Source organism: Pteropus medius, unplaced genomic scaffold (genome assembly GCF_902729225.1).
Source record: "Pteropus medius unplaced genomic scaffold, Ma_sr-lr_union100, whole genome shotgun sequence".
Classification (NCBI taxonomy): Eukaryota; Metazoa; Chordata; class Mammalia; order Chiroptera; family Pteropodidae; genus Pteropus; species Pteropus medius.
In genome coordinates, this window is record NW_024347791.1 from 688,847 (window position 1) to 758,478 (window position 69,632).

Below are 69,632 nucleotides of genomic sequence, written 5' to 3' on the forward strand. Positions count from 1 at the left end.
TGAAGACATCTTGCTAAACCCGAGTCCTAAATAAGAGCCAGACACAGGCTCACACTTCCTCACATCAGCACTGTAAGACAGGAGCTATTCTCACCCCCAGTGCAAAGGGGAAACTGAGGTAGGGAGGTGACCATGGTGGCCCATTGTCACCCAGAGAAAAATTTTGAGTCTGTGCTCTTAACTTCTACCCTACTGCCTCTCATCAAAGACTTCTATTTTGATTTCTATTAAAATACACATAATGTGATTTATTCAAGTATGATGTTAATCTCTAGCATTATCTCAGGAAGGGGGGAGTAATAAATTATTTTAATTGTTATGCTCTTTTCTCTGTGTTCTAAATTGTCCACACTAAGCATGTTTTACTTTTAAAAACTAAAAAAAAAACCCTGACTTCATAGAACGCTTTTTTAAAGAGATGGGCTGGGATTGTCCACGTGGAGAGCGGAGGCAGGAGGTAGGGCTGAAATGGGGCAGGGGAGGGGCAAGGCACCCACCCCCTCAGGACCCATGGACAGCAGTGACCCAACACAGGGGTCAGGACACCTCGATTCTCGACCCAGCCTTTGAGCTTTCATGCTGTGTGCCTTGAGCTCCCTGCTTCCCATCTCTGGGCCTACTTCTCTGCAGAAGGAGAGGCCCAGTTGTCCCCCAGGAGATTCCTGCACAGAGATTCTCTAGGCAGGAGGCTCTGTGGCCCCCCAGTGACCTGACTCAGAGCAGAGAAGTATGCTTGTACCTCCCCACCCCCTTCTCCCTTGCCTACCCGCCCTCAACTCCCCAGCTTCTCCGTTCTCAGTCCTTGAAGGTCACTTCTGGAGAAGACGAGGCACAATAGCCCTACAAGGCCATTTCCCTGCTGGAGGAAAACCCCAGGGAAGTACCTACAAACAGGAAGTGAGGGTGGGTGCAGAGGTGAACTCACAGACAGCAGTGAACGCGCCCTGCTTTGTCTCTTCTTACATTATTTTGCTCAATTATGGGTTTTGCTCAATAAACAGCATTTCAATGAGTGAATGAATGATCCAGTGAATGAATGATGTGCTGCCTTCCCAGCTGTCTGTGGACACACATCCCCACTCCCACCCCCAGGGCCAGTCTCCCTGAAAGGCTGTCTTCCTCTCACCTTGGCCAGGGCTGGCAAAGTGGTTGTAATACTGGGACACGTAGGTCATGATGCTGAGGCAGTCGGGGACACTCATGGAGACCATGTCATTGGGGTCCAGGAGAGCAGGGATCCCCAGCTCCTTCTCGGCCACTTCAAAGGCCTGGGGTAGGGACAGGTACAGGGGTGGGGGCAGAAGCAGCCACAGCAGGAAGAGGAAGAGGAGGCAGGTTTAATGGGCGCCCCGTAGCTGAGGCTCAGCTTCTCTCAGGGGATGGGGGAACCAGGGCAGAGGTCAGCTCTAGCCCCACACAATGACCCAGAGAAGGGAGAGGCCTGGTGCTCTGGGAACAAGTGAGTTAGACCTGAGCAGGGGGCAGGGGAGAGGAGCAGCCAGGACCCGAGTGCCGGGCAGCTCCTCAGGGAGCTGTCCAGGAAGGAGCCCCTGGCCACAGCTCCTGCCCTGCAAGACCCCTGCCCACCCCCTACCCCCCACACAAGGCCCCTTGGGCTGCCACCTAGCTGCGGACTCACCAAACGGTTATTCTCGAAGACATTGTCCTTGGAAAGCGAATCGAAATCTCTGAAAGAGGCAAAGGGGAGGAGGAGCACTGAAGAGGGGACTGCGCGAGGGTGTGAGGCCAGGAGCCGGTGGAGGTGACCTCGTCCCGGGGGGGAGGGCTGTGTGGACTGCTGAGGAGGAGGCAGCAAGCACACACTCGGAGGGCCAGGGCTGCGTGCTGGGGGCACAGGATGAGCTAATGGTGCCCAGAAGCATCCAGGCGGAGACTGCAAATCACTCAGAACCAGCGGGGCTCAGATCCGAGCTTTCAAGTTTAAGTCCCTTCCCTCTTTTCAAATTCTGAACACCCTTCCTCAGGAAGCCATGTCCTGAGTCAGTGGCAAAGATAAGACTAAGACGAATGCTTGTAATTACAAGGACATCCATGGAATTTGGGCCTCAGCTGGCACTGTGCTGAGCTCCTGTCTTGAATTTACATTATTTTCAACTCTCTCTGACAGGTATGTACCCCATGTTACAGATGAGGGCACTGAGGCCTGGAGAGGGGAAACCAGCCAGCCCTGGAGTCCATATTCCTTGGTTCTTCCACTACATGTCACAAACCTGGAGAAGCCACACCAATCCAAAACCCAACCCAGCCTGCAGATGAGTGGTTTTTTTTTTGATGGGCCCAGGAATAGAACAAGTTTGAACACGAATGGAAATCGTACATACTCCAGAGCTGCTGGCAGACACTGAACGGCTGACTGACCTTGCTGCGCCACTCCTGGGAGCACCTTCTATTGGGGGGACAGTGAAGGGTTTCCTAGTTTCTAAGCTGGGACAGGTGAGAGGCAGTGAGGCCTGCCTGGGAGATCCTGGGAGGGGACAGCTCACCAGCCTGCTTTATTCCCCCGCCCCCTCCCTGCCCCAAGCTGCTGAAGTGGCAGGAACCAGAGGAGGCAGCCCGGCCTTCATGCTACGCAGCCTCCTGGGTGCACCCGCCCAGAGCCTTGCCCTTCTATGGCTAAAAGCTGCAGCCTTCCTGCCCGATGCAGTGGGCCCAGAGGCTGGAGAAGACAGTACATCCTCCAAGGTCTAGGTCCCAGGCCCTGTTCTTCCAGGTCAAGCTGTGTGACCTTAAGCAGGTCAACAGTCTTCGCAGCCTTCATTTTCCCACCTGTGAACTGGGCTAGGCTCTAGTACCACCTTCCAGTCTGGTGGGCAGGACTGGTGTCCAGGCTTGGTAAAGGGCTGGCCTCGCAGATGTAGGGAGCAGGCAGGTCCACCCTCCTCTCCTTGCCCGCCTCCCCCCTAGCTTCTCCAGGCAGAGTCCAGGTATAGTGAACTGGGGCAGAGGCAGGAAAGGGTGGCTTGAGAACCCTGGAGAGAGGTACCCCAAGGCTGGGTGGACTGGGGAGAGAGGAGGCGACATGACAGTGTATGTGTCTTAGGCCTCTTTTGCTACCTCTGTTCAGGCCACTTCCTTCTCCCCTCAGCTGGGTCCCTAACTCCCCTCGCTCTGCCACTGCCTAAGAGTGGGATACTCAGCAAGCTGTTTAATATCTCTAAACCTTAAAGACACTGAACAGGGTGAGGGGACACCAGCCTAAGTCCCCGACAAAGGCTCGTTCCCAGACCAGATGAGACAAAGCAACTTGTCTTGGTCATTCATTTCAATCTCCCAACGGTATTTCTAGAAGGCTAGGGTCACATTTTGTTCACCCTGTGTCCCCAACACCCTACATAGTTCCTGCTACTTAGTAGGTGTTCAATACATGTTTAGTGAATGAAGAAATGTGGGAAGCATACAAAAACCGTAAAGGCCCCCAAGATACTACAATTCTTCCTCCAGTCTCTTCCCCCACCCCTATCTCTGTCTCTAACCAACATCTGGGCTCTGTAACACAGAGAGTTTCTGAGAGTTTTCAAAGGCCCAGAAAGTTCTATTTGGCTGGGGGAGATGAAGGGCACAAAAGTGAAACCCACATGCGCTCAAGGCAGCTTAAAGATGCCTGGGCTGGGGAACGCCGGCAATGCACCAGCCTCCTCACCAGGCAGCAGAACCCCGCCCCCCACAGAGGCAGGGGCCCCACCCCTACTCTCGTGGAGATCCTCCCCTACTCATTGCTGAGGTCCTCTCTATGCCTTATGTGGCCCTTGGGCCTCGGTCTTTGTCCTGTGTTGGCAGGACAAAAGGACTGTCCTGAGGGACAACGGGCTGGCAGCCCAGGCGCTGGCCTGCCTTGTGAAATGAATGCCTGGGGTGATTCTAGATCTCTTCTCAGGAGGGGGGCTGCCCTCCATTCCACACCAACTTGAGCCACATCCCCTCCCCCAAGTACCTACACGGCTCCCTATGGCCCCATCCACCCTCCTTAGCCAGCAAGAGGCCGGACACACTCTGGCTCAGCCACTTCTGGCCGTCCCTGCCATGTGCCATAGGCGATGCTGCCTGTGGCTCTACTCAGGGGGTCCCCTCTGCTCAAAGGCCCTTACCTGGCTCTTGCTATCTCCTTGAAGACTAAGTGACATCTGGGAGGCCTTCCCAAGCCAGCACTTCCCACGTGGAATTATCATCCCTGCTTCTACATCTGTTATCCCCACAGGCTGCGGGAGACCGCGTAAGGTTTGTCTCTTTGTTGGTTGCTAGCTCCATCATCACCAGGCACAGTGCCCAGCAGAGTAGTAACTCTGTAAATACTTGTTCAATAAATGAAGGAATAAGACACTTTCATCACCACCCCCTACTGCCTGATAACACTATTTGCATAAGTAACGTTCATTGAATGCTCATGACCTCATTTAATCCTCACGACAATCTTGCGAGGTCAGTCTTATTATCAACCCCCCTTGTACAGATGAGGAAACTGATACCTGGAGGGATTTATCCAAGGTAACACCCCTGGGACATGGAGGAGCTGAATGCAAACCAATCAGCATGCACTTTGATGCTGGAAGGCTCAGACCCACCACGCGGCTTAGCTTGACCCCAGACTGCCTTCACACACTGGCCCTGTCCCCTGCCTCACGGCCTGGCCCCCAGCCAAGTCCTCCACTCCAATCTAGGTGCTATTCTCCATCCCACCACTCCCCGCCCACTTCTATTAGTGCAGTTGTCACATGCCCCACAGCAGACAGGGCCCATCTATGTCTCTCCCTCACCTTATTTACATCCACTTCCCCAAAACCCTCTCCTCCAGGGCCCAACCCACCACCCACAGACACTGTGCCACACAGTACGGAGTAAACCAAGAGCATGTGCCATCGAATCCTTGAGGCCGTCCTTTCCTTCCTTCCCGCCTTCCTCAAAGCCCTCCCAGGTGCAGTCCTCAGGGAGCGCAGGTCTGAAAGTGAGACACATACAGAGACTCCAGATCCTGTCAGGCTCTGGGAGCTCTTGGTCGGGCCTGTAGGCAAGAGAGGCAAGTACCATGACTCTTGTCCCCAATTTGCAGATGAGACAGGAAGCAGAGGAAAGGTGGGCACCAGATAAACTTTCACTCAGTGTTTTATGAATGAATGAATGAATGAATGAATGAATGAATGAAAGAAAGAGATGCCAGGGCCTAAGGCAAGAGGGAGCTGAGATAGAAGCCCAAATCAACTGTTCTGGGAGTCCGAATAAATTTTCCCATGAGAACCTCTGGGCAGCTGGGGACAAGAATGGGCCATTTCATACCCTGGAGCGGCCGAATGGTGGCTGTCAGTCAGAGACCAGGAGTCTATACTTGGCCTTCCTGCCCCACTGTGGAGGGCAGGCCTGGGAGGCAGGTCTGTGTCCTAATTGGAGGGTGGGGTTACCCATTCATCCAACCACTGTTAACCTAGAGTTTCCTCCGCGCCAGGCACTGTGCTAGTGCCCCGGCGACAAGATCGCATGAGGGAGTCAGAGAAATGAGGTTCACTGTACTCAGAGCAAGCCCCCCCCTCCAAGAGGCCTCAATGCTTCACGGGGAGGAGGGTGCTCAGTGTGCCTGTCTGGGAGGAGTTTAGTACAAGAAAGGCCCAGAGTCCCCCCAAAGAGGGCTCGGTGCTCCTTTAAAGAGACAAGGCCTTGGAGGCTGTCCCTTAAGCCCCTTAGGCGGAAATCAAAGCCCTGTGGGCGGGGTCACCCCTTCCCCCCACCCCTGCGGCAGAAGGACCAGCACGCGGCGGGAGCAGTGTTCCAGTGGGCAGGGTCAGAAAGGCCTAGTGGGGGAGGGGGTTGCCTCGGATTCGGGGGGAGGGTGTTTCAGTGACCTTCGAGGCGTTCAGAGACCCTCCGTAGGATCGGCGTCTAGGTCTCCGAGGGGCGGCGCCTGCCACCGCCCGGGCCCCGCGTCACTGAGGGGGGCGGGGGTCCCCAGCCCGGGCCCCGCCGCCCTGCCTCCCGGCCCGCCCGCCGTCCCGGCACTCACAGCAGGTCGGGCCGGTGCCGGTGCAGGATGGCGCAGAAGGCCAGGCCGTCCCGGAAGGAGCTGCTCAGGTCGCGGATGTCCACACCGCGGTAGCCCTCGCACTGGCGGCGGCACCAGGCCAGCAGCGCGCCCCGCGGCCCCGCCATGAGCCGCGCGGGGTTCGGCCCGGCTCCGCGCGCCCGGGAACAAGGCTTCGCCCTCGTGCCCGCCGCGGGCCGGGTTCCGGCGGCGGCTGCGGCGCGGCGCTACCGGGCGCTGCTGCGAGCTCCCGGCGGGCGCAGGGCGGGGAGGAGGTGGGGCCTCGGCCGCCCAGTCCTCCGCCGGGCTCCGGCGCGGGGTCCCGGCTCGGCTGCCTGCTCCCCGCCCGGACCTGCCCGGACCTGCCCGGCCGGCCGCCGCCTACTCGCCGCCGCCTGCTCCCGTCTCTCTGGGCCGGCCGCGGGCGCCGGCGTCCGGCTGGCCTCGGTCCCCGCCCGCCGCTGCCGGGGAGCGGGGAGGGGGCGGTGGCCTGGCGCCCCACCCAGCGGCGGCTCCGCCCCCGGACGCGGACCACCCCCCCCACGAGCCCGGCAGTCTACCGCCCCCCTCCTCGGCGACCCCCAGTGACTCCTTCCCCACGGTGACCCCTCAAAGAACTCTGGGACAGCCCATTAACCCCTCGCCGACCGCAAACTAGCCCCTCTTCACAATGACGTCCTCCACCCACCACCTCCACCATGCTGCCCACCGGGAACTCTCCTCTTCCTCCCAACCTGACTTCTTCCCACTCTTTCGCCTGACGACCTGCAAATCCCCCACACTGACTTCTCTAAACCCACCCACCTCCCCTTGCCTGAAACTTTGGAGGCATCCCCCACCTCAGACCCAATCAGGCAGTTCCCCTGCAGAACCCAAAGCACCCCCACCTGGCCACCAGCGTCTTCACTCTGTCTCACCACTCCCAAACGCCCCTGACCTGCAGGTAGTTCTGTCTTCCCCAGCCCCTCTCCCAGTATCCTGCCAGAGAGACTCCATGCTCCCCACTACCACCATCAGTCCAGGTGTCCACTCAGGGATGTGTTGAGCCTGACCACCTGTCCTACAGAGGTCTCCTGACCCACTGTGTGGGCTCGGGGATCTCCCCGCTCCCCACTGGGGCCCCTCTCCTGCCTCTCCTGGGATGGGCTCTTTTGGGAAGGACCTATGGGAAGCAGGCCCTTGTCTGGCAGGGCATTGGGGGTCTGCCCTCGAACTTCCCCAGCTTCACTCTCCATCTGTTCCCCCTTTAAAATTTGAGTCTGCGACCCCCACCCCCCCAGAGGCCTTTCCTCCTCCAGGAGATGAATCAGCCTTCCACATGGCTGGCGGGCTGCCAGCTGCCTTGGCAGTGTTATCACTCTGAGCAGTGCAATAGTTAGTTAGCTGGATATGTCTGTTGCCCCACCCCACAAGAGAAGGAGCAGGGTCTTAGTCATCTCTGTCACCCCTCAGCCCTAGGGGGCCGGGGGTATGGAAAGAATAAGGATTTGGGAGTCAAACTGACCCAGGTTCGAATCCTTGCCTAGACATATGATCTTGAGCTGCCCTGAATCTCAGCTTCTACATCTTAGAAATGGGGATAATTTCTTTACAAGGTGGCTGAGAGGATTAAGAGTAATGTACCCTGATCTTTAGTCATCACCCATAAATGCTAACTATTGCTATCTGGTACCTGGTAAACAAGTAAAATGAATTGAAAACATTTCATATTTAACTTGTCACCTGGGCCTTTTTGAGTAAATTATTGAGGAGAGAGGCCAACTTGGAGAATCCCCTGTCCTCAAAGGTCTACTGAGTCCCAGACCAGGATACAATGATGACCCGGCTTGCCAGCCCAGGTCAGCCTCACACCCTGGTTCTGTTTGAGGCTGAAAGACCACCATCTAGGCCCCAAATGTGGACTCTCGGGCTTCCTAGGAAGGGGCTACCATGAGCCCAGCTTCCTGGTCAGCGCTCCTGGCCCCTCACAAACCTGTGCAGTCACCTTTCTACCTTCCCTGTCCTCTGTGGGAAAGCAACTCCAGGAAAGATGGTTTCCAGGTGCTCTCATTACATCAAGAACTTGGCCTCAGGACCCTAATACCAGACCCACCTCAGGACCCTAATACCAGACCCACCTCAGCCTTCAAAGACCATTAGGACTCTTTCGTTAAAACTCAGGAGGGATTATATCCCTCTCCTCACCAGCCTGAGGGGCTCTCTTCAGGTCCCTGAAGACAGCTCCAAAACTGACCTTGATCCCTGTTACCATACTAATAGCTTACACAGCACAGCCTTCTGGGCCCCTATTAGCCATTTGTAGGTTTTATAAGTTCATTTCTGAGTCAGCTCACCATGATAGGAAGTAAGGGCCTGTGTGACCACAGGCCAGACAACTCACTCCTATGAACCCCAATTTCCTACCCTGTAAAATCGGGCTAATCTTTGTTTTGCCAGTTGTGGGTAATCAGGTGAGATAATAGATGGAAAAATGCTGTGCAGACTGTAAATCTGGGTTCAAATGGGAGGTGGGGCTGTGTTTACAGGTGAGGTCAGAAGCCACAGACAGTTAGGCAAGTCATTGGCCCAAAATCAGGCCATAATTTCGGGATTAGGATGGAGGGCTTTGGACCCTTCATTCACTGTTTTTGTTTGTTTTTTTAACTGTCAGTTGAGAAGTGAATACATTCTCCTTATCGAAAATTTAAAAATAAAATAAAGCTAAAGTTCCTACTTGCCTGTATGTCTCAATCTCAGTACCCTCCTAAGTAGCAGCTCCAGCTGTCAGTTTGAAACAGCCTTCCAGACGTTGCGCAGGCATTTATATTCAAACATGATTCAACAAATGCTTCCTGAGCACCTGCTACCTCGTTGTTGCTCCTGGGGTGAACAAGACAGGGTTTCTGCCCTTGTGGAACCAACGTTGTAGTCAGGAAGATGGGCAGGGAATGAGTCAACAAATCAACAAAGATCATTTCAGATGGAGGGAGGCGCTCAGAAGAAAGTAAAGCAAGGCACTGTGACAGAGACTAGGGAACAGGGTGGCTAGGGAAGGAAGGCCTCCTTGGGGTGAGGACACTTGAGCTGAATGATACCTATCCCTCAAGAGAGCGAGCTGAATGAGAGCCAGTGAGAGATGCCATGGGAGGTAGAGTTTGAATCCTTTCTAATTTATTCCAGGTAACAGCTGCAGGTATCCCAGTAGCAGGGCAGGATTCCAGCAGATAAGTGCTAGCTAGTCTGGTGAGAGAGACAGACTCCTCGCTTCTCTGTCCAGCATGATAAGGGGCAAGGGAAAAGGAAGCCCAAGGAACAGCCGGCATCCGGAGGAGGCCCCTGACTAGTTGGGGTCGCTTGCCATGCTTTCCATTTACTATTCCAACTTGTTTCGTAGGAGGGCTGTGAAGGAGGCAGATACAAAGGCAGGAAGAAAAAAACAGAACCACTGGGGGTGGGAGGAGTTAACATAGAAGGAGCACTGGGAATGAATGAGTGAATGAATAACCAGGACCTATGGTTTACCTTTATTTTCACACAGATATCTCAAGATAAATTTCAGAAAGAAGGAGAGGAACCACCATGAAGGGGGCCTGAAGGGGAAGTGGGAAAAACTAATTTCATCATGGCCCTGGCAACCTCCAGCTGTTGAATCCACCCGACTTTGCACTTGTTCGGAGGCTGGTGGGCTGCTTATTTCTCAGAGCCAGAGGTCCATGTGTGCATGTGTGTTCCTGGGGGTGGAAGGCAGTACCTAGAGGCCCCATTTCACCCACCACTTACTCTCTATGCCACTGACTTGCTGAAAGATCCTGGACAAGGATGTCACCTGTCCAAGGTTTAATGTCAACATCAGTTAAAAGTGGGGATTTGCACCTTTAATGTGATGCAGCAGGCCCATTTCTAGGATTTTGTCCTCCAAAAATACTATCCTAGGGGCCCCGGATGTTCATACAAAGATGTTCATTGTTTGCTCACAGCAAAGCACTGGGGACAATCTAAATGTTCATTAGCAAGGGACTGCGTCATTCAGTTTCAGCACAGCAGAAAAAAGAAAAACACACAGCTGTAAAAAAGGACGTCGTGGAAATACATCCTCAAAAGAAGCGAAAAAAGTGAAAAAAGCAAGCTGCAGAATAACAGGTATAATAGGATCCCATTTTTGCAAAAAACAGTATCACATACCCGTATGTCATGTATATTTACATATCTAAACATTTATATGTGCATGTATATGGAATTTTAAGACATCAGGAAGAAAGGATACCTGCCCAAATGCTATCAGTGGTGAATTTTGGGAGTGAGATTGTGGGGTATGGCAGATTCACCTTTTACAGGTCATTATGGTTTGAATTTATAACAACAGCAGGTATAACTTTTTAAATAACCGCTTGGAGATATAATTCACATACCATACTATTCACCCTTTTAAAGTATGCAGTTCAGTGGTTTTCAGTACATTCAGAGTTGTGCAAACATCACCACTATTTCATTTAGAACACTTTTATTGCTCCCAAAACTCTGTACCTATTGGCACTCACTCCCAATTTCCTACCCCTCCCCTCCAGCCTCTGGCAACCACCATTCTCCTTTCTATTTCTGTATTTGACCACTCTAGGTACTGAATATAAGTGGAACCATACCGTTATTTGTTGCTAATTAATTTTTAAACTCTTGTTCTGGTCATAGTATTAACCAGTCACTTAAAAAAAAAAAAAAGGTCATTCTAACTTTCTCATACCAGCACACGTTATTTGCAGTTGAACGTTGCTAGAAGCAAATCAGGCTCTAGTTTTAAAGTAAAACCAGCCCCAGATGAACAAGAGGAAATTTGCCCACACAGTACCAGGGTCACTAGCAGATCCGTGCAAGATGAGAAATCTGGGTAAGTCAGGTGGAGCAAGTATAACTTTATGAAGAAAAAATAAAAGACGAGGGAGGGCAGCTTTGGAACGGGGCCATCCCTTCAGTCCAGACAGCCTGGAGCCTCGGCACCTGTGGTGTTCTAATTCTAGGATTTTCTTTTTCTAAGCTTCCCTGACTGCCAGATTCTAGGATTCTCCGAGTTCCATGTGAGTCTGACCACTGCTTTTCCACCTACCCAGCTGTGCCCAGGATTCAGGGCTCTTCCAGGGCCCTGGGCTCTGAGCTGCTCCCTGGGGGGGCAGCTTGGCAGACTGTGGACAATAGGAGCATTGTGGTACCTCAAGAGCGCGGGCTGCAGGAGGCGTGTGGGAGGCTCGGGTAGCAGGAGTGGCAGCTGCTTCGCAGGTCTCCTGCATCCTCGCTGGGCCAGAGGCATGTCCTGAGCATGCCAGGACATCCTGAGTCCCGGCCTATCTAGATGTGGCCTGGGTCCCCTGGAATCTCAGGTATGTCTGAGGATAGTTCGGTCATCCCAAGCCTTTCTCCACAGACCACGCTGCTGCCCACATATACACACAGACACATTCTGGAATATCCGTTCAGGACTAAGCAAGTAGACTCGCATCCTTACCCCCAAACCAAACAACCCTCCCACTAACCGTTCCAGAACAGAGAAGACCACATGCTGCCTGAGAGGGGAGACTAGACCCCATCTTCCTGGCCCTCACTCTCTGTGCTACAGGTTGCTTGGTTGGGTCTCAGCCTGCCACACTGTCCCTTGCCCCTTTTGGCTGTTCTTGAAATGCCTATCCCTACTGTTCCAAATCCTACATAGCCTTCAAGGCCCAGCTCAGCCATCACCTCTTCCCTAAAGCCTTCCCTGATAGGCCCAGACAGAAGCCACAACTTATGGTCTTCTCACAGAATCCCATCCTTAGAATCAGATGGAACCCAGAGGGAATACCCTTGCTGATTTTAGAAATGAATCCACATGCCTACTCTGGAAGGACTGGCAGGCCAGTGTGGAGATATTATGTAAACAACTACAAAAAAATGGCCACAGAAAGAAAAGATAAGGAATGTAATGGGGAGCTAAACAAAATGCACGGGGCTTCCAGAAGGAGCCTTTCATTTCCTGCCTGGGGACTGAAGGGACATCCCTGAAGGCTGCATGAGATGGGTGGCATTTCGAAGTTGCCTACATCTCGTGGCATTGATTTGTACATATGTATCTCTTCCCACCGTACTGTGAGATCCTCAATAAAGATAGTTAATCTTTATGAGCACTAAGCATATGGTAGATGTGTGTGTCTGTGCATGCACGATGTTTTTGTCAATGGGCACTACCTCTTTGACTCCTCGCAATAACTCTGCGAGCCAGGGACTATCACACCATCCCGTTTACTGATGAGAAGGCTCTGAGAAGTTAAAGCCTGCCTGAAGCCACGCAGCTGTCGAAAGGTACAGTTGGAAGTCTATCCAGCTCTTTCTGACTTCACAAAGAACTTGCACCACTAAGATGTGTCACTGGTGCACTGTGGCAGGCATTGTGTCCAGTTCGCCAGTGCACAACTAGTTTCCATTCATGGTTGTGTACCTGTGAGGTTGGTGAGCAAGAACCTCCCAGGAGCCCCAGCTCCACAGCCCCTGGAGGCCCTGGTCACAATGCTCCCACCTCACTTCCAACTGCAATAAACATACTGGGCCCTGGGACTCTCCCGGTAGGCTCGCAGGGCTGGCTCTGGGTGGATGCAGTACTCAAGGCCCTAGTGGATGGGCTCCTGCTGCTCTACGAGAGGGGCTCAGGACAGAAATTTGGCAGGAAGGAGCAGGAGACTGGAGGGCCTGACTTAGGGTTGGGCCTGCAAAGCCAGCCCCTGTTTATGCTTTGACTCTTTAGGAGTACCTGGGGTTATGGTGGAGTCATGGGGGCAGGAGCCCTCCCAATACCCATCAGTATCGACCTGGCCAGCTCCACAAGTCAAAAACAGGCAGAGTGGAAATGGTTTGAGCCTTCCTAACACAAGAAGGGCGCCTCTCCTCTGAGGACCAACTGACAAAGAAGGGGTTGTCAGGCTGGAGCAATTTCAGTTAGCCAGGTCAGACCACCCGACAAGGCTGTCGGACACTAGAAAAGGACTGTTTGCGTCCCACTTACCTGACTATCCACACGGAATGGTGAGCATGGCGGCTCTTCCTGTCTAAAACAGGAAGTGAGACTGTCCAGCCTCTGAGAGTGAGTTGCTTTTTCCTCTAAATAGAATACAGGTTAGAGAGGGCACACCTCACCTCCAGGTGATACAATATAACACATCTGGGACGAATATGAGTAACGCCAAACTCTTGTATCACACTCTACAACTTTATATGCTGAGACTTAAAAGTGCCGGGTACGTGGGGAAGAATTATTCTCTTCATTTGATGAGGAAGATACTCAGAAAAGTTAAGCAGTGTGTCTGAAATCTCCTAGCTTCTAAGAGAGCAGTGTCAGGTTAACCTAAGTTCCCTGCCACTTCCCAGCCGTGACCAGAGAGTGAAGTCCACTCTCCCATGTCCACTGATCCCAGGGAAAGATACCAGAGTGGGGGTGGGGGCAAAAGGAAGGTATGTTGACTTTGATCAGGTGGCTGGATAAAGACAGGGTGGGGCCAGAAATAAAGAAAAGCTGGGATTTTTCAGCTGCAGGCTTGACAAGAATGTGGAGCCACAGGAACCAGGATGACTCGCTGAATCTCATACCCACCTCCTTCTGGAAAACATCAGGAAATTGCTGTTCAGGCTTTGGACCTTCAAATGGGCCACCCCTGCCTCCTTCTTGGCCTCTTCCTGATGCCCTTCCCCCACACCAGAGACCAGCTCCTGACTCCCAGCCACAGCACACTCCAGCGCATCTCCAGTCTGCAGGGCAGGCGGGGTGAGGATGAAAGGCCACTGTTAGGAAGAGCCAGTGACGACACAGCCATGGTTTTCACTTGCTAAAAGACTGTGCCAGACAGTGCATACACATCCATCATTTATTCATTCTATAGCTCTATGTTCCAGCAAGGACTTAAGGCACACCTCATCACTTATTCATACAGTAAGCTCTCACTTACCATTGTCGAATAGGTTCTTGGAAACTGCAACTTTAAGCAAAATGACATATAACGAAACCAGTTTTACCATAGGCCAATTGACTGAAACAAGAGTAAAGTTCTTAGGGCATATTTCTGGTCATGAAAACATCACCCAACTTCTAAATAAGGATGCAGAACATTTCTAATATTAAACATTGAACTAAATGTGAGCTCTACACACCTTTAAGAAAGAGTCACAAAAACAAGTAAGAATTATTTTTCAACCTGCTTATTCCAGTTCAGGGTCACAAGGTGGCCTCACCCCAGCAGCTCAGGGTGCAAGGTGGGACCCAACCTGGACAGGATGCCCTTCCATCGCAGGGAGCGCCCCCCACCCAGCCACTCACTCAGACTGGGACAATGCAGACATGTCAGTTCACCTCGTGTGCATCTTTGAGATGTGGGAGGACACTGGAGTAGCCAGAGAGAATTCACACAGACTGGGGGGGACGCGCAAACTCCACACAATGGCCCCAGCTGGGGATTGATTTTTTTTTCTCGTCAACGTTATATAATTAAATGACATTGAATAAAACATTATTCAAGAACCTGCTGTTTACTTACATCGTTTCATTCAATCCTTGTTCACTCACTTCCTCGTGCATTCATCATTCATTCATTCAACAAATTGTCTTTACTGCAAAGGCTATTGATCTCAAGTAGTGCTTCTTTCCTTAGGTGTTTAAATAGGGCTCCTGGCCCAATTGTGGGTGTTACCCAGAATTTGAGAACTGCAGGACTGCAGCCCTCAAACAACGGCTGGTCCCACTGCCTCATTTTTCAGATGAGGAGGTGGTCAGTAGCCACCTACGGTTAAGGCCACATGAAAGAGAAGCGTCATCTTGGACTCACAGTCCAGTGTATGAGGAAGCCAGAGACACTGTAAGAGGAAGCCTTGGGGTCTGAAGATCAAGGTTCCAGCCTCCACTGTTGACTGCTTTTGCCCAAATTCTTATGCCCTGGGCATCTCTGTTGGGATGTCCCACAGGTTCCTCAATGTCATGTGTGAATCCAACTGTCTACCTACCTGCACAGGCCTCCCGTTCCAAACCTGCTCCACCTACCCCATCCCAGAAGCCTGGGCATCTCACCCACCTTCACCCCCATAACCGGCCAACTGCCTGGTGTTACCTCCCAAACTGCTCTTGAATTCCTCCGCCTCTCCCCATGCCTGCTGCCACCACTCTATGTGAGGCCCAGCTCCTCTGCAGCTGGGCTACTTTAGACAAGCGTCTCGGCCTCTCTGAACCGACCTCTACACTGTCTCTGCACAGGCCTGCCTTTGGTCCATGGAGGAATAGGGGATGGGGAAAGCACCTAGGTGAGTCTGGAGGCTGAGTCCCAGCTTCACTACAAAGCAGCCATGCTAATCTACACACGATCTTTCTGCCTTTATAATCTCTGACTCTGATTTCCAAGGCCACAGACAGCTAATAATGATCTTCATTCCCTAATCTCACTCTATGGACAGGTGCCATGCTAAGTGCTTTATATAATTTAACCAACAGAACAATCCTGAGGCAGATGCTATCCCCTTTATAGATGAGGAAAATGAGGCATTGAGAAGCTAAGTAACCTGGCCCTGATCACACAGCTAGGATGTGGAGAGTCAGAATTCAAACGCAGGTCTGAGCAAGCCCAAGCCCACCCATCTGATCTACCTTCTCTTGCTGGTGCAGGAACTTTAGGTAACTGGGAGCACCCAGAGCCTCCCATTTCCTGATGACAAAACCCTCACTCCCATTACTCATGGGAGGATTATGAACCTACTTCCTCCCCTCTGGGCAGATGGAATAAAGATCTTGCGAGTTGGCTGCAGCTGCTGAATGCCCCGCATTCCTCAAGTGGTACCAGGCAGAGTTCAGCTGCGCCTGCCCCCTCACAAGGGCTGCTGGCTGCTCAGCACTGCCACTGGACCTGGACCAAGCCACTGGGAAATGGCCCAAGCTGGGTGCACACTCTGGGTCTGTGACCTTGGGCTCCTGACATGGCCTGTCTCCCAGCAAAGTGAGACGAGTGCCAAGAGGCTGTGTCAGACACAGCACACCTTGACAGGGCAGAATTTTTATTCTGGAGACAGGAGACTCTGGTGTTGAAGTCGAACCAAGTTAATCCCAGGAGTTGCTCAGGTGGGTCTGAATTCCCGAGCCAAATGTCAGGAACAGTGGTGGGTACGGCAGAAGAGATGGTGCTAGATAGGCCATTCTTTAGGAGGCCAGGGAACCAGGGAGTAGACAGGCCCTGTGGGAGGTAAGGAAGCCTGGCTGGCACTGGCCTGGCCATCAAAACACTTGGCGGGATCCCAACTCTGCCATTCATTAGGATCCAGGAAGGTAAGAAATGAAGTACTTGGAAAGCTACCAAGAGTCCTATGAATGTTTGGACCGACTATTCAGAGGCTGCTTGTTTTTCCTTCCTTTGGGAGGCAGGGCTGAGTTGTAGGATGGTGTTCCAGATGACATAGGCCTCAAAACTGGGCTCCTCTTTTGCTCTGGTAACTTGGACAAGTTCTGTAACCTCCCTAGTGACGAATGGCTTCCCACCTCACTTAGACTCAGTCACAGTCCTTATAGTCAGTCACCTACAGGGCCCTATATGTGACTTGGAGCTTCACCCCTCTCTGGCCTCTCCTCCTCCCTTCCCCCTTGCTCCCTCCGCTCCCTCCGACCTTTCCCTCTGACCTTTCTGCTACATTCTCTCAACACATGGAATGCGCTCTGGCCTTAGGGCCCTTGGTTTCCTCTTCCTGGAACCTCCCCAGGTTTCACATTGCCCCCTTGCTCCCTTCAGGTCTCTGCCCCAATTATACCAACCCGTGCTCTTTTCTGTCCTATTCAAAATGGTAACACCTACCCTTGATTTTTCTCCATGACACTAATCTCCACCCAACATACGAAATAGGGTTTAGCACCAGGCTCCACCCATTAAAATTAAAGCCCATGAAGACAGGGATTTTTAAACTTGTTTTTAGGGATTTTCTTTTATCCACTTCCATTTTCCCCTTGCCCTGCAGTGCGCCTGGCAGGCTCACTTGTAGGAAAAGGACCCAACCACTGGGCACGAAATCCTACGACGGCCTGATGTGGAGGAGAAGACACTGTATTATATTAGTCCCTAGGACTGCCATAACTAGTCACCATGAACTTGGTGGCTTAAAACAGAAACTTATTCTCATAGTTCTGGAAACCAAAAGCCTAAAATCACGGGATCAGCGCTAGGGCAGACCCTTCCTCGCCTCTTCCAGTTCCTTGGTTCCAGGTGTTCCTGTCTGTGGCTTTGTGACTCTAATCTCTGCTTCTGTCTCCACGTGGCCTTCTCCTCCTCCATCTCTCCGTATCTCTTATGATAACATTGGTCACTGGACTTAGAGGCCACCTGGATATCCAGGATGATCTTAAGATACTTAACTTACATCTGTGAAAACCTTTTTCCAAGTGTCACATTGACAGGATCCAGAGGTGAGGACATGGACATATCTTTTTGAGACCAGCATTCAGCCCACTACAGCACTCAACAGTATTGTATTAATGGGGGAAAAAAAAGATACAGAAAAGCTTATAAATTTGAAGTGTGAGGGAGGAGTACATAACTGAGCGTGCATTATAGGTTAGGCAGCATACTGGGCACTTGAATAGCATTTTATTTATTCCTCACAACTACTCAGTAATGCAGATTCTATTATCCTCATTTTACATCTAAGGAACAGAGCTTGGAATCTAAACAGGGACTTCCATCCCAGGCCATACTGGTGCCCACCTCAGGGTGACAAGTACAGCACTGATAGCCAGGATAACAGAAAGCCATTTTGCTCATCTCCAGCCACTGACTACCATAGAGCTCCCCATGACAAGCACATGGAACAGGCACTGAGAACCCTCAGGGGTACTGCACAGCAGTGGGCAACATGGCATTGCACACTCATTTCATCTCACCTCCTGGGGAGACAGATCTTCCATTTTCAGTCAAGACTGCTAGCCCACAGAGGTCAGAGCAAATTAGTGACACAAGTCAGACTTGAATCCAGATGTCACCCCTTCAAATCAGTGGTTCTTCCCTTGTTCTCAAGCTCCCTTATTACCAGAACTCAAGAGAGACCAATCACACCAGGAGAGCACAAAGCCTAGTTTAAGAATTCATAGTACCCTGTCATCGGGTGGGAGGGACGGCGTCACCAGCCGTGTCCTCCCGAGTTACAGGAAATACCCCTTTACTTTAGGGCTCGTATACACACCACGCAGATTTCTATGGTTACCTAGTGTTGTTTCACCTTTTGGCCATTCTTAAGGTAGGACTTTCTAAAATAAAAACACAAGTTTGGGAAACAAAAGCCCTGACTTCACTACCTATTACTTTGACCTTGGATGAGCTATTTAATTACTCATCCAAGTAATTAATAAACTTTCCTCACGTTCCTCAATAAAGTTAGGACACCAAGTTTACCATTCCCCAGAGTAAGTGAGATAATGCATAAACTGTGCAGACGTGAGGGCCTCGTGAGATAATGCATAAACTGTGCAGACGTGAGGGCCTCCTCCTGAATACAGAGTTTCTACAGCTCCAAGAACATTTCACCTTTGCTGGGGAGGTCGGGTGAGATGCCTGAGACAACCAGCTTCAGTCAAGTTTTCAATTTTCTTAGACCTGCATTATCTGTGCTTTGTTAGAAAAGCTTAAAAAGTGGCTGATAAGAAATAGTATGGGCTGCTGGATGTTGAGGTGCAGAAGATGCCACCTCAGAGAAGTCCCCAAGATGGCAGAGCTCATAAGGTGTTTAAGGGAGGGATGGCAGTGAGAATGAAAAAGACACAATTCAGTTGTGACTGGCCGTGCGGGTGCTGGCACGCACGCAGCAGCACCAAACTCATGAGGGGGCAAGAGGCTGCACGCAACACAAGCCAGAGATTTCCCGTGTGAGGAGACAAGGACCTGGGCAACAGACAACAGAAGGAAAAAGTAGTAGTTTGGAGAGAACTGCTGGCCTTTTTCTAACTTGATCAAGTCACTTAACTCCCCAAATCCATTTCCTCAACAAAATGGGGACACTACTGCTAAAGCCAGGCTGCAGGTGTAAGCAGTGTACGTTGAGTTCCTCTTAGCGTGGCTCCTGGCAGCAGGAGGGACTCAGCAGCACTTCCGCTAACAAGCATGCAAATTATGGCAGGTCATTTAATGCTCACAGGATTCTTGGGAGGTACGAATAAAATACTGAATGTGAAAACGTCCTGTAAACTCTACAGTGCTTTATGGACACAGGGATTAAATAATTCAATTTAAACATCGACAATTGAGGCATTGAGAGAAAATATCATGACACGTGGACAATTACCTATTGTTGCCCTATCCAAGATGCTCCCCAACAATAATGAGATGACAAATCTGGCTCCAAAGATCCTTTACTGAGACCTATTTAACACATTTGTCCTTGATTCAAATAAATTTCAACTCAGCTGACTGGCTGATGACTGAAGTAGGTAAAGGCTTCACTGTGGCAAAAACACTCCCCCAACAACAATGACGTCAAAATAGGTTCCTGACTAATGCAGGTGTGAATGTAATCAGGGTCTCTGTCCCATCTTCTTCAGAGTTCGATTGAGCTAGAAGGGAAAGAAAAGCAAAGTCAGATAGGGGGTTTCACCAAACCTTTTCCTATGGTTTGTGTGACGACCAGATCAAAAACTTCCGGGCCGGCCCTCTGAAGTCAGGGAGGAGTGTTTCTGATGTGAGCAGGGGTGGCTACTCAGTGCGTAAAGCCCCCTTAGATCCTCCATTAGGTCCTCCACCCACCATTCACCGGAGCCCTCACAATCCATGCAGACTGCTCTATCTGCTCTTCACACTCAACGAACACATCCTATATTGCTGTGTCCGTTTCATACACAAGAAGGGACTCAGAGTGGCTTAGACATGCCAGGGCTGTATTACCACCCCGCCAGAGGAGCCCAGTGGTGTGAACCACACGAGTGGTGACCTCTGCTGGAGGACTCAAAGCACCAGGACACAGTGGCTCCAGCTATGGCCACAAAGAAAGACCTACTCCCTAGGAGTATTTGGCTTGACTCGCAAGTCTTCTAGGGCAAGACATGGAATGCATCGAATCTGTCAAAACAGAGCTCCCTGTCCTCTGCCTGTAGGAACTGGCCAGACCTGTCTAAGTTGCAGAATAAATGCCAAATGGGGAGGGATGGGTGAGAGAAGGCAGTGAATCCACCCATATTAGGAAATGCCAGAGAGGGAGAGAAGGATCGCTGGCCACCCGCAAAGGGAGATCTTGGAAAGAGATGCCCCAGAGAAGGCTGACATAGCAACTTCTATAGGCCCAACCCCAACTCCCAAACCCCAAGCAGCCAGCCAGTCTAGCTCAGAAACTTAAAAGGGTCAATTTCAGGCATTCCTGAAGATAAAAATGAAAAAAAAAAAAAAGTTAAAACTCCCCACACAGTCCCTAACCTCTGTCTCCGACCTGCACACCTCTCACCTCCTCAAATTTGTGAATCTGCCGGATGAAGAAATCCCCATAGCGCCTGGCGACTTTGGTGTCTGCGATGTGAATCATGTCCTGTGGGAACGAGAGTCACAGAAAAGCAGTGAGGTGGAGCCACGTCTGGATTTATGATGCTAAGTACGAGATAAACACCTGAATTGCTTTTCCAGTTAACAGCAGCTCTTTCTTTCTAGACAATTTTTATTTTCTTCTTGTTAACTCATTTATTTTCATTTTCTAGTTTTTTTCAATGAACATGAATCTTTTGCCAATAAAAACATTTAAAACAGTAGTTTATTCTCATATGCTGTTGACCAGATTACAAATTAGCCCAGATTTTAAATTTTGTACTTTAGCTCAAAATATTTTGTTGAATGCCATTTTAATTGTAAATTCCCACATAATCTATGTTAAGACTTAAGAACTTTCTGAAACTTTGAAAGGATTTTTTCAAGTCAAGGATGAAATGAGAAAAGCTAAAAAAAGAAAGCATTTTGCCGGAGATGAACCTGAACCAGAAAGATGAATAATAAAAACAAAAACGTGCAATTACAAACTTTTTCAAGTAGGGACTTCGAATCATACTGTTATTAATTTAACCTGATTTAATTTTACAGCAAAATTTTATCAGTTATAACCAAGTTACTAACTCGGGAGAAGTGTTTTACTAAAAGACCGTCCACATAGTTGGGACTGGTTCTGCCGGGTCCCTAAGAGATAACAGGTAAAGCAGGTTACTGACACCGCCAAAGAATGTGTACATGTCAGCCACTGCGAATACACTCAGAAAGGGCTGTAGTAGTCGACGTGATACCTCAGGGGACGATTCTGTTTGATTTTTAAAAGCATGATTTAAAACATTAAAAAACTTCCACTATTGATGTGTTTCTACTTTCAGTGAGTCTGTTCAAGTCAGGGGCCGCTAAATTCTGATGAATATCAACCAAGTCTTTCAAAAGCTATAAACTCTAAGTGGGAGGATTTGGTTTAACAAGATGAGCTTTCAAAAACAAACTGACCCAGCAACCAGGTATATACCCAAGAATATCTTCACACAAACACTTGTATGCAAATTTTCACAGCAGTGTTGTCCACAATAGCCAGAAAGTGAATATTCATTAAATAATCACTAAACAAAATGCGATGTAGCAATACAGTGGAATATCATTCAGCTATAAAAAGGAATAAAGTACTGATACATGCTACAACTTGGATAAAACTTGAAAACATGCTTGCTGGAAAAAGTCAAATACAAAAGGCCACATGGTTTATGATTCCATTTATATGAAATGTCAGGAATAGATAAATCCTCAGACAGAAAGCAGATTACTGGTCTGCCGGGGACTGGGGCAAGGGGAGAACTAGGGATGACTGACTGCTAATGAGCAGGGAGTTTCTTTTCAGGATGACGAAAATGTGGAATTAAATAGTGGAGATGACTGCACCACACTATTAATCTACTAATAGTCAGGAAATTGTGCCCTTTAAAATGGTAGTTTGTTGTGCAAATTACATCTAAAAGACTATCAAAAAAGGTAGTATGTTTAGACCAACACTTTTTGAAAACAATTAAAAATGCAGGATAAATTATTTTTTGAAATCTCCTTATAGCATCAAAGAGCTGAAAAGAGAATAAAGAACTATTTAAGAGAAAACAGAAACCATTTTAAGCAAAACACAGAAGCCCCATCTGTGTTGAGGGCATCTGCTAATCCTAGACAACTTGGGCCGAGGGGACAAACCAAGGCCAGGCTGGTCCAACAGAAGACCCACCTCGTAACGTTGGGACCCTGGATGGCTCCACCCTTGAGCTAATGTTAAACCAGAAGAGAACCGCGATCTCATTCCTTACACCAAGCAATGCTCGCCAAGTGTGGGGAAGGGAATAAAAGAAAAAGACCTATCCCTGAGATGTTATAAACACAAGGTGATTTTTCGGACAATCTGGAGCAGGGGCTGGTCCGATGGCTGGTCCGGGAGACCTCAGGCTCCAGGCTCAGTCTATGGTGGTCACAGACCAATAATATCCCCAGGCATCTTGAAGAGGCAAAAGGAAATCCCCTCTAGAGAAATGAATGTTCCATCTAGCCTTCAAAGAATATGACAAATAGTTTTTAAAGGACAATGACTATGTAGTAAAATACAACCAAGCACGTAAGAAAACTCTGCATCATGAGTGAAAAAAAAATTAGAGAAAGCAAGAAATAGATCTGAAGAAATTAATTAGGGATAGAAGGCTCAAACAAAAATTATCTAGAATGAAGGAGAAAAAGATGGAAGATGGGTTTAAGAGATATGGAGGACAGAGTGAGGTCTACATACATTAAATGTGAACTCCAGAAGGAGGAGAATAGAGCAGAAACAATATCTAAGAAATACTGGCTAAGAATATTCTAGAAAGAGATGAAAGATACCAGTCCACTGACTGGTGTAAGTCCTCATCAGGGTTCCTAGTATGTCTGAATATGTTTTCCTTACTTGTGAGTGTATGTACAGGGGAGAAACAAAAAGGAGAGGTGATAGATATTTCATGGAAAGAACAATTCTAGGAGTTGAACACATTTTAAGTCTGAAAAAAACTCACTTAAGGAAACAAATTACTCCTAAAAACCTCATTAGGATAAATAAAATGTCCAACTTGAACTTAAAATCCCAACAGTGAAAACTAACACTGTTCCTCAACCCACTTCTCCTCTGGAGAGGATATCACTGCTACATTGATTGTGCATCCTTCCAGAAATAACTCTGCATACACAGCTATATATCACTTTTAAAAAAAGAAAAAAAAAACTTAAATGGAGCACTGACAACCACTGCATCAAGTCTTACGTGTACTTTTTATAATAGCCAAAACCCACCCAAACGTCCATTAGCAATAAGAATGAAAAAATCGCAGTCAATAATTACAGGTGTTGCACTTTCACAGATCACTAAGCATGAATGAACTACAGCTACACACAACACTAGGTGGTGATTCCCTCAGATAAAATGTGGCGTGAAAGAAGCCAGACACAAAAAGAGCACATACTGTACAATCCCATCATAAGAAGTTCAAATCAGGCAGTGCTCATCTAGGGCAGTACGAGTCAGGACGATGGCTTTCCACTTGCTAAAGTACTTCCAGCAGTCTACAGAGCACCTGTCCCTCTTCTTTTCCAGCCTCCTCAGGTCACTCTAGCCACACTGCAGCAAGGTCTCCTAAACACACTGGGCTCACTCCTGCCCCAGGGCCTTTGCACTAACTGCTCCCTCTCTGCCTGGAATGCTCTTCACCCAAAGATTTGCTTGGCTAATCTCCTCATCTCCTTCAATCTCGCTTTCTCAACAGAGCCTACGCGGACCTCCTCACTTATTACTGTGGCTGGTACCACCACTGCCCTGACTCTGTAACACTTGGCAACACCTTCACCACCACATGGTTTGCTTAATTAGAACGCTTATTGTCAAGTTTTTTACACTAGAATATCAGCCAAAAGGCAGAAATCTTTGTTAATTTTATTCACCGGTATATCCCAAATGCTCAGAACAGTGACTGGAAGACAGTGAGAGCTTAATAAATATTTACTGCCGAATGAACAGAGAGTGCCCCAGAGAACCTACCCCAATGGGCAGCCATACCTTATCGATGTAGAAATCAACCTCAGAGGCTGACTGAAATTCACCATCTAGGGCGGAGATGCCACTGGTCCACACCAGGTTCTTCATTTTGTGTTTGAAGACAAGCAGCTGGATACGGAACTCCTGCTCTGTGAGGTCCAGGAAGCCGGCCAGCTTGGCCACAGGCATGGTGGTGTAGAGCTTGAGGAAGCTGCGGATGGTTGAGAGCTGAGCCTGCTGCTGCACTTCATCAGAAAACACTTTCAGCTGCTGTAAGAAGGGCTCCTTGTGGTAGTTGGGGTGCACATTGTCATAGTTGGGCACTACAGGTGACAAAAATTTGGGGCAGGAATAGCTGAAAAGTTCCTCGTAGACCTGTGGGTCTCCTTTCTGCATGCGTAGCATCTTATCCCCGTATTTCTCCCGAAGCTGGAGGTGAATGCTCTCGTCGATGCGCATGGGGTACATGGTCAGGGCGATGGCCAGCAACGCGTGCATCTGCTCATTCTGTTTATTAATCTGGGGGAGGAGAGATTGGTGCAGGGACCAATGAAACGGACTTTCCAAGGTCCCCACTGCCAACATGGCCCCACCATCCTCCCACATGCTCTGCACAGATCTTTGTCTTCTCCCTTTGTCTTGCGCCAGTTAACTTTCCCGACGTCTCTCCCATCCCTCCCTCTAGCTCTATTCAATTCCCGCCTAGTTCCAGGTCCTCCTTAGTTGTCTCCTGGACTCTTTACTGGTACCTTAGTCTCTTCAGTTTGCCACACACATCACTGGCAGGTCAATCCTCCCACACCAGTTATGATCAATTCACCTAGAAAACTTTGATGGTACCTCAATGCCTATAAAGACTAAATACTTTAGCTGGGTAACAAAGGCTACCCCAGAATGTAACACTCCAATTTGAATACTCTCCTGCCCTCCAGGCAAAATGGTTTATTTGTGCAGCTACATTACACTTCCAAGTCAACAGCTTTACTCTCCTAAAAGTATCCCCCTATTCTACGCATGTCTTGGACCTTCCTTCTCCACTGTCTTGAGGACAATACCCAGAGCCCAGAGAACACTAAGCAAACTATTGCTAAATAAATAATTCTAGGCTGCTGGGGACAGTGCCAGCTAAAAGATACTCTCCTTGTTGTCAAGGTGTAATACACAAAACAAAAGAAACTCTTATTAGAGTAGACCAGCCATTAAAAAATCGTTGTGTTGAAAAAGCATACAAAAAAGCAAAAATCTGGATGGCGTTTACCAAAAACTGTTGGCATAGGTGCCAAAGGAGTCAGGTGGTTGGAGGCCCCCTTACCATTTCATATTTGTACGTGGTCCTCTGAAACATGCTCTTGGTCCTCTGAATGTAGAGGAGGATGTTGGCAAAGACCCGGATGGCATCCTGGTAGCGACGCATCATCAAATAAGCAAAACCAACGTAATAGTATGTGGTGACCTGGCACTCGGGCACACGAGAGTACATGCTCTGTGGAAGGAGACAGAAGCAGCATTCATGAGGCCCAAGACCAATTCCCCCCTGATGGGATCTGAAAGTTGGCGGGGCCTAGTGTCAGCTGAGGCGGAAGCACTGAGAGCATCCCGGCAGAGGCCCTGAGCAACCCCGAAGAGCTCTGGCTCTGGAGTCACAGGCTCTGAGCACAGACTGTACCATTCACCAATTCAGTCAAATGATATGAGGCAACTAGAATGGTAGAATCTGCCATTATCATTCTGTTTTGAAAACACAATCAAAAGATCGCTCAATATTTTAAGTGTTAAGCATCAAAGAGAAACCACCTTGTCCAGGTTCAGATTTTCACCTGAGTGGTTTCCCAGTTCTCAACTTTCAGCTGGCCTGGGAAAGAGTCCTCTCTCACCTCCCCAATATTTGTCCTAATAGATGTTTCTCTTGAAGCAGATGGATTTTATGGCGCTGGAAAGACAGGCAGAAGAAACAAATAATTACCTTCTTGTTCAGTTCGATATTCTCCAGCACCTTGATGGCCTGATAGTAATCCCCCAACAGTGAGTGCAGACGGAGAAGCCCCACCAGACTGAAGTAGCCAAGCATCTTGTAGAGGGAGTGCCGGCCATACTCCCCAGCCACGCTCTCGGGGTCACCTGAGAGAGACAGACACTGTACGCTTCAGGATGGCAAGCCTGACCCTTGAATGTCACTCAGTAAACTCTTCACCCACTGCCAGCCTCTACAGCTTCCTGTAACAGAAAATAGTTCTCCCGTCGAAGGAACTCCAAGAAATAGCATGCCTGGCCTTATGCTAGTCTTAAATTTACCGAAGTTGGGTAGAATGTAGCAGTTCTTTTATTTTTTTTTGGTTCCAAAACACTTGTGAATATGAGAAAGTTCCTCTTATCAGTAAGTTACTCAACAAGGCCCCTCCTTTCAGGAAGTCCACGAGGTCAAAGCTATTTTCCTAATAACACTAAGATGCTCCTTGCCTTTCCCACGGAGTTGAATTTGCACAATGATACAAAAACAACGCGAAGTAAAACTACTGACAACTTGGTGGTGACGCAGCTGTACTGGCCAGCGTTATAGTCTGTACCATCACACGCTCGCAGTAAAAGAACTAGCCACTTTTTTTTTTTCACAAAATACTATTTTTCCTTGAAAGAACGATGGACATACAAACTAGGGTTATTTAGATTTGGGTACTTAGCAGACATTTTCTCAAACAGGAATGAAGCTAGCCTGTTTCAATGAAAGCACCTGATGGTGTTCACTGCCAAGAAAAAATTTCAGTTTTTAAGCAAAAATTAGAATTTTATAAAACTTGTAAATGTCACTATGAGCTCAACAGCTTCCAAATCAAATACTCATCTGATGAGATTGATGGCAAAAGTAACCTACGATTTTTAATAGAATTAAAAAATAGTATAAAAAAATGTGTCCACATTTAGGAAATCTTTACGATTTAATGAACCATTATTTTACAGAATCATGTATGTGTCAAAGACTCATTCAAGCTGCAGGAGGACAACAAACTTTAATGCGATAAAGTAAAAGTTCACTAATATGGTTTCAGATTCTTCACTGCAACTACCCTGAAGGACACCACTTGTCAAGTTTGGGTGTGTTATCTACCTGAAGAGGCTGTTTATTAAAAATTCCTTTTTCCCAATTACGTATCTTTGTGAGGCCAGATTTCCCTCACAGACTCCAAATGACACAGCATACTGCCAACAGATTGAAAGCAGAAGCAGAAATAAGAATCCACTCTTCTAAAAGCCAGACACTATAGAGATTTGCAAAAATGCCACTCTTCTCACTGAAGAAAAAAATTTTTACATAAACTTTGTGATTCTCAATCTTTTAAGAGTGCAAAGCAGTCTTGACACCAAAAAGAAAAGCGCTTCATCTAAACAAAAGCCCTGGAGACACAGTAGAAGTGTTTACAAAGGCACGTCTCAGAAGTGCTGCTTCGGTCTGTCAGCCAACAACTGCCAAGCTCAGGAGCCAAGTTCAGTGCTCGGCTACTGTTCACACCCAAAAGCAAAGACAAACAACAGCCCAAGACTGAGGAGAGTCTCAATGACCCCTCCGCGCTTCCTGCTGTCTCTAATCATTCGGAACAGATGGCAGGCAGCACTCACCTCCGCTTGTGTACACCTCCAACTGCCGGTTGATGTTGGACTTGTCTACCAGGGAGTGAAGGACATTGAGGACACTGTGAACATTCCAGATTTTGGGATTGGAACGAAGGAAGTCAATCTCCTCTTCCGACTTCTTGGCGGTCTTACAGCGGTACTGACTAAATGACTGAAACTGTTCGGGAAGAAGGGAAAGAGGCAGCAGTGGCATAAAACCCACAGTGACAGCCCAAGTGCTCAAGATGAAGCGATGCTCAGAGCTCTGGACTGGGGAAAGGCAGGGGGAGACGACTACTCTACTACTCCTCACGCCAAACCTCTTTGTACACCATTTCTTTTTTTCAGAGGCATCTCTGATTAAGCTGTGAGTTTTATTCATTACTGAATGTTAGCTGTTCCACAGTTAGGTAAAAATCTCTAAGATTAGAGGTAGTCTGTGAAAAAACCATTCGATCTGGAGTCAAACAGCCTAAAATCACTTGTTATCTCTCGGCTTCACAATGCAGTTAACCTGGCCACCAGAATCGGGTGGTTTGTGACAGATCTCTATTCACATGTGGCTTTGCCGGGGTCAGGACTGCGAACGCAGTGAGACAGGGTAGGCATCTGTTACATGCGTCTTTCCTACCAGAGGTGACCATCAATTTACCTGCAACAGGAACCCAGTCTAAGTCACCTCTGTACCAACCACAGAGCCTGGCTAAGTGTAAAGAACACATAGGGGACATGCCACAGTATTTGTCTGGGGCAGTGGTTCTATCTGGGACCAGGACTGGGCTGGCTCCATCTGTCACCCAGAGAATAGCACAAGAGACCTACCTACTCAATCAGAATTTTTGAAAGCTCCCTGGTTGATTCTGGTTTGGAATCTAGTGACCTAGAAAGGCTCTAGGTCTTAGATGACCTCAGATTGTTCGTCAACTCTAAAATATTATCTTCCTCTAAAAGTATAGGAGAAAAAGTTCCCAAATTTATAATAAACAAAGAATAGTATCCAGAATATATAAGGAATTCTCTTAAGTTAGTAAGAACTAGATAACTCAATAGAAAAATAGGCAAAGGATTCTGATGATCACTTCAAAGAAAACCAAGATTGGTTAATTAACAGGGAAAATGCTCAATCTTTTTAGTTATTAGAGGAATGTAAATTAAAATGCGATTGCCATTTCTTTCCCATCAAATGGACAGAAATTAGATCAATAACAACCAGTGTAAAAAGCTTGCTCTCAAAAGCTGGTGGTAGTAGTATAATCTGAAACAGCCTTTTGGGAGGGCACTGTATTACTATTTAAAAATTCAAAGTGACTGAAATGGTCTGTATCTTGATTGTGGTTGTTATACACTTGTCAAATCTCATCAATTATACACTTAAAATTAGTATGCCTCTATAAAGTTGATTTTTAAAAATTTTTTAAAAAGCAAACATCCTTCAACCAACAATTCTACTTCCAGTGATCCCTAGAAATATACCTATGTGTAATTCATACAAAGGTATTCACTCATTCGCTGTTTGTAATAGTGAAAACCGAAAACCCAAATGTTCACCACCAGAAGTGGCATATCTGTATCACATACACAGCACAAAAGGACAGGGCAGGTCTCTCTACAGACATGCTGTCATAGCAAATTACGCAATATCATAGGATACCATTTTTTAAATGACATTATTATATGTACACATTTATGGAAATGCCTGAGAAACATTAATGTAGTGCCTTTTTCTAGACAATAATTGATGTCTCTGCAAAGACAAGGAAGACGTTCACTTTATCTGCAGTTCAGAGGGAAAAAAGATTTTTTTAAAACAGTATTAACACAATCATACATTACTTGTACCAATAAAACTAAACAAAAGAGTAGCAGGGAAGAGCCACTCACCCCATGTGGCATCTACCTGGCTGGGAGGAATCACCAGGCCCTCACTGGCAAGTCTTTGTGAGTGCCTTAAGCCCCTTAGGAAAAGAACACCAGCTAAACCCCAGTAATTATGATTGTCTTAAGAGGGATGAAGACTTTAGCACAGATGATCCTTCTTGACTTGCTGAGAGTCAACGGAACAGCCAAACTTTCTAAAATTATGTCAAATTAGAGGCTGACACAAGCCAAGAAGCCAGAGAGCGCAAATAAGGTCAGAGTGGTTTGTGGCCTGAACGGCACAAAGGCACTGAAGCCTCACCTTGAGCAGGCAGCTTCCTTCTCAAAGAGCCTAAGAAAGGTTTGCGCAGCTCACCAATTACATCCTAACACTCTGCAGTCACAAAGTCTCTTTGATCCATGGAGCTCAAACAACATCTGTTATTAAGAAACCGATTCTCCTGAAATACTGTCCCCATAAAACACACGGGAAACAGACATTTTTCCAAATTCAATTATTGTTTTTTAATCTATGTTTTATTTTAAAGAATAAAACTGGGCTAAAAGAGGGTAGTGATAACGATGATAGTGACTGTCCTAACAACCAGGAAACACCTCCTGACAGGCACTGGGCTAAGCACTTTATACATAATCTCCCAGTAACCTTTCCAACAATCCCTGTTTTAGAGAAACAGAAGCACAAGGTGGTTAGTAATTTGTCCAAGGTGAACAACAGAACCTGAACTTCTACCCCTAGGCCCCACAGCTGCAGTACTTCAGGTAAGAGCCTGGTAAGAGCTCAACCCTCCTGACTTCCAAGTTCTGGAGCTCTTAGGCCTCACCGACTCTTCAGAAAACCACAAGAATCCTCTGCCATGCAGTATTTCACACTGCAAGGCGCATGCTTTTATACCCTACATCTCTTTAACAAGGGTAACAGCTACTCTTTGCTTGGACCAGTTATCTCAAACTAGGCCAAGGGCTGACTAGATACCTGATAGATGAACTCATCGATGATATCCCAGAGCCACTGGTTGGGTAGTTCAAGGGGGGCAGGACCATCAGCATCTGTGCAAATCATAAAAAAGTCAGACTCGAAGCAATGACTATGCCCATTCAGCAAGGCTGCAGAACGCATTTTGTAATTTCTCAAAAGGATCATGAATCGCAAGACTTCCCCTTCCCACCTGCACATTAAATTCTGCTAAAAGGAACGGGAGGCCACTGCCAGTCCTCATCATAACCTCCCCAGCATGGTCGAACCCCAGACTCACTAAGAATGTAGTTGAAGAGATTGCAGTAGTTGTAATAGGATTCAAACCTCTGCTCCAAGGAAGGTCCCCCCTATAAAGAGAGCAAAGACATCGAGACATAGATAATTAATTTAAATATATTTTTACTCACGGCCTACCATGACGGCTAAAAATAAACACGTGAGAATTATATCTGCTCAGGTGAGAGTGAAGACAGTAAGTGCTACAGCAGTTGAAAGGGGCACTGAATATCAGACCACAATGGTCAGGTTTTTTGGCAACAACCTTAACCAAATGTTAGAGAACAGGCATGCCAATCTGGCGAAACAGTAAAACGACAGGAACAGTTACTCCTTGCTTGGACCAGTTATTTAAAACTAGGCCAAAGGCTGAGAGAGGAAAGGCATTTCAAGAAAAACAGAACTAACAAAGGCAAAGGAGTAAAACTGTGGCACTTGAACATTGGAGACTAAGAGCAGACGATGCTATGCTAGACAACACTGGGCCAGGAATGCCGAGGTCTTTCAGTGACAATTAGGAATCTAGGCCAGAAGGTCAGCGAATCCACCATGACCTGTTTTTGTAAATAAAAAGTTTAATTCGAACACAGCCATGCCCACTCATTGTCTATGGCTGCTAGAAAGGCATAGTTCAATAGATTAGACAAGAGATCGTCATGGCCCTTAAGGCCTAAAATACTATCTGGCACCCTACATAGAAAGCTGCTAACCCCCAATCTAGACTTTATATTGCTGGCAAATGAGAACCACTGAAGGTTTCTGAGCTGGGGAACAACATGATAAATGATTTCTTTATGATAGAGTAGAAAGAACACTGCCTTGCAGTCTTAGCCCCGCTATTTATTAACTGACAAGGTATTCAATCTCTCTGTGAAATGAGATTATGTAGTGCCTAATACAGTAAAGGCTCTTTCAATGAAAAACCTGCTCGAGGGGCTTAAAACTGATCATGTATGTGAAAAGTGCCCCGTTTGGTACCTAGCACAGAGATTACGGGGTTGTAAACATCTGCTCAATCTTTATCTACAGACCAAAAGGAACACGGAAAGTGGTGAAACCGGCTATACTATGGTTTTACGATAATGTTCTGAACTAGGGTAACAGCAGTGGTGGCGGAGAGAAGTGGCTGGTTTCAAGTAGTATGTTGAAGGTAGAGCTAAACAGGATTTGCCACAAGCCTGGATGTCAAATAAAAGTCAAGAATGACGCCTAGGTTTTCAGTCCAAGTAACTGGGTGAATGGTGGTACTGTTTATTGAGATAATGAACACGGGATAAACAGGTTCAGAGAGAAAATAAGAGTTCAGTTTTGGGCATGTTAAACTTGAGATAACTATCGGACAGCCAAGTGGAGATGATGTGCAGTCGAATATACAAGTCTGGATTTGGAAAGACTGGGGCTAAAGACAGAAATTTCTAAGTCATTGGTGTATATAAATAGTACAGATAGAATTTTAATAGGCTTCAGACAGTCCGAAATTAAGGAATCAGGAAAGAAGAATCGAAAAGTGACCAAAGTTGGGGTTGGATGGTAGAAAGAACACTGGTGTCACAATAAGGCAGGTCTGGGTTCAAGTTCTGTCACTTACTAACTGTGGAAATTTGGAAAAAAGCAACCACTTTGCACTCAGTTTGCCTCCTTTGCAGGATCACTGAGAGGATTAGAAACACGTAGATGTGTGCCAAGTGCCCAACATTGTGCCTGGCACACAGTGACAGTTTTATGTACGTTTAAGAGGGAAGGAGGCTCAGTGGCAACGCACTGAAAATAAGAAAGGGCGTCCCAAGCATTTAATTTAATGGAGAAATTAAACAGGATGTTCAGGCTATGCAGTGTTACGGTCTGTCTGGAACAGACACCCAACTTTCAATCATCCTGCTGCTAGTTCTTAAAAGAAAACATGCCAACATTCTTGGACACTGAACCAATATAAACTAGTGACTGTGTTCCAGGGACAAATGGCACAAAGTTTAAAAACTGCCAGCAACATTTAGATACTCACACTGACTTTGGCATATATGTGTCTATAGTATAATTCTTTGTACAAAATCAGGAAGACAGCATCTGAAAAAGATGGTAGAGGGGTGCTTTAGTAATCCACAAAACAACTAGGGTCTTCTCGCACTTTTAGCCCTTTGGGGGCAATAAAGGGATAAATGTGATATTAGACTAAACAACATCTAAACTTTAAAGCTTATGCCCCAAGAATACAAGCAACAAGAAAAGTCATTTCTTGAGGAAAGGAGACTACACTTCGGGTGGTGAGCACACAACAGAGTATACAGATGTCATATTATAAAGCTGTACACCTGAAATTTATGTTATTAACCAATGTTACCCCATAAATTAAATAATTAAACAAAGAAAATACACTTCTCGTTTTACTCGTACAACCTCACCTTAATTTCATTCAGATCCATTTCCGTTCACCATTTAGAGGTTTTTGCCATCCAGTTACTTAAATAAACCAGCACATAAAATGAATGGTAATAGCTCCATGAAAAGCAGTATGATGCCACGTATCAAAACTGCAAATACATCTATAGCCATGCTACCCAGAACAAGCCCGATCCTGTCTGATCTAGGAAGCTAAGTAGGGTTGGGCCTGGTTAGTACTTGGATGGGAGACCACCTAGATGACCAGGTGCTGTAGGCGTAAAAAATAAAAAACAAGGGATTGTAAGCTGACGAGGTCCTTGCAATCTGTGAGGTCAACAAAGGGTTGCCTCGCCCAAAAAATAAATGAAGGAATGAATGAACGAATGGATAAATAAATAAATAACTGCAAACACATGGGTTATCACTGACTTAGAAATCCTATTTTAAGGAATTTATACTGTTGATATAACCATTAAAAGGAAAGGAAAAAAGGAAGCTCTTTGAGTACTGATGCTGTGCAGAAAAGAGTTAACATAGCAGACAGATAACATCTGCTATCCTTAGAAAGGCCTGCTAGTAAAGTTGAGTTTTAGCTAGCACCTTAGGACATAAATTTCAGGCGGCTTTCCACCACCCTGATGAGGGCGCTCTGCTGTGCTTAAACTGTGCAAACAATATGGTTTACTCTTAACATCTGCTTTTCCTTCTGGGAGTATGGAATTTTGGTCTATGCTAGGCAGAGGGTGTGCCTACATGACCAGCCTCTAATAAAATCCCTGGACACCAAGCGTATAGTAAGCTTCTCTGGTGGACTTTTCACACCTGTTGTCAGAATTCCTTGCTTGAGGAATTAAGCGGATCCCATATGGCTACAGGGGAGTGAACTATTGGAAGCCTGCGCCTGGTTTCCACTGGACTTCACTGCATGAGCCCTTTCCCTTTGCTGACTTTGCTCTGTATTCCTTTTATTGTAACCCTCACGGCAGTGGAGACAACTATACATTGAGTACTGTGAGTTCTCCTAGCAAATCATCAAAACTGGGGGAGGTCTTAGGAATCTTTGAGATGCAGAACTCTCTCCCAAAACATAAGGAATTAAAAAATGGAAAGGGGCATTTAGTTCATGTAGAAAAGGAACAAGAGTTACAGCTGATCCTTGAACACGGTTTGAACTGTATAGATCTACTCATATGTGGAATTTTTTCAGTAAATACCTATACTGTTTGCAATCGCAGTCAGGAGTCTGCAGGTGCAGAGGGCCAGCTGTAGGCATTGATCTATGCCATTTTATACAGGGGACTTGAGCATCTGTGCCTTCTGGTATTCGCAGGGGTTCCTTGAACCAATCCCAACGGATACTAAGAAACAACTTAAGTTTGGGGGGAGTTAAAAGTTATATGTAGATTTGACTGTATGGGGGTGAAAGCACCCCTGTATTGTTCAGGGTCAACTGTATTTCTATTTACTTATATATGCATAGAGTATCGTGGGAAGGATAAATAATGACAACACTTGATGGCTCCAGAAAGAGAAACCCAATATTTGGGAACAGAAGTGAGAGGGAGATTTTTATAAAATCTTTTATACTGAGTGCTATGAATCTTTACCCGCTTAACAATATATATTATGAGACTCCTAATGTTTTTAATATACGCATTACATTCTTTAAAGGCAAGAAGGCTCTATAGCATAGGCTCTACATTAAACAGAGCACATTTTCTGAGCAACATAGAAAATAACATTTCTTTCAGAGTTCTAAACATTTCAGAGTAACGAGGATGATACTAAGTGTTCAAAAAATGTTAGCTATAAAAAAAGTGGAAGACTTGTACACTGAAAACTACAAAACATTGTTGAAATAAATTAAGACCTCAAAAAATGGTAAGACATCCTGTGTCCATGGACCGGAAGACTTAATATCGTTAAAATGGCAGTATTCATTCCCCCAAAGTGATCTTCAAATTCAGAGAAATCCCTATTAAAATCCCAGCTGGCTTCTTTGAAGAAACCGACAAGCTGATCCTAAAATTTGTATGAAAATTCAAGGAACTCAGAAGAACCAAAACAATATTAAAAAAGAACAAAGTTGGAGGACTTAAACCTCCCGATTTCAAAACTTACTGCAAAGCTACAGTAATCGAGATAGTGTGTAGTACAAGCATAAGAATAGACATATATAGATCAATGGAGTCAAATTTAAAGTCCAGATAAAAACTCTTACATTTACATCATAAACAATTTCGACAACAGTACCAAGACAATCCAATGTGGAAAGACTGGTCTTTTCAAAAATCGGTGCTGAGACAACTGGATATCCACATGCAAAAGAATGAAGTTGGATCCGCCTACTTTACAACATATATAAAAGACACCACCAGAAAGTGAAAGGTGGGAGGAGGCTAAGGAGCTCATTCCAGAGGCACTATAATGACCCCCAAAATATAGGTCACTATAATGACCCCAAAAAACAAGTCAGGACAAAGAGCCTAATTTCAGCTTTCATCATGTGTAAGAGATCTCTGTCCTCTTCATTATTCAGCCATCACCCGACAAGTTATTTACTAAGGATCTACTATGTACCAAGACCTGGGGAAATAAAATGGTGAGCAAAACAGACACAGATCATCCTGAGCTTTCCCGTGACCCCCAGTCACATGACACAGCTCACACCTACCGTTGCCAACCTGTGGAGCAATGGCTTCAGCCTCAGGCCAAGGTGTATTCTTGAAGAATCTTTCCGTCAGCTTCGTCCAGCTGAAAACCAAGCAGAAAAATTCTAGAACTCCAAAACAAAAAGGACCTGAGAGAGGTAACTCTCACATTTGATAGACAAGGACCCAGGCTCAGAAAGGGGAACATGTCACAGAACTAGAGCCAGGGCCTGAACTTTTCAAGTCTATAACTTTCCTCAAATAAATTCCATCTCAGACGACTTTCTTAATACAGTAAAACGCTCCTTTTATATTAGTAAGGCACCCACCAAGCTCTTCAGGATCATCTTCTGCCTCTGCATCATAAACTCTTGGCCATATTTAACTGCTTGCTGTTCCCTGATTTGAGAACCACCTTTTAGAATTCCCACCTCCCTTCCTTAGCAATACTGTTCCCACTCCCTAGAGCACTGTGCCTCCTTTCCCTCTCCAAACAGAGGCAAATCGGTTTGTTGCAGTATGATTCCACAACTGACCTACAGCATCCAACCCAAATAGCTGCTGTCCACTTCAAAACCCTACAAGAAGTTTGTTCGTTTTCTTTCTCCTGATCCCTTCAGCAGCTACTTCAACTTTCCCGACTCTCCTCAAGCCTCACCTCTCCCCCTTCTCCACTTTCAGTTCAACATAGAAATGCTCAAGTCCCCCTTCAAATCACAGAAAACACAAAAATGTCTCAATAACCCTATTAAGTCCTCTACACTGAACCAATTCCCCTTTGTCGACCCCCGTTTATTGCTCCTCTGTCATCTGGCTCCTGCTTCTATCACTCCGCTGAAACTGACTTTGCTAAGGTTACCAAGTACCTTATAAGTTGCCGAAATCAACTGACTCCTTTCTCACCTCAACCTTCTTAAAGCACGTAAAAGTCTCTTCTCTCTTTGGTTCCTGGGACACCTCTCTGCTGATTTACTACCTACTTTTCTGCCCACGCCCCCAAAGGAACATATTTCCCAAAGTGCCAGCAATTCTTCTCACTATACATTCTCCTAGGGAAACCACATACTTGACTTCAACTACTGTATTTGCCTGCACTGTCCAGTGAATTAATTTTAGTTAATTTTAATTTCAATTAAAAAATTATAACAATACTTAACTCAGTTATTAGAAAACTTACAAGTTTTGGAAAATATTTTATATTTGGAACAACTCGTGCATGTGCACCTACTTCTCCAATTATAAATATTATGAAATCTAAATAGAGATCAAGTATTTCTATTGTGCACAAGCTGAGATGCACTATAAATATAAAATATGGGATTTACAAAACTTAGTGCAAAGAAAAAGTAAAATAGCTCATTAGTAGTTTAACACAAATTATGTGTGAAAATAATTTAGCCATAATGGATTAACGAAGATTAATTTCACCTGATTTTCTGTATTTTTTTTTAAATGTGGCTGATGAAAAAACTTTGAATCACGCAAGTGACTACTACTCTATTTCTCTTGGACAACATTGGTCTATACATTTCTAACCAGAAAGACACAGGCAATGAAGGAAACACAGGTCAGGTATTAACTCTTATTCGCTGATCCAACAGGCCTGTGGCTACTTGCTTTATTCACCCATCCTTCCAAATACTGCTTAAATTCTATCTCCTTGGGAAAGTCTTTTTTGACTACCCCTACTAGGACCAACCTGTCTCAGTTCTAATGCCCATTACACAAGGGCAGTCCTCTCAAGACCAGAAGCAACCACTCAAAGCTTGGCTCACCCAGTTATGCACTGAGAAGTTATACAGTTTAGAAATGAAGCTCTGGTATCAAGATTGTGCAGGCTCAAAACTCAGCACATCCACTTCATGTGATTTGTCCTTTCTGTGCTTTATTTCCTCATCTGTAAAATGAGGAAAATAGTACCTACTTCAAGGGGTTACTGTGAAAAGTAAATTAATAAACACAGGAAAAGCACTCTAGACATCACCTGATCTATACTGATCATACATACTAACTGCTATTCTAATTATTGATAGTGATGTTATTTTAGGCCTTGTACAAATTCTGGGGATACACAGTCCAATAAAATAACATGTCCCTAGCCCCAAGGAACCACAGAAACCACTTAGGCATTCTCTTTACAGAAAAATAATTAAACTACATCCCTTCTTAGGGGTTGTATCATTAAGTCAGTCCGACCCCGAAAGAGATCAATTCAGCCAGCAGGCCATACCTGTTCTCATAGATGTCCTGAATTTCATACACTTTTTGGTCAATGACATCGCTGGAGACACGACTGGCCTGCAGCTCATACACCTTCTGGTCAATCAAATCCGAAACGGTTTTGTGGAAATATTGGATGAAGTTTTTGATCACTTCGGGGATCACCTGATAGGTCTGCTGTTCATACTGACGTTCATAAGCCAGATCTTGCTTTGGATCTCCTAGAGGTTGGAGATAATCAATACTTTACATGTGCTTTCAGATCCACATATGTAACATAACAAAAGGGCAAGGCCATCCCCCAAACTAAACTCAAAGCTAGAAAATCATATATAATTCTTTTTTAAACATTCAGAGATAGAATCCTCAAGTCACTCCTAACCCCATCCCTGGTTTCTTCAGAACACTCACCGCTACTTAAAGTTACTTATTTATTTATTATCTGTTGCCTCTACTAGAACCTAAAGTCTACAAGGGCAAGAACCTTGCCTGTCTTCTACCCAGATGTATTCTCAGAACCTAAAAGAGTTGTGTGTATTGAAGGTGAGTGGGGTGGGGTGGGGGGCACTGTGGGGAGAGTAAGTAGCAGGTACTTAATATTTTTTGAATGAATGAATAACTGTCATTTTCTACCTATATGACTTGGTCCAAGTTGCTAAACTTCTCTGTGCTGTTTTCTCATCTGTAAAGTGGTGACATTAATTTACATACTTGACAGAACTGTTTTAGGGACTAAATGAATTACTTCACACAAAATACCCAGAACAGTGCATGGCACTTACTAAGTGCTAAGTCAAAGCAAGTCACTATAACATTTCAGGAAAACTCAAAAACCTTCCAAAGGGCTTGGTTTGAATCACTTTAATTTTCTACAAGATTTTCTTCTTCAGCTAATAGTTTAAACAAGGAAATCACAGCTAGGATAGTAATCCTTCCCTTTGAGGGGGACCACGAAAAAGGCCTAGTTTATTAGGCTCTATACCACCCTCCTGCTGAGAGCTGCTAACAACTGACTCCAATTCTAGACCATCATGAAGCAGCTGTAAACAGGTGCCCTTCAGAGCTGTTCTGAGACATAAATAAAGGTGCCAATCCCTGGAAGTACCCAGCTACCCAGACAAACCTGTAGTCTCACCTGTGTGCATATCATAGTCGCCTGGGTAAGCATAGGGATCATACGCAGCCTGTTAACAAAAGAGACAAAGACAGGTACAGTCACCAATTCGTGAATCCAAAATGCTCGTTCTACGACTTAAACGCCAAGCAGGACACTAAAGATCCCAAGGTGGATAAAACAAAGTCCCTGCCTTTGAGGAACTCACATGCCTGTGAGAAAAAGAACAGGCAATGACAACACGATCTCGTGGGTGCTGTAAGGTAAAGCAAAGCAGAAGAGGCTGTGGCAATCAGCTGGGTTTGACGAGACTGAATCCCAACTATAAAATGTCTGCTACAGAAACACAGAACCCCATAACCTCCGTCCCCGGTTTTGGGAAAGGTGAGGAAGAGGGGACCGGACATAGGAAGTGGGCGGGCAGAAAGGGCTGAAGTGTCGGGAGTGGTGGCAGCAGCATGAGGGCCGCGCACGCAAAGAGGCAGGTTGGAGCTGGTCGCGGCCCGCGGGGGCTCCCAGAGAGGACCAGACACCGTCTAACCGCGGGGTCCAGCATCCAGAGAGCCCAGTCCCCGTTGCGGAGCTCAGCACTCGCTTAGGGGCAGGTTACCTCAGACTCGTAATCATCGGCGGGGTAAGACATGTCTGCGGCGCTCGCAAACACTGCGAAAGAGAGCGAAAAGAGCAGCCTGCGCCTGCGTCATGAGGCCGGAAGTTCAGCCGCGCTTTGCCGGCCTGGAAACCAGAAGCCTTTCCGGGGTGGAGGGCAATCTGAGGCAGCCACGTTAGGAAGGGCGAAAAGACTAACACTTAAACATTTTTTCTCCCTTTCAAAAGAGACTTTACAAGGAAGGAGACTCTGTAGTACTTACGTAAATTCAGAAATAAGGACATGAAGTAGCTCGGAATAATAAAGGATGGACAAAGAGAAAACAGAATGCCACACAAAAGATGGCTGACAGCTCCCGCTGGCCAACTTCTCGCGTGAAGGGAAATTCGAAAATGGCGAAGGAGGTGGGGGTGGGGGCCTGATGTTGGATTTAGGTGTAAGTGGTTTGCCCGCGGGGTGAAATATATTCAAATGTTACGGCCTCAAAAAGACTAAACTTACTGAAAGTTGAAACTTGGTCCCATGCAGTGAGAGAGCATTGAGAAAAGGCGCCTCCCGACTTTGGACGTTAAGGTCGGAGCCGACAGATGAGGCCCGCTGTGGTGTGAGGCCATGGAGGGAGTCCTGAGCACTCGGGCTGTGGGTTGCGTTTGGAATCCGGCCGTAGTAGGGTGGATGTGAGTCCCGGGAAAGCCCTTTAGTTATAAAACAAACAAACAGAAGCCGGTATGTCAGTCAAGGGCCGTAGTTCAGTCATCTGCCCATCAACAGCACGTAGCGAAAATCTGGATTGCAGTCCCTCGCCTGCCACTGATTCGCCGTGTGACCAGGAGCATGGCTCACCCTCTCTAGGCCCAGGCCTCTGCATCCTCTTGTCACACAGGCCTCCTTCCTTTTCTCTGTGAGGCACACACCGCCGTGGGGCTTTTGCATTCACAGTTACCTGGTCTAGGTTCTAGAATGCAAGTCCTCCTAGATGTCCGCAGGGCTCGCTCCCTCACCTTCAGTTGTTTACTTATGACTGGGATCACGCAGAGCATCCTATTTAGAATTGCTACCCCGGCCCTGCGCTGGTTTTTGCTTTGCGTTCCTTCTCCGTTATTGCCAAGAGGTGATGCCATCATAGAACTAAAGCCTAAGCTTTAGGTTCCCTCCACGCCCCCGGACTCTTCCATGGCTCAAGGACAGACTCCAACAATTTTCTCCCATGATCCTATGTTTTTGTAAAATTTGCAAAAGTAATATTTTTACTGCAATCACTTAAAATTGCGCTCTCTTCCAGTTTCCCCTTTGTCATACTTCCCCTCGTGTTTAGTGGCGTTTGGGATCCAGCTAGATGAAATCCAGCTGGCAACATGAGTTTAATATAATAAATGTATGAGATACTCTTCCGTGTATAGTTAAGTTACTGCTGGCCTTCCATGTGTAAGATATGCCTACCATCTACTGTGATCAGTGAGTGTCCTCAATGAAAGGACTATTATTACCAGATTGCCCCCATGATTATTGACCTGAGGCTCGATAAATTTTATGTCCTAAGACTTAATGATTAAAAACCAATATTAATGAAATGAAGTTTGTGTGTGGTTACATTATTTAAGGTTAATCAGGTCACTAGAAAGCTTGAAATTATCTGAAATCTTACAGTTCACATAGGATGAAAATTTGATACAGGTTGCCCCCAACTCTGACAGTTCGCAAAATATTCATGACATTACTAAAAAGAAATTGTGAAGTCATAAGTTTTTCTAAAGTATCAATAATTTTTTAAAAAAATAGATCTGATATACTCAAGGAAAGACTGAATTCTTTCCATTTGCATGGTAGAAAATGATGACATAAAGTTGTTATATAAAGAGGCGATCAGAGCATATTCAGACTAAAAGAACAAATATTATGGAGGTATTTAAGAAAATTAACAATGTTTCTTTTCTAGATTTTGTGATGTTTATGCTATTGGTCAGCTTTTTTAAATTACAAATTGCAATTTGTAATTGAGTGATTTCACCCACAATTTGTGTCGTCATTCCTGTTCTAAATAAATATTCTCTTTCCTACCTAGTTTTGGTTTTGTCATTTTCTATTCTTTATTCTTCGTGTAAGCTTCAGTCACCAGAAAACCTGGACCCCTTGTTTATAATCCTCTAATACACATTTTATTTATTTATTTGCGACTTTTTACCTCTTCCAGAATGTACACTCTAACTAAGAGAATAATAAAGGCTCTGAGAGGACCTTCCTCATTGGCTATTCTTTCTCCCTTTTCTCTGCTGATTCTCCTCATCTCTCCAATCAAAAGAGTGGACTGCCCCTTATCTCTGGGCTTGGTCTCTTCTCTATCTGCCTTCACTCCCAGAGTGGCTTATCCAGCCCAGTAGGTTTAAATATCATCCATATGCTGTTGACTCCCCACATTTATATCTCCATTGCAGACCCCACCCCTGAAGTAGGCTCAGTGGCCCATGTGAATACTTGAATGTCTCAGGCACCTCAAACAACACATTCAACCTGGGCTTCTGATTTTCTGCATCAATCTTGTTCGTCCCATCAATCTTGTTTTCCCATCTTAGTTAGGGGCAACTTCATTCTTTCAGGTGCTCAGGCCAGAGCCTTCAGAATCACCCTTGACATGACTCTTTCACACCACACATTTGATGCAGCTGCATTTCGTTGGCTCTACTTACAAAATAGGTCAGACTCTATTCTCACCATCATGTTTCTATCATTTTTGTCCCAGCCTCCATCATCTCATTGGTATTGCAATAGCTACCTCCCTCTTACTGCTTCCAATTCTCAATCCATATTTGTAGAATTACATTTGAGTTGAAACAGGCCATTGCTTAGCATCACATTAAGTCCACTTAGAAATGCAACTTTGACCTAGAAGCAGCTAGAACCCCATTACAGACTATGAAGTTTCTGATCACAAGGTGTTTGATTTTGCAAGGCTCTCTTGCTAATGGGAAAGCATTACATCAAAGGGAAAGAAACTGCAGAAAGACCAAACCTGGAATTTTACCTGGGAGAGTTGTTGGGAGGATTTAGCGGCGGAAAAGCTGCCCTGATTCTCTTAATTTTCCTTCGCCTGAGATTTGAGGCAGAAAATTCTATGACGCCATTTGTTATATTTTACAGTGTGCCTGGGCTCTTCAGCTGGGTTAATTTAAAGCTCTATTTCCCAAGAACCTCCTGTTTGTTTGTCATTCATTTACTGTCCTGTTTGTTTCACCCTCCTGAGCATGATCTCACAAGCCCCTGCCCACCCTCCTTTACTGCAGTAATATGTGTGGGAGAGCAATAACCCAGTCTTTACAGGTCAGAACTAGAAGAGTCTTTAGGGATCCTCTGGTACAGAAGTCCACTAGATAGTACAAAACAATCAAGTAGTAGGATTTTTCCTGACCGCATATTAAGTTATATCCCTTTTTTCACCATAGACATTGAAGACTTGTTCTTGCCCACAAATAAATATTCACTTACTTTTCTGAAAACACAGGGTCCTCTCTCTATATAGCCTAAAAGAACAATTCTCAAATTGTTAAAAATGTAATTGTCATGTTCTGTATCTTGACTGGGGTGATTGTTACATGAGTATATACAGTTTTTGAAAATCATCAACCTTGTACACTTAAAATGTGGGGCTTTTACTGTATGTAATTTATACCTCGATAAATTTGATTTTAATATTATAAGTAAAGTTAATAACAAATAACTAACACCCAAAATTTGTAACTTATATGATGAGGAAAGAGTAATTCTCTTAAGAGGTTTAAAACATAATTCAGTTACCAATAAAGAGTCAGCTCATTTAATCATTAATGAAAGAACCAACAGTATGACACAGCTGGTTTGAAAAGAATTTGAGAATATTTAATGAGCAAAGGAATGCTGAAATATGATTGCTGAGTTAGAGCCAAACTTCTTTCATGTCCTACAGGATAATAAAATAGTAACCTTTGGGGTTGGTTATCTTCTCCATCGGACATAAAAAAATCAGTTTCCTACAAGTTAATCTCTAACTTTACAGAATTATGAAACACCGCTGCCTCCTAATCAATTGTTATTCAAAGTTAAATTTCTCCAGAGAGTCAGATGTCCCTCGTGTGGATTTATTAGAAATTCTCTACCATGGCATTAAAAATTCACATAATCATCACATGTCATATTTTTGGATACTGGATAATTTCCCTCCACATGTTTTCATTATTCCACATTTGATAAAAACAAGAAATATAATAATTCCTTATTAAATCTACCTAAGAAAAACAACAGCACAGTATGACAATAAATGGCAACTGCACTTGAGGCCTCGGTGTGGCGGTAACAGAAAGTGGTGAAGACTATGGCCAACCAGAACACCATGCCCCATCTTACGGGGAAGGTTGCTATGCAACTCCAGCCAACTGTTGCCACGTGGGAGAGCTGGTCTTGTATTGCCATATCTTCTTCTTTTTAAAGGAATCTGGAAATAGAAATTTTTATGTGGAAGCTTTCAATTGTTAAATGTTGACAACAAGTTCAAACTGCTCTAAAATACTGTAAAGGCCAACAGGATGAGAGAAAGAATAAAATTCCTGCTGTATCTGGTCTGAATCAGTGTCATTATCCAACCTAGAGCAATATCTTCTTATGGGAAGACTGAGGCCCATAGAAAGAAAACAGCCCCAAATCACAAGGTGAGTTTGGGCCAGGCAGAATTTAGAACCCAGGTCCCTGGATTCTCACGAGGCAAACATTATAGGTATTTTCTTTGTCTCCCACCAAGTGTTTCATGTTTTATTTGCTGACTGACCAAATATAAATGACTGTGTATGAATGATTGCAGTACCCCTAGGTCAAGTTCAAGCCAGTGTGATGTGCCCACTGTTCCATAGGATTTGCATGGGCTTTACCCTGCATCCTACCCTTATTTACAATAACAGTAACTACCATTTTTTGAGCACTAACTCTATGCTAAGTTCTGTACTAGATCCTTTACTCACATATCATTTAGTCCTGTGATAACCACATGATACAGTCACCACTATTACCTCCATTTTACAGATGAGGAAACTGATGCTCAAAAAAGTAAAAGCATTTGCTCAAAGCCATAGTCCCACATATTTATGGCTCCAAAGTTGATGGTCTTAACCATTGGACTAGACTATCTTCACTCATTCATCCATTTATTCAATCAATAAGTCAGTCAAATATCTAAAATTTGCTGGTGCCAGTTGCTGAGCCAGGCATTATGGGGGACTACAACTTCGTAGACCCAAGTCCCTCCCCCCCCAATCTAAACTCCTGAGACTGAGGCTAACTGGATGCACATTCAACCCACATCCTATTCTTCTAATTCAAAATAACAAGTGGTTCTTGAAACACACAGAGGGCTGGGCTATGTAATTTATAATTCAAGAAAGATGATTTTAAAACTAGAAGAAACAACCACTTCTAGATGTTTAGGGTTCCTGTTCAAATTAAAATTTGTGACAATGTGAACATATTGGTAGACCAGATCTCTTGAAGACCAGTCCCACTGATGGGAGGAAAATACTGGTCTTGACTGCTAGGATAAAGAGTTTGGACTATACTTGAGCTCGATGGGCAGGCAGATCCTAGAGTCTTGAAGAGAATGGCATTTTAGGCAGAATATGAACCTCCGATTCTACAAAGGGAGACTAAAAGGATGAAGACTACTTTGGAGGTTCTTACACAGAAGAAAAAAAAGGAAAAATGAATAATAGTTATTTCAGGGTACATTCAACAGGAGTAAGGTATAAATACCCAGATGTCACTTAAACTCTCTGGAGTCAGGCTTCCAGCAGGACCTTCATTAAAGAAAGCAGTGTGATGGAAAGAAAAGACTTTTCTGGGTTCAAGGTATAATATCTACCTTCTAAGCTTCTCGTGAGGGAGAACTAAATGGTATAATATATATCAAGCACTTGGTAAATGGTACATGTTCAGTGTTTACTTCTTTCTTCTGCTTCCTTCTAGCTACAAGTAGAGTTGGCACATAAACTTATAGGTTATGGGACAGAGGAGTTCAAATAACAGCATTTTTTTTTTCTATAGACAGTACAGTGGTACACCTCAAAATGGTGTTCTGGGAGCATTACAAATTCTGAAAGTGTTTTTCACCGTTAGAGAAAGATTCCATTTTAACTGGGTTGGATAAGAAGGAAGAACTTTTGCCTGAACACAAGCCCTCATCCCAGAAGAGCTGGGCATCCATGAATAAGTCCCTTATCTCTCTGGTTTCAGCTCTTCATCTATAAAATAGAGATGGTCTTCCTTGCCCACCTTATAGAAGTGTTGGTGGGGTATGTCGAACGAACTCGAAAAGGGTCTGGAGGCTTTGGCTAGAAATAAATGGTAACTATATATTCAAGGGTCTTAGAGTTTGCAAACTGGGAACAGAGCTAGGCAAAAGCTAGAAATGTTCCAAATAAGAAAGAAAAGTTAAGAGTTCTTATAGAGAAAAGTGAATGACCAGTCATGCAAAAATTGTCAGTCAGGCATTCTTAGCCCTAGGATTGGTCCAGGACAGTCTTCAGTCAGATGTCAGGCAATCTAGATGATAGATGTCAGGTGGTCTGAATATGTGAGTCTTTCAGGGGGGAAATGATCAGAGGGTTATCTGGAGGTCTGATGTATATCCAGATGTATATTCAGGCATTGACACAGGGCTAGAAAGTTAAAAGTTTAAGTTACCAGGCAAGTTAGAACAAGAATAGAGTCTTTCCCTGTGCTTCGACCTTCATATTGATACTTTTTGCAGCTTGGTTAAAGTGACTTTAGTTTATATTCTTTCCTCGAGCACAGGTTTGTAGAAATTTTAACATTTAACCCATGTAAAAATTTAACGTGGGTTGAAGAAGAGGGAAGAACTTTTGCTTGGACACAAGCCATTGCACTGTTGCTAAGCTCATCATTACTTGCTTGCGGAATATTTCCCTCTTTCCAGCTCTGACTTCTCCCATGCTGCGGGAGCACGTCAGCAGGAATGGAGTCTGATTCTGCGTCCAAAACCTAACACCCAGAATTACCTGATTCAGTGACTGGCTTTCGGAGTCGGGGGTAGGGGGCGGAGGGGGGACATCGCTCTGGTGTAACTTCGTTGAATTAAAATTCTCTGTAAATCAGCGATCAACTCTAGGGTTACCGAGAGAACCCTAAATAAAGAGATCTATAGCATTTAGAAGCTATTACTCCGCCGTTTGTGGCGATAGTCCCAAATTTTAACATATCTTTATATTCCTATTTACTCTATGCAATTGTTGGAAGTTCTTTTTTTCACGTTCATTGACTTAAAATACATCTATATCTCTCCCTACAGTTTGGCTTCTTGATATTCCTTTGTGATTGGCTGGAGATCATCTTAATGTGATTGGTTAAAGCATCCGCCCGTTACCTTTCCCATGATCCGACAGAGGAAATGGAAAAAAAAAAAAGTGTCTTAAATTCAGCTGTTTTATTGGCTCCGGTGTAGCTACGTACAGCGGGGGGGCGTGGCCACTTCAAATTTGTGGTTGGTTCTTATGTCCGTCAGTCACGCTGCCGGAAACCATTTCTATTGCCCGCACTGCACCCGGTTGACGGGAGGGGTTTAGGCTGGAAGGGTTTTCATTGGTTCGGAGCACTCCAGCTCGCGACCGGAGCCCGCCCCCGCTCTCGGTTGCCGTGGTTGCAGGCTGGGCCCGCCCTCTCGCCCGCTGACTGTGAGGCTTAGGGCGCAGGGAAGCAGGTCGGTTGGTCGGTCGGGAACGAGGCTTCCGCGGCCAGGCCCGCGCGGAGCTGTTGCCATGGCAGCTGCCGCCGGGGGCGCGGACAACGATCCGCGCTCGGGCGGCTCGAGCTCGGATGGCGAGTGCGCGGTGGCGCCGGAGCCACTGACGGGCCCCGAGGGCCTTTTCTCCTTCGCGGACTTCGGATCTGCGCTGGGCGGCGGCGAAGGCCTCCCGGGTCGGGCGTCCGGCGGGGCCCAGTCTCCGCTGCGCTACCTCCATGTCCTGTGGCAGCAGGACTCGGAGCCCCGTGATGAGCTGTGCTGTAAGATCCCCGCCGCCCGGCTGAGGCGCGCTGCCAGGCCCCACCGCAGGCTCGGGCCCACGGGCAAGGAGGTGCATGGTGAGGAGCGCGCGGGAGGCGGGGCTGGCCCTCCGCTGGGAATCTGGCCCCTGGTCTCTCTCCCGAGCCCCCTCATTCTGGAGTCCTCCGACGTCCTATCTAAGGGCCCGGAGTGACCCCTGAATCTTCTTTCAGTAGTAATAATTATTAAAACTGCTAAGGACCATGAACGTGAGGCGGCGGGGGAGACTTCCTGCTCAGAACCAGTCACTGTAGGCTTTTCACCTTTGGTAATTCCTGAATAGAAACTTTTCATGACTCTTGGTGTTTCTTAGTAGATAATTAAATGGCGTACTGGGAAATAATTTTATTATCAGAGAGGGGAGGCCAGGACCTGTAGCCAAATCTTACCAGTTTGTTTCAGTGCACTGACCTGGATTGGACTTCTCTACCTCATTTCCGCCTTAGGCAAACTGTAGAAACTTTCAGCCTTAGTTTTCTCATCTGTAAAATGGGTACAATACCTGCTTTACAGGGATGTTTCAAGAGTTAAGTCAGGTGATGCATGTATAGCTATTATTCTGCTTTTGTTGTGTGCCAAACGCTGTTGCATGATATGTGATCATTTCTAATCCTCACAACTCATTGAGATCCAGATACTTTCTGTCTTATGGAAGAGGAAACTGAGGCTCAGAGAATTTGCCTTGCTCCAAATCACATAGCTAGAAAGTGGCTGTACTGGTATTAGAACCCAGGTCTGCCAGACTCAGCCTCCTGCTCTGGTATATCTACCGAGTATTCTTTTACAATTTGTGAATGACATGGAAACCAATGCCTTGAAAGATTTAAGAAAGGGGACTTTTAGGATCCTTTTGAGGACTATGAGTCCACCCGTATCTGAGTAGTGTTATAAAGATTAAATGAGAATTTGAGAGCATGGTATAAACCGTAAAGCGCTCTATGAATGTAAGGAATCCATATGGATCTGAGTTGCAATTTTTTGACCATTTCTCTGATGACAGAGGCTTTCTATTGGCCTTTAGTATAGAGGTAGTGTCATCGGAGGAGAAAAATGTTTCTGCTTAGGAATTACCAAATTTAAGTAAGTTATTTGGGAATATAAGGTTATCTGTGTAACCTGTTCACAGGGTTTCCATGTAAACATCTCATTTTGTCTTTACAACAACTTAGGGCAATAAGGATAGAGCTCAGCTTTGTTTGCGAATGATGGACCTGAAGCCAGGAGGGTTAACTAACTTGCTCAAGTCACCTAGCTTCTACAAGTGGCAGAGCCGAGATCTGGCTCCAAAGACCTTGGAGGATTTGCTACAGAATGTAGGCTTTTGCACTGGCTGTGCCACGTTTCATGTTTCTCCTTGTTCCCAGGATGGTGTCTCTTGTATCTTAGCACTTTTCTTTCTTTAGATGCTACTGTGGCTGAGAAGTGGGTTAACTAGAAAGCCGTTCACTTTCTGCTTCATCATGGCTGTTTTTTTTTCCTAACTGGCACGCTCTTCCTCTCTTCGCAGCTCTGAAGAGGCTGAGGGACTCAGCCAATGCCAACGATGTGGAAACAGGTGAGTGTGCAAAGCAGATCCAGCTCCGTGGGCTAGTTAGGGGAGGAAAACTCCAGGGAAGATGGTGCTTGCATTCAGTCTGCCAGCTCACCCCACGGACCAGGCTCACGGCAGTCATCTTGCAGAAGATAAGTCTGACTTAGATTGTAACTCTTCCCATGTGTTTCTGTCACCCTGAACTTCCTGATGTCGTAATATTTATGGGCTCCCCAATGGTGGGGACCTTGTCTGCTTTCGTATCCCTGACAGCCAGCAGCAGAGTAGAAACTTTGGGGAACTTCTGGTTAATGGGAATGAATAGTCAATTTTAGCTTCCAGAAGAGCCACCGTCTGCTCAGAGCCACCACCTTCTCAACCGAAGCTTTGTGGTAGTTGGGTCACTGGTTCTCAAACTTGTTTTTTGGCAGAACATCTGGAAGGCCTGGGAGAGGCTTCTAGCAGGACACCATTCTGTTTTTTGTTGTCTTTGCTCTCCAGCGTTCACTAGCTGACAGGGTGGTAGCAGTATCAAAGTACAAGTTATAGGGGAAAAGTTTTAATTTTATCCACTGACTTAATTCTTTCTGTGACTCAGGAAAAAGAGTATATTCGTTTTTTATGGCTGCTCTAACAGTTTAGCACAAACGGTTGTATAAAACAACACAAATTTATAATCAGACAGTTCCATAGCTCAGAAATCAGACACAGTCTTCCCTAGGCTGAAATCGAGGCATCTGCAGGGCGATATTTCTTTCTGGAGGCTCAAGGGGAGAATCCGTTTCCTGCCTTCTCCAGCTTCTAGAGGTTGCCCATATTCCTTGACTTGCAGTCTCCCTTCATCTTCAAAGTCAGCAACAGTGGACTGAGTTGTCACACTGCCATCTCTGGATCTCACAGCAGGAGAGAGTTCTCTGATTTTAAGGACTCATGTGATTAAATTGGGCCTAAAGAATCCAGGATATTCTTCCTAGCTCAAGGTCCCTAACCCTAATCACATCTGCAAAATGCCTTTTGGGCGTGTAAGGTAACATATGGGGGGTGGGGGGATTAGGAATGGCATCTTTGGAAGCGGTTACTCTGCCTTCCTGGAGTGGACATCATTCTGTTTTGGTGGTGGAATGCTGTGGGTCCACGCTTGGTTGGTCCCACGTCTGGCTGTGATCTAGGCTCACGGCTAGGAATAGGACCCAGATTTAGAATGTTCATCAGCTTAGTAGGGTGCCTGCGCCTAAAATACGTGAACATAGTTCAGCTTATTGTGTCACGCATGTGTGGTTGAATCCCACTATTGTACTCTGATATATGTGGAGCCCATGCAGTCCCCTGGGGAGCAGAAGGGGAGCACAAGAAGGGGAGCGTAAAAAGAGCAGAAGCAGAAGCACGCTCCCCACAATAGAACTGCACTCCCCGCAACAGAAGCGCGCTCCCCACAAAACAGTGTGCCTGTTGTTTCATTCTCATGTGGGCCCCTTGTGCATTCTTCCAACTGGGCGTCTCCACCGAAACCTTCCCTTCTCCATCAGCGCTGACAGATGCCATAGTCAACAGATAAATTGTGAGCATAGATCGAGGGCCGGGGGATTGGCAAGCAGGCGTGGAGAGGTGATTTACCTCGGGAGCTGGGGTGCTGCACTGTGGGCCTCGCAGTGGCTCCCTCATCCCTGGCGCAGCACAGTGGGCAGGCCTGGAAACGGGAGCGCTTTTCAGCTCTCTTCACTTTGGTCTCTTTCTCATTAACTTTATTATTTTGAAATATTTGGACAGCAGCCTAGATAGCTTTTCAAGGAAAAAGGATATGTGTTCTCTTTTTAATATCTCTAATGTGTGACCAAAGAGTATTTTAATTATACTTTCCTTCCACAGAAGGTCTAGTTCATCTCAAATCAGGTATTCACGTGGTGGTTTTATTATTTTGATAGAAAGGCTGTAGTTTTCCATTCAGAGCCTCTAACACACCCATCTTCACATCTAAATGGCTGTTAGATTTACTGGGCTCTTGCAGAACTCTGACGGGGAAACTGGCTGTCGGATTATGTTTTGCACTTGTTTTATTTCTCTGCATGGTGATTGGTATTTTGTCTATTTTAGCAATACAGTAGACATAACATTCATACCCTGCTATTGTTAAAGCACAAGTGCTTTTCTGTGAATAATTATTTGGAATGTTTTACACGTGGAATATATGTATTTAAAATATTTTACATATGTTTTAAATATATGCATTTAAAATGTTTTGGAAATCAGAGAAATATTCAAGAAAAACATCCATAATGTCAGCAAAGGAACGAACCTCTTAATATTTTGTCGAATATCCTTTTTGCCCTTTTTCCTATGCAGAGGAATTTTTTATGGGCTTCAGACAATGCTTTACACACAATTTTGTAGCCTGCATAATTTTTTGTGTATCATAAACATTTTCCATACTTTGTAATTGTTTTTTTTCCAAAATGGAAGTGTCATTTTTTTTCCAATTTATAGAATGAATACATGACTAGGATTTTTCTAAAGCAAAAAGCAAAAAACACTATAATTTTAGTCTCCAATTATAACCACAATTTTTTAATGGATGCACACTTTAATGGATGCTTTAAGGGACAAAGCAAGAGTGATTTAGTCAGTCACATATTTGCACATTGCTTTTCATTTTTAAGGTAATTTCCCGGATATGGGATTCTTATATCAAAGGGTTTGCAAATTTCGATGGCTTCTGAGCGATATTACTAAAGTGCTTTCCATAAAGACTATAATTGCACAAATCACAAAATAGAATGGGCTATTTTAGCTTTATCTCTTTGATCCTGGCTATCTTTTGGTGAATGCTCTAATGAACACTGAGATGGCCTGATGCTCTTTATTTCTCCTCCACTCTCATAAACCTTTTCCTTCATTCATTTATTCAGTCAGTCAGCAACATTCATTGAGCAGGACAACTAATATTTTGGTCCAAGGTTTTAAGATAAACAAAACAAAAATCCTACAATATAGTTGGAGATGAAGAATATAAAGTGATATCATTTTGAAGACAAAACCCCCCAAAAAACTGAAGTTATGTGTTCAGTTGGAGAGGTCTAAGTTCTGGAGCCAGAGAAGCCTGGGTTTATATCCCAGCTTGGCCTCCTGTCAGCTGGGTGAACGTGGCTTGGGCACTTCACGTGATCTCTCTGGGCTGGAGTCTCCTGATCTGTAAAACAGACGTGATACCTTGCTGGGTGGCACAGGGGCTTAGCAGTCAGGTACCTGATTCCTGGCCGGTGGTCAATGCACAGTAGCAATTACTCTACAATAGCATAGCGTGTCAGCAGCATGATAAACAGGGCGCTAGGAGATGTGGGAAAGGGAGTGGCTCACTCAGCTTGAGGAGACAGGAAACATTACGGAGGAGGGGGTCTCTGGGCTTTGTCTGGAAGGACTCGAGTCCTCGAGAGGTTTGCTGGGCCAGACAGAAATGTTGCTTGCTCTAAATTGATTTCGGCAGCAATTTCTACATTTCGGTTGGATGTGTACATGTAATACATAATGCCTCACATTTTATAATGGTTCCATACTTTTTAAAGAAGAGATTTCACATCCATTTTTCTCATCAGTGCAGCTCTGGAGATTGACAGGGCAGATTATTCCCATTTGCTGGCGAACTGGGGCCCAAATCTGGGTCTTCCTACTCCCAGCCAGCTCTTCCCATTGCCCCACGCTGTCGGCGGTGTTCTCCTTTCTTTTTTGCTTAGCTCAGCCTGGGATTTAGTCTTTGTGGTTCCAGAACCTGTGCTTTGTCCACTCACGGGCCACCTCCAGGGAGCAGAGTAAGCATCGGCCAGCAGCGTGGGCAGCTGTGTCCAGCATGAGTGGACGTGTGTTCATACTCAGAGGGATGAGGCCAGAGTTTTTGCTGATGATTTCTGTGACTCTAGAATTCCTGACTCTGAGGGCCAGGATCCTTCTATGATGTCCTACCCCAGACACATAGTTTGAGCACGCAGAATCCATAGCCCTCTGTTGTGCCCTCAGGAGAAAGTCCCTTGTCACTGTACTCCCTGTGGGACCAGCATCCAGGAGGGTCTAGCTCTCCCGTGCATACCTTGCTTGGAGGAGCCCCTGAGCAGCCCTCTCCAGCCCCTGGAACCTGCAGCTTAGCTTACACTGCCGCTCTCTCCCTGCTTCTTTGCCCTCTGTCTTGGTGGTGTCAGTGCAGCAGCTGCTGGAAGATGGCGCGGATCCCTGTGCAGCCGATGACAAGGGACGCACAGCTCTACACTTCGCTTCCTGCAATGGCAATGACCAGATTGGTGAGTTCTGGGGAGAGAGGAGGGAGTGGGCTGGGCAAATAGCATCTCTCTTGAGGTGCTGGGGGAGGATCTGCTTCTGCACAGACGGTGGTGCTAGATGTAAGGAAGAGCCAGCAAGGTGGTGCTTGTCCCCCTCACTGCTTTAGCCTGTGGAACTGGCACTGCCAGGCTAGGGAAGAGGTAACCCTGAGGACAGCGCATGACTGCCTCTGAGGTCGGAGCCAGTCCTTCAAGACATTCAGGCCACGTTTAATCAGTACAAAGGGCAGCCGCAGGACAGCCCACCCCCCTTTTATTTTGAAGTTTTTTTCTACTTCGCCATCTTGACTAGTACTCCAGGCTTTTTTTTTAGGAGTCTTTTTTGGGTGTCGTATAATTTATAAACTGAACCTTCTGTATGTGTACGCTGGTGTAACCACCACCTGGATCAGGACAGAATATTTTCAGCACCCCCCAGCCTGACTCTGCCCCACCCAGTCCTCACCTATGTGAACTTCATTCACCATAGAGAAGTTTTGCTTGTTTTTGAATTTCACTTAAATGGAAGCATAGAGTATGTGGTCTTTTGTATCTGGGCTTCTTTCACTCAATGTTATATCCTTGAGCTTCATTCCTGAATGTCGTGTGTGAATGTTGTTTGTTCTTTCTTCACGGTTCACCCATTTTACTATTGATGGACTTCTCTGTTGTTTCAAGGTTTGGGCTACTGAGAAGATTCTCATACAGGTGGCTTGGTGCATATAATCACTTATCTATGTTAGATATAAACCCAGGAGTGGAATCGTTGGGTCACTGGGTTGGGTCGCACATATATTTAGATTTAGTAAATACTACCAAACTTCCAAGGTGGTTGTAGCACTATACACTCCCACCAGCAATGTAAGAGAGTTCCACATATTTCCATGTCCTTGCTAATGCTTGGTTTTGTCTCTTTAATTTTAGCTGTTCTAGTATAGTGGCATCTCATTGTGGTTTGTTTTGCATTTTTCCGACAGCCCATACTGTCAATCACATCTTCATATATTTATTGGCTATTTTTATATCCTCTTCGGGAGTATCTATTCAAGTCTATTGTCCATTTTTTAAACAAGTTGCCTATCTTTTTCTTATTGATTGGTAGAAATTCTTTATATATTCTATTTACAAATCATTCATCAAATATAAATGACTGACTTTTTCTGAGCTTGCTTTTTTGTTCTTTGAATGGTGTCCTTTGATGAATATAGCTTCTTGATTTTAATGTATTTATCAATCCTTTTTTTGTGTGCTTTATCATTTTTTTCTTTTTTATCAGTCTTTTCTATGGTTAGTAATTTTGTGACCTATTTGAGGAACCTTCGCCTATCCCAAGGTCATGAAGATATTCTCCCGTTTCCTTCTTCAGGCCTGACTGAGCTTTCATGTGTAGGTCTGCGGGTCCTCTGGAATTAGTTTCTGTGTATGGTGTGAAGCTCATCGTGGCTCCCACTGTGACTTACTCTGCTCGCACATCCGTCTGGGCAGTTGATGAGTCCCTGGCGCTATCACAGCCCACCCTTGAGGAGACTCTCGAGGGGGGGGTGCTCAGCATCACCTGGTGACCTGATTCCCACTATGGCACTTGGCTGTGAAAAGAACAGAAAGCGCCCTTGAGAACCTTAACTAGAACTTTCTTTAACCCTTAAAATCTCAGTTTTGTAACACCTGCATAGCCCAGGAGGCCCTCTCAGGATGCTCAGTTCCCGGCCCGCAGATGCCTGCACATGAACCCTGTGAGTGAGTGAGTGAGTGAGTGAGTGAGTGAAGGAAACGATACAGGAAATCCTGTTTGTTTTGTGTCCACACTTTGAGTGAGCCTCTTTAGCTAGGTTAGGGGTTGGGGTTGGGATCCAGTCCATGGAAGCCTCTGACAGCTCCTCTTGGGTTTTCCTGTTTCTAGTGCAGCTCCTCCTGGACCACGGGGCTGATCCCAACCAGCGAGACGGGCTGGGGAACACACCTCTGCACCTGGGTGAGTGCCTGAAACGCTGCCAAGACACCCTCCTCTGCGGCACAGACACGGTCTTCTGATGGAGAGCTTGGGGTCCTTTGGGCTCCCAGCAGGATCTCTTGTCATCTTGGGGAGAGCCTAAGCCCCCAGGATTGCACTCAACTCCCACAGTCTGTGTCCCATGGAATTCCCCATTGATCACTAGTTGGCTGTGCCCTAAGCAGAGCTGATTTAATAACCTAACCTGGCTCAGAGGTGGCTCTGCTAGGGGAGGTGAGACCTGCAGCCAGTTCCTGCCCTGTGGCCGACTCACACCGTGGCGCATGGTGAGGCAGGTCCCATCTTCAAGCCTCAGTTGCCCCAGTGGTACAGGGAGGGAGCTGGACTTGATTGCTGAGTTCCACCCAGTTTCTGCCTTGGTGATGCCTTCTCAGGAAGCACAACCTGACGCAGGCACATTCAGAGACACAGTTCTGCTCCCTCCAACGGGCACACGGGCACGCAGGGCCAAGCCCTATCCTTCTTTTCAAGTCTCTGTTCTTCTTCCTCAGCGGCCTGTACCAACCATGTCCCTGTCATCACTACACTGCTTCGAGGAGGTATGTGGTCCCTTCCCTTTCTCCTTCCTCTTTCACCCTCGCCCCAGTATGCTCACCCCTGCCCACTCCCACAGGGGCCCGTGTCGATGCCCTGGACCGAGCTGGCCGCACGCCCCTGCACCTGGCCAGGTCAAAGCTGAACATCCTGCAAGAAGGCCACTCGCAGTGCCTGGAGGCTGTGCGGCTGGAGGTGAAGCAGGTGAGTGCCCCACTCATGCTGAGTCCCTGGCGCCAAGCAAGCCCCAGACAGGCGCTGCCCTCACACACACACTCCTGCCTCCTGTGCCAGGGCTCTCGAGTCGCTTCACACTGACCCCAGTTAGCACCTGTTCCACTGTTCCTCTCAGCTGGGACCCTCTGCAGCTCAGCCCACCCCCTCTTTTCAGATCATCCAGATGCTGAGGGAGTACCTGGAGCGCCTGGGGAGGCACGAGCAGCGGGACCGGCTGGACGACCTGTGTACCCGCCTGCAGATGACAAGCACCAGAGAGCAGGTGAGCCGCAGCCACAGGTCCAGACCCAGGGCCTGGCAGGAGCCTCAGGGCCAGTCCATCCCTGCTCTGAGGCAGCCAGACCCTCATCGTAGAAAGAGGCCATGGCCATGGGGTTGCAGCCCAATGAGGATCTCAAAGCCTCCACCCGCTTCCTTTGAAGCTGCTCATGGCCCTTCTCTCTGGGGCAGTCTGAGACCACCTGGTGTTGAGGGTCAATCCTTGGACATCTATTCCCATAGTCACAGTGAAGCCACCACTGGGAGGAGAGACAATGTCTGCCCTCTAGGCCTGTGGTAATGGGGAGGAGACCAGGGCCTGTCCCAACATCCTGTGACAGAGCCTTACTTCTGTCCTGCAGGTGGATGAGGTGACCGACCTCCTGGCCAGCTTCACCTCCCTCAGCCTGCAGATGCAGAACATGGAGAAGAGGTAGCAAGAGGGGCTCCCTGCCTTTCCTCCCTGCCCTGCCCTGCCCACCTGCCTTGCCATTACAAAGAAAAGCCTAGTGCCTGCGATCATGGAGCTGCACTTGTTGGGGGGGCCCTCACCCCCAACCCCAGATGCTACGGGCCAGACACGGTCTCCATCGTCTCTGCGGGCCGGGACCACAGCCCCCAGCTCCTTCATCTGACTCCCGTAGCACTGCAGCCACACCTCAGCTCTGGCCAACACACACTACCCTCGCAGGCCTCGCTTGTCCCTGTCACTCTCTGCAGGACTGAGACCCCTTCCCAACCACGGGCTTATGCAGCCAGCAGGGCGCGGACTTCGGGCAGGCACCCTCAAGCTTACGGGGCTTCTTGGCTGGCCCTACACCTCTCACCAGCACTTAGATTTAGACTTAGCACCTGATTTGCAAGGAGACGTTGCAGTGAGTTCCTCTGGGTTGCTGAAGCCTAGACCTTAGAAACATAAGGTTAGGAATGACTCCGCTGAACCCAAAGCCGAAAACCTCCAGCCCTTTTTCTCCCAGTCACTGGGACACCGGGAGGTCATAGCAGTTCTGCAGCCTAGTTGTAGTAGGCTGAATAGTGGCCCCCAAGGTGTCCATGTTCTAACAACAGGAACCTGTGAACCGGACCTTACACGGCAAAAGGGACTTTGCAGACATAATAAGTTAAAGGTCTTTGGACGAGGTGATTATCATGGATTATCCAAGTGGGCCTGATGTAATCACAGGAACCCTTAGGGAAGCCGGAGATCAGAAAGGAAGTAGCAGATACTGTGACAGAGCAGGAAAGCAGAGTAATAACAAGGAAGGGGTCACAAGCCAAGGAATGCAGGCGGCCTCCAGAATGTACAAAAGGCAAGAAAATGGATTCTCTCTTCAGAAGTTTCTGAAGGAACCAGCCTGGCTGACACCTTGACTTTAGCTCAGTCAGGCTGATTTTGGAATTCTGACCATCAGAACTATAAGAGAATAAATCTGTGTTTTAATCTACTAAGTCTGTGGTAATTTGTTGCAGCAGCAACGGTATGCTAATACTAGAGACGGCTCAACACTCACTGGAAAGGAGGTACCGGCTCCCACTCCCACGAAGGGAGCCACGGACACGCAAAAGGCGGCCCTCGTGGCAGAGGCCTGCCGCAAAGGGGACACTGAAGAGAGGGCACGCCTGGCCGAGCCCTCTCCAGGGAGGCATTTGACCCACAGGAAAGGCAGACTGTACCCGGGCGTCAGTTGCATCCGCTCTGGCTCTGCCCCTCTTGCCCTCACCAGATTGGAATCCCGACTACCTTTCCGAGGAGGGGAGCTTGTCCTCCCAATCCCAGCTTGGTCAGATTTAAAATGGAACCCAGCTGCTCTCCAGACGTGAAGAAAAAAGGGTCCCTCTGTGGGTATAAGATACCGGCTTGGGCTGCCTCCAGGACTCTGAGAGGGAAGCTGAAAGCCTCACCATGTCAACAGAGTTGAGGAAGGGACAGTGTCGTGGTGGCCCCAAGACTGGGAGAGAGAGGGCAGGGGAAGCAGTCAGATGTTCCCATGGAACTCAGGCCGTTGCTGCTGGGAGTGAGGAGGCTGCCAGCTGGCTGTGTGCTGGAGCGGGAGAGGTACAGTGGGTAGAGTGGCTTTTGTCCCTTCCTCCCACTCGGGCCCCAGGGGCATGATGTTTGAGCTGGCCCTCCTATAAGAACTGTGCTGGGCCTTGGTGCCTGGACACAGGCCCCCTTAGCCCAGGGCCTCCGGGGTGGGCTGGCAGGGAAGAGTTCAGGGCAGTGGAGAGGCAGGGGCAAGAAGGGGTAGACCTCAAACAGGTGGGTCTCTTCTCTTGGGACCAGCTTCTCTAGGCCTCCTCCCACCACCCCCCTAACCCAGGGCCGATCAGCCTGGAGAGAGTTGAGGCAAGGTTTCTCAACCTCAAGTCTAAGGAGTTCAATTAATAGGCCCTTAGGTATGAACACCCTGAAATGATGCAAGATTCTATGTGGAGAGTATACATGTCTGTTTCTGAGAAAAAGGTCCATAGCTTTCATTCTCAGTAGGGTCCACACTCAGAAAAGGTTAGGAACTTGCTGTAGAACTTCGGGAGCAGACAGGCGAGGCATCTGCCAAGGGCATCCAGGGGACTGCCTGGGCCCTTCTGGGACCTGGTATTCCCTAGCGCAGGGCTGATGGAGGTCACATGCTGGGGCTTTGCGAAGCTGCTGGTGTTTCCAGGATGGCCTGGTGTATAGACTCACTGGTTCGTTCCTAACAAGTCCTTGGCCTGGACCAACCCATCCCCACCTGGAAAGCAGGGCACATCTCTGCAGCATCCTCCATCCTAGTGGTGCCCCACCCACCCACACCTGGCCCTGGAGCCCTGTAACCATGAGAACCGCCAGTAGGGCAAGTGGAGGGGCCATTGTCAACACCCTCCCCTGCCACGGAGACAGTGAACGAAGGGCTTGACAGACGAAGGTGGCTTATAGACCAGTCATCAAACACTAGCCAGTGAGGCAGCCAGCCAACCTACCTCGCCCCATTTCCAGCCAGTATTTATCCTGCAACCTCAAATCTGTCTTAAGAGCCAACCAGTTCAAATCAGCCCCAGACATAAAGTGAGTCAGAAAACACACAAGTGGGCCCTGAGCTGGCTGGGCTGGGCAGGGGGCAGGGGGAGAACAAAGGTTGCCTGCACAGGAGTTAGTTCTGTTACTAGCTGCTCCAGTTACTGAGTCAGTGGGGAATCCGGGGGAGGAAGAAATCCATATTTGTTGATTTCACCTCTGGGGAGGGTCCTTCCCTTTAGACCTCGCATTTGTTTATGTTAGAAATACTGGGCACTTGCCATGCGCTGGGCAGTGTTCTAGGTGGGAACACAGCGGTGAATTAAAGAGCAAAAGCCCTGCCATGGCCCGTGGTGATCAGTGGGGAGCTCTTGGAAAAGACTTCGCAGTTTCTCACACCACCATCCTGTGAGATAACTGGCCTCGCTGCTGCCTTTAATCGGTGAGAAAATGCAGGTTTGCCCACGTCGCCAAACCAGGCAGCTGGGCTGGAACCTGGATCCACACCCGAGCTCATGTGGTTTCCACCAGGCCTGAAATCACAGCCTTCTCAGAAGTAGTTTCCTGAAACGAAGGGTGGCAACTTGTGTTGAGTTCCGTGTGCTGGCACGGCAGGCTCTTCATACGAGCCCTTCGACTTAGTTTCCAATAAAACGTTAGGTAGCCAGCGCTATTGCGCCCACTATTTTATAGATGCGGGAAATTGAGGCTCAAAGAGAGCAAGTTACTTGCTTAAGATGAGGCAGCTCGTGCGTGGGGCCCAGCCCAGGTCCAGCGTAATCTCCGCCAAGGTTTCCAAAGTGCCAATATCCCAATGGCCCTGGGACCCGTCGGTAGGAACCGACGGGCCTTATTGAGTGAGTCTGTCTCCATGACCAGCCTCAAGAGTGGCAGGGTCTGGCCCTGTTCTCACTTAGCACAGGATGTAGTGTGCGCTTGGTAGACGAGGCATGCACATGGTCACCCGGGAGAAGAGAAAGGACAGCAGGCAGGAGGCGGTGGGGCTGAGCTGAGTCTGGAGTGGTCCTTGCTGATCTTTGGTGGCTGCCTCCAGTATTACAGGCCTTCTGAGGTGGTTGGAGAGCTGGCTGTGGGACCAGGAGGGTGACAGGCTAGCCAGAGAAGGAAGTGGGACCAAGCTACAGAGGTCTTAAGGTACGAAGATCTGCACTGGTGGCAGAAACCAGGTAAGGCAGGCTGTCATCTCTACCTGGAAGTCAATTGTGTCTTTACCCAGAGCAGCACCACGAGTTCTGGGAGAAAACCCGCTCTGGGAGAAAGTCCCTGTCCCCACCAGGGCTGCCTGCTCCCTAGACTACGTCAGATGCTGAGCCCAAGCCAGAGTTAGGAGGTCAGGAAGCTGGACTGATTCCTGGGTAATCCCAACAAAGTCCCTTGTCATCCCCACCTTGTCACCAGCTATGAGGCCCATAGGGAATTACAGCCCAAACTCCCTGATGCTGGCTCACAGCTGACACCAAGGCCTCAGTGCCTGCAGGGAGAGATGGTCGGCTCACTTTACAGAGGTGGAAACGAGCTCAGGGAAGCAAAGGAATGCTGCCCAACCCCAGATCACAGACTAGAGTGTTCTCTTGTCTCTGTGACTGGCCCATGCCAGCCTGGTGACGTTCTTACTTTGGGAGTCTGGGAAGATGTCATGTGCTATAGAAGCACTTAGCGGTCAGGGCAGAGGTGGGTGAGTCCTACCTCCTCAGCTGGGGGCTGGTGATTGTTTTGATGGGGATCAAGATGTGCCTGCGGGAGCCCTCAAAACATCACCTACAGCTGTCAACAGCAGGTGAGCAAAGCGAGGCTGTTTGCCTCCAAGGGGACCCGGCTCAGACAGAGCTCGGTTCTGCAGGTCACCGAGGTACAGAAAGATCAGAGCTAGAAAGTACAGGAGCTAGGATTCCAACTCGACTCAGAGTCCATGCCTTGACCCCCCTCTGAGTTGACCTGGAAGGTCCACTCAATGCCCAGGCCAGCACCCTCCCCAGACCACACCGTCCAGAGTACTCCCAGGTGCTCCAAGCTGGCACCTTCCCCTCGATCCGTCCTCATCACCTTTCCTCCTGCTTCAGTCCCATCCCTCCACAGAGCCTAGGCCACTGAAACAACATGGCACCAAGCAGATTCCTCAATAAATCATCCTGTCCTCTTATACTAGAAATAATTCCAGCCTGTGCAGCCGGGCCCTCTGGCCTCAGGCCATCTTGGATCCAGCTGGCAGCTTGCAAATGAGCCCTGCATCAGGGCTGAGGAACCGATGTTCATTAATAGGAAACCTTGGGTACTTAATTGGTATTGATGTCCCCAGGTACACACCATGAAGTTGATAGATGATTCTGTGCCTTAAGCAGGGAGAAGGGTTGGTTAATGTGGCCACGCCAGGGCCCTCACCTCACCCACCCTCCCCAGGGCTGAGTTTGAGCCCTGACTACGGTTGCTACAAGGAGTCAGGTGGGGGTCACCTCCTTTACACATCCAAGTTCCTCCCTTCCCTTCGACCAACTCCTTCTTGCCTCTTCTCTTCCCTAAAGACCATGGAACTAAAATCAGACAAACCTAAGCTGAAGAACCCAGCTCTGTTTCTGGCTAGCTCTGTGATATTGGGCAAGTTACTTAATCTCTCCGAGCCTCAGTTTCTTCATCTTCGAACTCTAAAGCAGATAAAACACATGTTCCTGGCAAAGCGCAAGGCCTGAGAGGTAGTAGGTGCCCAGTGCACTAGTGCCCTGTGGACACCACTCACCATGTCCCACAGGCCCCTCAGTTTCAACATGTTCCAATTGAGCTCAACATTTGTCCCCTCAAACATGACCCCCACCATCCCCACTGCCACCCCAATAACCCAAAACAGAAATGTGGGGTGTCATCCAAGCCATCTCTCTCCTCCTCCCATTATGTTCAATCACCAAGTTCCGACAACTGTACCTCCTAAGTGGCTGTCCCATCTGTCCCTATCTCCTCATGTCTCCCTACTCGCTGTCGAGGTCTTGGGTATCCTCATCTCTGGGTTCTCACGCCAGCCTCTTAACTGCTCTCCCTCCCCAGAAAAGCCTGCGTGCAGCCAGAAAGAGTTTCCTAAAGAGTAAGTATGATCAGGTTGTACTTTTATTTAAAAACTTTCAGTGGCTCTGCATTGCCCTCCGGACAAAGTACAGCCTCAATTTCAGACAGAAACACAGAGGACTTTGTGACCATCCTCCCCCCACTTCCTGCTGGGCCTCCCCTGTGCCCTGTTCCAGGCCCTTAGCGCATCATGCCGTGCCTGACTCCAGGCAGCCCATACACATGTCTTTCTATCTCTCCCTTCCCCATCTGCCCTGATTAAGTCATTCTTCAGGACTTGGCTTGGGAACCAGCTCCTCCAGGAAGTCTTCTCTGCCTCTCCAGGCCGGCTGAGGGCCCTCCTCTGGGCTCCCACAATCCCCCATCCCTCTGTCTTTCCTGCAGGAGAACCCTTACCTACTAGGTGCTCAGACATGAATGCTACGTGCCCATCTCTATGAGGTTTACACAGCTAGGAGGGTGAAAGGGATGCAGAATTTAAACCTCCCTCCAGCTAAGAGGGGTTCCTGCCCAGCCCCCCAGGCTGCCTCAAGCCCGGTCTGAGACCTTACAGAGGGCTCAGGTCAGGGGATTCTCCTGGGCACTGGGGGCAGCGACCAGGGCCCATTCAGCCTCTACTCCAGCTCCTGTTGCCCGCCTGTGGCCCTCCAGGACTCACGGCTCTCTCCTAACCCAAAGAGAATGAGTCCTGACTTAACATCGTTGACAGGTTCTGTGACTCTAAGCAAAATGACATATAGTTAAATCAATTTTATTATAGGCTAATTGATATAAACAGGACTTAAGTTCCTATGACATCTCATCAATGTTAAAATGAAGAAAACGACATTGAACTAAACAACATTATTCGCGGACCTGCTGTATTATGACCATCTGCTCTTCCAAGCATTTCATTAGCCCCCTGATGCAGACCCGGGAACCTGTGGGGCCAGGCCCAAGCCCAGCAGCAGGCCATCAATCTTCCTGACAAATCCATAGCAAAAATCATTTCCCAGCCCCAGGCCCTTGGCAGTGGCTTTCCTGGCCAAGGGCTCACAGAGCAGTCTATTGATTGGGCTCCTTGCTGCCAGCCTGGCACCTCCAACCCAGCCTCTACACAGCCACCCCGATGCCTTTCTGACCACATTCTGATGGGGCTCCTACTCTCTCGAAAACCTTCAATGGTGTATCAGCACCCGCCTGAAGGAGGAAGTTGCTGCTCTCTAGCTGGCCTAGGAGACCCTTGTGGTCTCACGGCATCCACCCTCCCAGCCTCTCCAGACCCCACCCTGCCCTGTTTCAGCGGTATGAGCCTATTTATTGCTCCTACCCGTACTTGCCCCAGCATAGGCTGTCGCTCCACCTGGCCGGCCCTTCCCACTTTTTTCCAGGAAAATGCATATTAAATGTTACCTCTTCTGGGACTCCTGCTTGGATTGCCCAGGAAGGCAGGAGTGTCCTCCTCTGTGCCCTTTCAAAACTATTCTTCTGTTATGGTCCCATCACACAGCGCTGTCCTTTCTTCTTTTGGCTCTCCAGCTAAACTGAGCACTCCTGGAAGGGAGGGACGAGGTCAAACTCATCCCTGCAAGGCCTAGCTTAGGGCAGGCACTGAAATATTTGGAGGATAAAGGAAAGAAGGAATGAAAGGGTCATGTCCCTCCTTGCCTGGCCCCTCTGTCCTCAAGTATCAAATATCTGCTGTGTGCCTACTCTGTGCCACCCTGTACTGTCCTCCATTAATCAAGGCCTCTGGGCTTCTTTAACTGACTCAGATGGGCCAGAGAGACCTGCTTCAGAAATAGGAGGCCTCAGAGCCCAGCCAGAGGCCTGGCCTGTACGACTGTCCCTCTACCAGTTGAGCAGAGACACAGGCCTCTGTGGAGGACTTCCGGTGACCACTCTTCTCCCTGGGGCCTGGAATTTCATAACAGGTTCAAACTCTGGCTCTGCCACTCCCTGGCTGGGTGAGCTTGTCTCCTGCCTATCCTAGTTGGAGGCTGTTCCCAGCTGGTCGCCTGTCTGTGCTGACAGAGGTGACTATGGAGGAGCAGCAGCCTGGCTGGGAGGCTGGACCGATACAGCATAAGTCAACTCTGGGAGAGTTTGTTCTCTTCTACTTTGCGGGAACTCACCATTGTCAGGCAGCGAACTTTGTCAGATGCTCTTAGATTTTTCCCAGTGCTGCCTGGGAGGCTGTGAGAGCCATCCCCAGGGCCCAGTTAGGACCCCAGCTCCGCTGCGAATTTGCCACTTGGCTCTGGTCAAGCTACCTCACCTCCTTGAGCCTCAGTTTTTGCTTCTGAGAATGGAGGTAATATTCTTTGCCTGCCAGGATTGGCATGAGGCCTGGATGAGCCAGCGGAGGTGTGAGTGAGGCCAAAGAGAGAAGCCACAGTGGATGCTGTGGAAGCGGGCAGCATCACACTCCCTGGCCTCCGGGGAACATTCCCACTGCTGCAGCCTGAGTCAGCCGTGGCGACCTCGGCAGAGACGTAGGAGAAAGAACACTGGACCAGGTGTCGGGCCCCTGTGCTGTGAGCCCTTGAAGCAGTTGCTCACCCAGCTGGGGCTCAGCCTCCACCTGTGAAGGGTGACTGCCACTCTGACCTATCCTGGGTCTGTGGCAGGTGGCAGGCAGTGGTGACAGCAAGCAGCTGCCTGCTATCAGGGAGGGGCCCTCCCAGGGTGCCCAGCAGCCAGGAGGTGTGCAGGGAGACACTGCAGCCGAAAGGTCTCAGGCCTCAGCCAGAAGCTGATAAACATTATTGGGCTGTGGTGAGGGAGAGAGGGAAGTGGGCGGCTCTGCAACCACTGAGACTGATTTATTGGTTAATTAGGTGGTTTCCACAGCCACAAACTACCCCAGCTGTGTGCAGGCACAGGTAGGGAGTGGGGCACAGGGCAGTCAGGGTTGGTGGGAAGCCAGCTGGGGCCCCGGTGTGGCTCAGTGACTCTTCTGAGCCAGGAGCACTGAATGGCCGAGGAATGTCGCAAGGGGTTTGGGTCAGGCAATGGGCCTAGGACTGGAAGCCCATCAGCGCCCTCTGGCCTGAGCACCTGAACAGAACTTCCCTAAAGATGAGGACTGGGGTGCTCTGAGGTTTCTAGAGCATCCAGTTGAGTGTAGGGGCTGTAGGTTTGGGGAAAAGGGCTGATGCAGAGTCAGGAAGAACCAAGAAAAATCTTGGAAACCATAGAAACTGAGAGCAGAGGCCTCAGAGATGGAGAAGGAGGTTCCACTGAGCAGACAAAGACAGCAGTGGATTTGAATCCAACCTCTGCCAAACACCAGCTGTGTGACCTTAGGCAAATCACTAAACCTCTCTGATTCTTGACTTTTTTTCCATCTGTAAAATGGAACAAGTTATATTGACCTTGCAAAGCTATTTTGATAATCGGATTGAAGAATGTAGCTCCATATAACATACATAGTAAGTGCTTAATAAGTATTTGCTGCATTAGCTGCTAGTATTAACTCAGGACAGGACTTGGAAGAGAGAAGGGGCTTGGTGAAGGGTGGTGGAAGAAGCCGGGCTTAGAAGCTGCTCGTGAAGAGATGGGCAGAGAGAGGGCCTGCCCTCCCACTAGACTGACTGTGGTCAGGGTCTGGCTAAGCTGTATTGACCCATTTTCATCATCCAGGGGTGTCCATTGGGCTGGAGCCCCAGCTCAGCCGCTGCTCCTCACAGGGCTCCTGGCGTTGGCCCCACACCCTAGTAGGGTTCTGCCCTAGGGGGAGAGGAATAACAGACAGACGGACACCCTGCAGGGTGGAGACGGACAAGGTTTATTCCGGTCCTCGGGCAGTCAGGGCTGGTCCAGCCTTCCCGCCACGGGCAGGCTCCTCCCCGGGTTCTCCGCCCCAGCCGCCACCCGCCGGCAGCCTCCCGCGAGGCCGTGCGTCCCCGGGGCAGCCCGTAGGGTTCGAGGATGCCGGGCGGATGCGACGTAGGGAGCGACGGGCGCCCGGCGGGCAGCAGGCGCGGTGGCGCCGGCGGCGGCTGCAGGGCCACAGGCGGCGGAGGCGCGCGCGGAAGTGGCGCGAGGCGAGCGCGTAGACCAGAGGGTTGAGGCAGGAGTTGGCGTAGGCGAGGCAGTGCGAGGCCAGGCGGCAGGCGTAGGTGGCCGGGCTGAAGGCGAAGCGGCCGTACCAGAAGCAGAGGATGAGCGTGTGGTGCGGGCCCCAGCAGAGCGCGTAGAGCATCGCCACCGCCAGCATGGCGCGCCCCGCGCGGCCCGTGGCCCTCCGCCGGGCCTCTGCCGCCGCCGCGCCCGCGGGGCCCACGGCCGCCCACAGGAAGCGCAGCGTGCGCGCGTAGGCCAGGCTCACCACGGCCACCGGCAGCAGGTAGCCGGCAGCGAAGGTGGCCACGTCGAGGGCGCGCCGGCGCGCGTCCTCCCAGGCCGGCACGCAGAGCTCGAGCGCGCCGTAGCGCACGGTGCCGTAGTAGCTGAGGTAGGGCGCCGAGAAGAGCGCCGCCAACAGCCAGACCAGGCCCACCGCGGCGCGGGCGTTGCGCGGGGTGCGCAGGGCCCGCGAGCGCAGCGGGTGCCGCACGGCCAGGTACCTGCGGGCGGTTGCTGGATCAGAGGGTGTCCGGCCGGCAGACATGCATCCGCACCCCCATGGAGACGCTTCTCCCAGGACCCAGGGACTAGCAGCCTTGATTTCTGCATCTGAACAGTGAGGGTGACTGCGTGACCTGCCTCCCAGACTCGTGGTGATTAAAGGAATTAATACTGAAGGGCATAGAGCAATGTCTGGCATTTAGCACGGAGGGGTCGGAGGCACACAGGTGACTTGGCCAAGGTCATCGGCTAGAGAGTGAGCCTGGATTTGACCCCAAGCTTCAAGCCACGAAAGCAGGTAAGATGACCACAACCTGGGCCAGGTATGAGCGGTAATAAAATACCTGAATTTATTCATGTGTTCCTTTTGCTATTCATTTCACACTCATAGAGCACCTACTGTTTGCCAGGCCCTGTGCTGACACTTGAGACACAAAGATGTCCTAGGGAAGCTCACAGTGGAGTTGCGGGGATGGCAGGATGGTCCCCTCAAGCATACCCTGCAGGTCCCGAGATTGGACGATGGGGGCCAAAGAGCTTTTCCTCTTCTCCCTCTCATCTCCTTTTTGGGTATCCCATTCTCTCTCCTCTAAGGCCAGTGAGCATCTGTTCAGGTCTTTCCTCCCCAGCCCAGACCCAGCCAGGTCCCAGCACAGCGCACCTGTCCACTGAGACAGCAGCCAGTGTGAAGCTGCTGGCATACATGGTGAGGTAGATGAGCAGGTGCACAGCCTTACAGACGAGGGCCCCAAAGAGCCAGGCATCCAGTGTATAGATGGCAGCTTGGAAAGGCACACAGCACAGGATGAAGCAGAGGTCAGCCACTGCCAGGTTGAGGATGAAAAGATCCGTAGTGCTGCCTGGCTCCTGCCAGGCACTTGGGCCAGGCTGCAGCAGCACCGCCAGCACCAGCCCATTGCCCACTGTGCCCAAGAGGAAGATGAGGGCAAAGACCACAGGCACTACCACAGCTCCCACACTTCCTGGGCTGTCTAGTGAAATGTTCTGGGCATCAGCCATCTCTGCATCAGACGGTTACCTGGGGAAGAGAAGCTGGAGTCCTCAGGCAGGAGCCCCGAGCTCTGGTCACTAGACTTAGGGGTCTAGTTCCTCCAGCCTGAGCCTGGGTGAGTCTCCTGGGCTAGAAGCTCATGAGGGTGGGAATTGGGGACACAGCCAAAAGTTATCACTGAGACCCACTGTATAAGCTCCTGGCACAGTCACATTGGTGTCTGAGGTGTTCCTCAGTTTCCTAGGGAACATGTCCATAGCTTAAGGCATGAAGGATAATTAGGGAGTCGATGGACACCTCTAACCAATGATGCAGGTAGACACAGGCAGAATGGGGTGAGGACATGGCAGATGGGGGGATGGGCAACTCCAACCCCAGGAGCTGGCATATTTCTCAGTGGGGATCTGAAGCTCAAGCAAGACTCGGACATGGGTAGGTCAGCAAAACATGGGTGACATCCCCGCGTCACTGGAGAATCATTTAGTGAGCCCCACAGTGGCACATCTGGGAAAACCATATAGGTCACTGCCCTCCTTTTGCACACAAGGAAATCAAAGCTCAGAGAGGGAGTATGGGAGGCTAATGATCACATTTTTAGTGGCAAATCTGGGGCTGTTGCCATCCTAGTACTCTGACACCCAGGCTAGGGCGCTCATCTGAGTCTGTAACAGGTGGTGCCTCTGACCTGTGTGCGTGTGTGTGTGTGCATTTGTGCAAGCTGTGCCCACCCTCACTCCTGTCCCATCCTCAGCCAACATCGGCTACTACCTGTGGATTTCCCTGAAGCTTGAGATCTCTGGAAGGGGGGTGGGTGGGACAAATGAAAGGCAATAGGGACAGGCAGGGGAGAGGGATGGGATATTTTGCCCACCCCAGCATCCACCATGCAGCAGATCCCCTGAAGCACAGTATGGGCAATGCCTACCTTGACCCTGGGCGCTGGGCTGCTGCTTGATCCTGGGTGAACCAGCCTGGCTGAAGCTACCTCCTGGCTCAGTGGCTGCCCCTGGGTGCCTCCCTCCAGATAGAGGTCTGCCTCTCACTTCTCCCTCTTTAAAGCTCCTCCTCTTCTGAGCCAGACTTGGGCAGTCTCTCCGGAGTGCCCAATGACCACCTACTCCTCAGTCCTTGGTTTCCCACGGGTGGCATGCTCTTTTGCCTGGCTCTTCCTTGCCTTTCTGCATTGCTTCTGCCTCTTTCTGCTGTAACCCATTGATTTCGCTGAGATTGGCTTTGTAGTTAACCCCTCCATGCCCAGGGCCCAGCCCATCCTTGGTACTCCCAT

At 47.9% G+C, this 69,632-nt stretch overlaps 4 protein-coding genes and 1 long non-coding RNA gene across 10 annotated transcripts in view; 2 read left to right on the forward strand and 3 right to left on the reverse strand.

Annotated features, from left to right (window-relative positions):
* Nucleotides 1-6,441, reverse strand: part of MICALL1 (MICAL like 1) — a 24,803-nt gene extending 18,362 nt beyond the window's left edge. Inside the window, 3 exon segments of the mRNA XM_039877709.1 lie at nucleotides 1,127-1,268; nucleotides 1,640-1,688; nucleotides 6,008-6,441. Coding sequence (XP_039733643.1) covers nucleotides 1,127-1,268; nucleotides 1,640-1,688; nucleotides 6,008-6,153 — 337 coding nt within the window. The 5' untranslated portion in view covers nucleotides 6,154-6,441.
* Nucleotides 6,442-10,737: 4,296 nt separating this feature from the next.
* LOC120614832 (uncharacterized) lies at nucleotides 10,738-14,737 on the forward strand. The gene is made up of 3 exons (XR_005656078.1): nucleotides 10,738-10,886; nucleotides 12,249-12,328; nucleotides 13,547-14,737. It is a non-coding gene; the product is annotated as an uncharacterized LOC120614832 (long non-coding RNA).
* A 4,621-nt stretch (nucleotides 14,738-19,358) lies between these two features.
* Nucleotides 19,359-39,939, reverse strand: EIF3L (eukaryotic translation initiation factor 3 subunit L). 2 transcript variants are annotated; one of them, XM_039877725.1, is made up of 13 exons: nucleotides 39,772-39,939; nucleotides 39,183-39,231; nucleotides 38,058-38,268; nucleotides 35,851-35,930; nucleotides 32,800-32,861; nucleotides 30,799-30,868; nucleotides 30,519-30,592; nucleotides 27,674-27,845; nucleotides 26,025-26,179; nucleotides 25,374-25,544; nucleotides 24,083-24,580; nucleotides 20,459-20,539; nucleotides 19,359-19,577 (listed from the first exon to the last, which is right to left on the reverse strand). In XM_039877725.1, the coding sequence occupies exons 1-13, from the start codon at nucleotides 39,802-39,804 to the stop codon at nucleotides 19,539-19,541; spliced, it is 1,695 nt and encodes a 564-aa protein (XP_039733659.1). In that variant the 5' UTR covers nucleotides 39,805-39,939; the 3' UTR covers nucleotides 19,359-19,538. The 2 variants fall into 2 exon arrangements, with proteins under 2 accessions (XP_039733659.1, XP_039733660.1); XM_039877726.1 differs by lacking the exons at nucleotides 35,851-35,930; nucleotides 39,183-39,231; nucleotides 39,772-39,939 and having other exon boundaries at nucleotides 38,058-38,136.
* Nucleotides 39,940-47,358: 7,419 nt separating this feature from the next.
* ANKRD54 (ankyrin repeat domain 54) lies at nucleotides 47,359-58,166 on the forward strand. 2 transcript variants are annotated; one of them, XM_039877729.1, is made up of 8 exons: nucleotides 47,359-47,883; nucleotides 49,353-49,400; nucleotides 53,566-53,659; nucleotides 55,578-55,649; nucleotides 56,180-56,227; nucleotides 56,302-56,426; nucleotides 56,614-56,721; nucleotides 57,080-58,166. In XM_039877729.1, the coding sequence occupies exons 2-8, from the start codon at nucleotides 49,380-49,382 to the stop codon at nucleotides 57,152-57,154; spliced, it is 543 nt and encodes a 180-aa protein (XP_039733663.1). In that variant the 5' UTR covers nucleotides 47,359-47,883; nucleotides 49,353-49,379; the 3' UTR covers nucleotides 57,155-58,166. The 2 variants fall into 2 exon arrangements, with proteins under 2 accessions (XP_039733663.1, XP_039733662.1); XM_039877728.1 differs by having other exon boundaries at nucleotides 47,462-47,883; nucleotides 53,561-53,659.
* An 8,376-nt stretch (nucleotides 58,167-66,542) lies between these two features.
* Nucleotides 66,543-69,632, reverse strand: part of GALR3 (galanin receptor 3) — a 6,901-nt gene continuing 3,811 nt past the window's right edge. Inside the window, exons 2-4 of one of the 4 annotated variants that reach the window (XM_039877730.1) lie at nucleotides 69,273-69,549; nucleotides 67,997-68,374; nucleotides 66,543-67,334 (exon numbers count right to left, since the gene is read on the reverse strand). In XM_039877730.1, coding sequence (XP_039733664.1) covers nucleotides 66,554-67,334; nucleotides 67,997-68,355 — 1,140 coding nt within the window. In that variant the 5' untranslated portion in view covers nucleotides 68,356-68,374; nucleotides 69,273-69,549 and the 3' untranslated portion in view covers nucleotides 66,543-66,553. Of the gene's footprint in view, nucleotides 67,335-67,996; nucleotides 68,375-69,272 lie in introns of all 4 variants that reach the window. The other 3 variants (XM_039877732.1, XM_039877731.1, XM_039877733.1) reach the window with 3 other exon arrangements.

What these genes read in the sequence shown, in the direction of transcription:
- EIF3L (XM_039877725.1), bottom strand. Translation starts at nt 39,804, where the DNA reads ATGTCTTACCCCGCCGATGATTACGAGTCTGAG. An exon ending in TCTCTTCAACTACATTCTTA is followed by an intron (nt 30,593 to 30,798) that starts GTGAGTCTGGGG and finishes TGATTTGCACAG; the next exon opens with ATGCTGATGGTCCTGCCCCC. An exon ending in AGATTCACAAATTTGAGGAG is followed by an intron (nt 19,578 to 20,458) that starts GTGAGAGGTGTG and finishes TTTCCCTTCTAG; the next exon opens with CTCAATCGAACTCTGAAGAA.
- ANKRD54 (XM_039877728.1), top strand. Translation starts at nt 47,559, where the DNA reads ATGGCAGCTGCCGCCGGGGGCGCGGACAACGATCCGCGCTCGGGCGGC. An exon ending in CACGGGCAAGGAGGTGCATG is followed by an intron (nt 47,884 to 49,352) that starts GTGAGGAGCGCG and finishes CTCTCTTCGCAG; the next exon opens with CTCTGAAGAGGCTGAGGGAC. An exon ending in CACTACACTGCTTCGAGGAG is followed by an intron (nt 56,228 to 56,301) that starts GTATGTGGTCCC and finishes CCACTCCCACAG; the next exon opens with GGGCCCGTGTCGATGCCCTG.